The following is a 72089-nucleotide window of genomic DNA, read 5'->3' on the forward strand; positions in this document are numbered from 1 at the left end:
ATGTAATCTAGACTATATATTTTATTGTGCATGTAATTTGGACTATTGGAAGGTTGTTTATTGTGGTACTAGAGTAGTAGTGGCATATTTGATCCTGTGCTATCTTTGAGGAAAAAACAGAAGAAGAAGCTTTTGTTGTGGTTTTTAATGATCGTGTAATGTATTTTACTCCCAAAATTGATGTATATATCTATATTATAGTATTTATAATAAATTGAAGATGTTTTATTTTTGGTTAACCTTATAAGATTTTTTACTACATAAGTTTTTGAGACTTCAAAATTTTACATGCCATTATATATATAAATATATATATATATATATATATATATATATATATATATATATATATATATGTATAATTGAATTCAAAGTTCATTTAATTTTTGAATGCTTTATTAGAATTTTGGCACTTCATATTTTATTTTGAATGATAGAATACATATATATATATATATACTTTTTTTTAATTATACAGATACAATAGAATTTCTTATAACATCCACTCCATGATAATTGTCATCTATCATCAAGCCAAGACACCAATAATAGAATATATAGTTATATAATAATAATAATAATTGTAAGGGCCAATTTTGGGGCTCAGTCCAGGATGAATGGACTTAGGCCCAAAAAGTCCAAAATAATGAATTTGTAGAGAGTGTGTCAAACAACTAGGCCCTAATGAATTGAACAATGGCTAATATGGAATTGGATGACAATCATGCACAAATAAGAAGTACTGATATGAATGAACTTCTTGTCCGAGGAGGCAAGTGTTCATATAAATCAACTAAATAGAGTACAAGCGCAATTTTGATTGCTATAGTGTTCTTTCTCTCTATTTTCCCTCCCTCCTCATGGAGGGTCTCTTACATTATATAGCTCCCTTTGGTCAATCTTGATCCAATACTTGTCAATCATTTGAGCCCTTATCTAAGTACTCGTCCCATCAAACACTCTCTTTGACTTTCTGTGAGTTGTGGTAATCAAGGCAGTACTGTTCAGAAGTCTTCTCCACATAAATGCAGCCAGAAAAGTAGCTGTATTGCATTCAATGCGGTTGTAGTAGCTTTCCCCTAGATATTTTTGGGTTCCCTTCCTTCTCGTATGTTCATGATGCACGTCCTTATCACTGGAGTTTCATGGAAGGTCACTCTGATTATTGGAATACATATTTGAGTTGTACTTATCGTATCCGATGAGATATTCTTCCTCGGACAACCTTTCTATCTGTATCTTGCTCATTAAATCCTGAGCATGAACCGTTCATTATCATTCGTTCTTCCTCGGACTACTTATGCTCTCGGACAAGGCCCAAGGTCCAATATATAATTTAGGCCCTTAACCCTACAATAATAATAATAATAATAATAATAATAATTGTAAGGACACAGTTTGGAGCCCAAGCCCAAAGTGTAAATGGGTATTGGTCCAACGAGCCCAGTATAATGAATTTATAGAGAGTGTGTCAGAAAATTAGGTTCTAATGAGTTGGATAACAGTCAAGATGGAATTAAAAGACAATCAAGCAAAAGCAGGAACCAAATTTCGGCCATCAAGAACAGTGTAGGGGAGTGGCTATATGATGAGAGAGATGTGATGGAGCATATTAGAGGGGGTTTTGAGGGCCTTTTCTTCTCTTCTCTAGCATTATCAGAGAGGAATCCCCCACTTTTGACTCAGGGGCAAGCCTATCTCTCGGAAGATGATTGTGAATCCCTTTGTGTTGAGGTCACAGAGGAGGAAATAAAATATGCGCTTTGGTCGATGAAGCCTTTTAAAGCACTTGGTCCTAATGGGCTTTAGGTAGGTTTTTATTAGCGCTTTTGGTTGGTGGTTGGAAAATCTCTGGTTGAGGAAATTAAAGGGATTTTCTCTAGGAAAAAAATCCTAGATAATCTCAATAGAACCCTTATTGCACTTATTCCTAAGATCCAAGGCCTTGAAACTTTGGGCAATTACCGTCCCATTAGTCTGTGTAATACTATTTATAAAGTCATCACAAAGGTGTTAGTGGCTCGGATTAGATCTTTCTTACCCACTGCAAAAGACAGATGCTTAGAAAAACTTTCCCACCCTTCATGAATGCTTCTCCAAAGGCCACATCCATGAGTCCTCCTACACAATTTCGTACACCACCCACCTTGACCCTCACCATATTTTGTGGATATAACTCTCTGCCAAAGATGGGTAACTTCATGCCCATAACGCCACAACCATTTCCCTAATAGAGCTTGATTGAACAACGCCACACTTCTTATCCCCAAACCATCCAATTTAACAGGCAAACACACCTTATCCCAAGCCACCAAAGGATATTTGAAACTCCCCTCAGAAGACCCCCTCAGAAAATTCCTCAAATACTTTCCATTCTAGTAGCCACAGCTTTTGGAATAGTGAATAGAGATAAAAAGTACGTAGGAAGACTAGAGAGAGTACTTTTTAGTAAAGTGAGCCTACCCCACTTAGATAGATAGAGACGCTTCCACCCTAATAGTTTCTTTTCCATCTTCTCCAAAATAGGATTCCAAATCGTTTAGATGCGAAAAATTTGTGTTGTTATGACGTATGATAAATGATCAACCAAAAACCTTTTGTTGCGTTGCTGTTAAGTGTAATTGTTGATTTATGTACAGACTCAGGAATTTGTGAATTGTCTTTTGTTGCATTGTTGTTTGTGTAGTTGTTGATATGGGTATAGACCCATGAATTTGTGTTGGGTGGGGGGTATAACCATGTGATGAATGATTTTTTTTTTGTGTGTGGAGGGGGGGGGGGGTGTTATTACTACATATGATGAATGATATTCCGAAACCTTTTGTTGCATTGCTGTTTATGTAATTGTTGATATGGGAATAGACTCAAGAATTTGAGTGTTGTTATGACGGATGATGAATGATCGACCAAAATCTTTTGTTGCATTGCTGTTTGTGAAATTGTTGATATTAGTATAGACTCAGACATTTGTGTATAACCTTCTGTTACATTGCTGTTTGTGTAATTGTTGATATTGATATAGATTCAAGAATTTCTGTGTTTTGTGGGGGGTGGGGGGCGCAACAGGGCAAGGCTGTTTGGAGCTCTTTACTAACCATAATGAGATGTTTTTGACTTTGATAATGTAGAGATGAAAGAGAAAAGAGGGGATAGTAGTGAGAGTAATAAGATAGAGAGAACAAGGGCTGGTTTGGTTGGTCATTTTACAAACTGTTTTCATCACTTAAAAACAAAATGAGGTGGTGGGGGCCCATAAAAAAACCTTGTTTAGTGAATTGTTTTTGAAAAACCAAAAATGGTTCCTTAGATTTACTCTGCAAACCCTAAACTGAAACTTGTTTTTAGAAGTTTTCAAGGTTGGGGGTTGTGTTTTTAACAAAAACTTAAAAGAGATGTACTTTTGCCAAACAGTTTTTAACTCTTTTGTTTCTCACATTTACAACCTATACAAAGACACGTTTTTGGAAACCTATTTCAAAACTGGTTTTTACCCTTTTTGAAAACACATTTTAAAATGGTGAACCAAACAGCCTCCAAGTGTTTTGGGGGATGAAAATAGAATATTTATGAAAATTTTAAATTATATATATTAATAATACATGCACACACACTCAAGGGAAGCAAAAAAAGCGTGTCCTCACCCTGTTTATATTCAGGGTGGGGAAAACCCATGCGGGGAATTTTATCCATTCTTTGTGGTGTGTTTGGGTTACACATTCGTAGCCCGGGGTGGGGGTTTGAGCCCATGTGATTTCAGTCTGGGTTTTTTTACATTATCAAATGTCAAAGTTGTATCTGTAAGAGAACAGTAATATGTTGCACCATCCCTTACAACCATATATGTTCATTATCATACTTAAATTGTAATCTTCATTTTTCTTAGTTGTGTCTTATGGGAACAAAAATAAATTTGCAAGTGTTATAAATTTTTTAGGAGTGTTGGAACTTGGATTTCAATCAACATGTGTTTGACGTATATGTTTAATTTATGTAGAAGTTTGAATAATGACTGGTAATGAAGATTTTCAACATGTTTGTGTTAGTCTAATTGTTTGATTTTTCATTTGCTTAAGTTTCTGTGGATAATTAGAATCTTGTGGAGAGTGGAGATCATAGAAAGGTGAGTCTTGCAGAAGATTTTCTTGTCTTTAGAGCTGGTGCTATGATTTTTTGATGTTTATGAAGTAATGAAAGAATGGTGGTTAGGATTGACAGATTGGTTCTCAGTATGGAGTTGTATATTATGGCTCTGGTAAACTCAGTTCGGTCACTAGCAAACTGCCATTGAACCTATATTGGTATTACTCATTTTTTTGGGAATTGTGTCATGCAGAATTTCCCTGATTCAGAGTTCTGAGTTATGCTTCCTATTTCGTTAAAAGAGTTCTACACTTATAATTATAAAAATATTTATCATTTTGTTTAAGTAAATATTATATTGAGGCAAAGAACTCTTTTTCCAGAGACAGTTATGATTTGTTCATCCGTTTCCTTCTATATGCAGCATCAAGGGTGGATCCCATGCACCTTGAGTATTTCAGCTTCTCTGGTCGGGTGATTGCATTAGCTTTGATGCATAAAGTTCAAGTAGGCATTGTCTTTGATCGTGTCTTTTTCTTGCAATTGGCTGGGAAGTACATTTCGTTGGAAGATATAAGGGATGCAGATCCATGCTTGTGTAATAGCTGCAAACAGATTCTGGATGTGGATTCTGATTTTATTGATTCAGATGGTTTAGGACTAATATTTGTTAGAGAAGTTGAGGAGTTAGGATCCAGGAAAGTTGTGGAGCTTTGCCCTGGTGGGAAAAGCAAGGTTGTGAATAGCCAGAACAGGGAGGAATATGTTAGGCTTCTTATTGAGCATCGCTTTGTCACGTCTATCTCAGACCAGGTATCACAATTTGCACAAGGTTTTGGTGATATTCTTTCCAACTCTAAGCTCCAGAAGTTCTTTTTCCAAAGTTTAGAGCTTGAAGATCTTGATTGGATGCTTCATGGAAGTGAAACTGCTATTTGACCAAGGAGAGCATTTTTTGTTCAAACTGTTTGTTCATTCCACTAATAACTAATCTATTGTGACCAATATCTTTCTAACTCATTGAACGTTCAGTCTCAAGTCCACTTTCTAACAAATTCATTGTTTTTAGCTCATTAGGCCATTGTCCATCCATTTTTTGGGCTATAGAGCAAAACGTGCCCTTACAATATATATATATATATATATATATATATATATGATTTTATTTACTCAATGACCATAATTAATTGAGGATATATAGCTCCGAGATGTAGAATAAGAATTCATTTATTCTCATTAATTTTTTGAGTTCATTCAAAACCTATTGTACTCAACATAAAACAAGAGTTTTGCTTTTAGTTTATCTGCTTAATCAAGATTAAGGTATGTAAGACCCTTTTATCACCATTGAAAAAATTTGAGAGATTGTCAAAAAATGACTGCAATTTGATTGGATCTAAGGCACCCAACCATAATCCTTGAATGGGAGAAAGATCCCCATATCAAATTCCTTACTTTTGTTGGTCTTTTTGCTTGGGCAAAAGAGGGAAAAGGCATCCGAACCCTTGTTGTTTTATTTTAATCAGATTTAAGTCTGACGAGAATAATAATCTACAACTAGCAATTCATTTATTTTCAAACTAACCCATTTATTATCTATTATTTGATTGACTAATCTTTTTTTTTTTTTTGCGATAAGATTGACTAATCTTTTATATTGGAATGGGTGAAAAGTCAAATGTTTTGGTAATTTCTCATCACGAGGGGATGAATCAAGACAATTTTGAATCAGAGTTCTAGATTTTTGTTCACTCTAATTTTCTTATTAAAAGAATTAAAAAATTTATCCAATAATTTTAATACAATAATAATTTGGGGAAAAATATTCTTTAAATGACTATTTAGTGAATTATTCTGTCTTAACCAAAGACGGTGAAAAAAAAAAGTTGAGGTATTCTTTTGTCCATTTAACAAAAATGACAATATTTCAATTAAAAAATAATAATAATTTGAGTTTATTGAGGCTGATAAAGTGATAATGAGTTGATATTACTTGCCTAGAATAGTGTAATTATTGTGGTTCCACCTTTGGCACCAAAATTGAGGGAAAAAATTGGGATACATAGATTAAAATTAGAATCTAATTAAAATATAATTTAGATTCAATTGGATTTTCTTTGTGCCTTGGATATTACAATAATTTTTTTTTTGGATTCTTTTTTTAATTGAGAATTTTGATGAAATAGAGATGAAATTTTTTATATATACATACATATATATATATATATGTAAGTGTTCGTTTGGTAAAGTTAGTTTTTTTATTAAATTATTTACGATTTATAGGTCCCACCTTACTTTTTGTCTTAACTTTATTACAAAAAATTTAACTTTAAATTATTTGGAAAAAAAAAAGGTTAACTTTTAGTATTTTTTCTTGGATTATACAAACTAGATTATAACCCATGCATATGCATGAATGCATTTAAAAATAAATACATTTTTATCATAAAATATGTATAATTAATCAAATTATTAAAAAATAATAATTAGATTCATATTAAAATTTCTACCTAAGTTTAATTATTAATTATGATTATTTTTATTCTAATAATTGATAAGATAAAATTTGTGGTGATTTTTGTTGAATAGATATATGATTTTTTTTTAGTTTATTACTATTAGAATCCTAGTATTTTGCACTCATTAATTAACTTAGCACAAAGATTAAAAAACTTAAGTGAACACATGACACAAAATTAGCTCTTAATTGAAATCTAATTTATAATGAACTTTAAAATTGCATCATGTATTTAAAATAATAAAAGTTAAATCCTTGAATAAAAGTAAAATTAAACTCAAAGTTAACACGACAAATGAGAGAGAGAGAGAGAGAGAGAGAGAGAGAGAGAGAGAGAGAGAGAGAGAGAGAACAACATCCTTTTATTTGTTTATTAGCTTGTAACCCGTGCTTACTCATAGGAACATTAAACAACAATGATAAAAAAGAATGAAAATTAATAAAAATTGTTGAAGTTGCAAAATTCCCAAATTGACACAAATCCATTACTATTCCAAATAAGACAATCAAAACTAAATGGGAAATTTGCAGACAGAGAGAGATATATTCAAACCTTAGTAAGAACGATAAAATAATGAAAGAAATAAACAAACAAATCTAGAGACAAAAATTGAACACAAAGTACTATTTACTTAGAGAGAGATAGAATGGACCTAAGGTAGAGAAGGATGGTGTAGTGAAGACAACTTCCTTAAAACCTTTGAGTAATAACAAAGTTACTTGCTTTAATTTTTTACTCTAAAATTTCTTCAACAAATATTTCATGGTTTCCATTAAAGAGGAAGAATTCAAATAGTTTAGCTTTTGTGACAATCTAGTATCTCCATTACATCATTTATAAAGTTTTTGATATAATCACTTCGGGTTTTGTGTAGCATTTGTATAGTTTTTTATATAAATTCTTCAGGTTTTGCACTAACAACTTATTTGGCACAAAAATTAAAAATTTTAAATGAGATGTGGCGCAAAATTAAAATTCCAATTGAAATCTAATTGGATTTTCTTAGCTTTGGCTTCAAATATATATATATATATATATAATTGGGAAGATATACACACAAAACAATATGTATAATAATTGAGGAATGAAATATGTGTCTTCACCTTGGTCGCAGAGCGGCATTACTTATGCTTTAGGGAGTTCATTTACCTTTAAAATATATGTATAATATTTATAAAATATAATTTTATACATATATTTTATTAAATAATAAAATATATGTATAAAAAATTATATGTATAAAATATAATTTTATTAGTTTAATTTACCTTTAAAAATATTTTTGTACACCTTGACTTTTTTTTTTTTTTTTTTTGAGAGAGAGTTTCAACTTATGGCGTCCGCTCCTGATGATAGCTCTTTATCATTAGACCAAGACATCAATCAGTTTTTGATGTAGGCGGGGATTGAATCCCAGATCTCTTATACAACTATCAGAAACTTTAACAGTTAAGCTAACTAAAACCCACTTGTACACCTTGACTTAAATCTTGTACACTCTGACGTAAATTAGTTCAGCTCAAAATGAAACAACAACACAAATCAATCCCTCCCAAAACCAACCCACAACATAAATCACAAATCTCTCTCTCACGAATCTCTTTTCTCTATCACACTATTGGTATTTGTTATAAAGTTAGTGATTCTTCAAACATTTGATTGGTTAAGTAGATACAATGCATTATATATATATATATATATATATATATATGAATGGGTGTGGCTCTTTGGATCAATAATTAATACAATGCACATGAGTTGAGTTTTGTCATTCAATTTAAAATATTTTTATAAACAAATAAATAATGAAAATTGCATAAAAATTAAAATAAAAAAAATGTTGTACAAACTTTACAAAATAAAATTGTTACACCTATTCACATTTACAACAGATAATGATAACTCATAATGATGTTAAAATATGAAAATTTGTAGAAGTAAATAGTCAAATGTCATATATTTGAATGACTTTTTTTTTTTGTTTTTTGTTTTTTTATAAATAATTTGATATATTCAAGTTCTCTTTTTATTAAATTTTATTTAATTTAAGTTTCTAATTGATCTTTCAAAAAAAAAAAAAATCCTAAGTTGCCACACTGCATGGTAGGCAAGATGTGGCCTTCTAGAAAAAAACGATGATTCATGCCTGGTAGACATGCAACGAAGCTCAGAAGTGTGGTCATGAATGTTACAAATTGAACTTCGATGAAGCCCTTTTTAACTATATGGGCCGATCTGGGGGCGAAGCGATAATCCAAGATGCTCAGCCGCAACGGGACAAGTTATTGCTGCACCAAGTAAAAAAGACGGGCCCCCGTGCATACACTAGAAGTGGAACTACAAGCGGCCATCCAAGCACTGAGCTTTAATTTGCAACAAGTAAAAACCTTCTCCACTTCATGTCCAGGTTTAAGCATAATTGTGCTTCTGTCTGCAGCTGCTTATTAGGCAAGATGATAAGAATTCTCTATAGGTGCATATTTCCCAATTGTACTTAACATGTTGATTTAGCTTCAACAATTTTGGAGTTTAGTGATTAGTCAACCTTCACAATAGGGGTTAGCTAGTCCTACGTACGTACTAGGGGTTAGCTAGTACAAACACTTCATTTGGGAGTCATACGTACCTGTGTCAGACACGAGATATGCCTGTGACGTTTCTTCATGTGTGTCCCAACCGGTTCTTTTAAATATTTTTTGCTAAACATAGGAACAAGAGAAATTGAATACCTTTCACAAAACAAATAGAGCATCTATGCTCTAATAGTAACAAATTAACAATGCATTTGAAAAACAATGCATTTGAAAATTAATAAATATTCTTATTCTTGGTCTGTATTTTAATTTCTAAACATTCCTTGTTGGTGCAAACACAATAATAATGGAAATAACACAATGAAAAACTGAATAGTACTTCTGAATATTATTAATTCAATGAGAAAAATTACACAACATTATTTGGACTAAGGCGCGGTACTCACTCTCTTTAAGAAGATTCAAGCCCTTGGTTGGCTAATCTTTGTAACCGGTGCAAACCTTCTTTGACTTGTCTCCCCCAGGATACAACAGCCCAACAAATGCTGTATGACTAGAACAGTTTCTGCACAAAGTGTTCAAGCCCAAAGCTCCACCAGAAGAACACCTTTCTTTGGCCTGAAATTTCTCAAGTATTTAGGAATATTATTAAATTCACTCTCTCACACAATACACTTTGCTTTTAACTATTTTCTTCATTCACTCTTGATATGAAATTAGTCCATAGCATAGCCGTATATATAGTCTTCCAACCCTTCACATAACCTACATGTTATTTATTAATTTAAAAAACTTCTCTTAATTTATTTAATCTAACTTACATACAAGTAACTCTTTATTTAATAAATTATAACTCATCTCTTTATTCATCTTCAGTTTTTTTGAGTTTCAACATATTTAATTTAAAATGTACTAACATTCCCCCACTCATTTTAATATTAAATTTGGAAAATGAGAGATTATCGGGTAAAGAGGGATTATTATGCATCATGAAGGTGTGCTCTGCATTGAACCTTCACTTAGTGAAACAACAATCTCTACTCCAGAGTTAGTACTGGTCTCCGACTTGAACCATGACTGCTTAAGGGAAATAAAGTATTATTGCTCACACATAATAATCTAGGTGTTGACATGAGCTTTTATAGCTAGCACTTTACGGCCGTGTGCTGATCCCAGTTTCATGAGTGTATTTGAGATTAAGTCCAAATCTCATAGGGAGCGGCCCCACCCCCACACTCACATAGGTGAAATTTTGTCAAGGGTGCTCCTGTAATTCTGACACCCCACTTATACGAGCTACAAATTTCATTAAGAGTTTTTTACTCAACCTCTTCACATTACAGGATAAATGCACTTACATTATAGGGATGAACAATTAAAAAATTATTTACAAAATAAATAATTTTAAAAAATGAATAGTGCATTTCTTACGACCATCGTATGATTTGTTTTTCTCGTTGAACCCAATTCTTAGGATCTCTGGTCCTTGGGTTGGGTATCCTCATACATGACTCATAATTCTATGGACTTTAGTCTCATCCCCCTTGATGTATTCCAGACCTTATCTTTTGCTAAGGCCTTGGTAAATGGATCTGGAAGATTATCATTAGATTTAATATAATCCACAGTTATGAAGCCACTATTCAAATAAGATCGCACGGTACTGTGCTTTCTTCTTATAGGTCTAGATTTACCATTGTAGTAATGATTTTTAACTCTACCAATTGTGACAGTGCTATCACAATGAATTAATATAGGTGGAATTGGCTTTTCCCAAAGTGGAATTTCATATAACAAATCTCTAAGCCAATTTACCTGTTCACTAGTTGAAGCTAATGCTATTAATTCAGCTTCCATTGTTGAATTAGCAATTATTGTTTGCTTTTTAGATTTCCAACAAATAGCACCACTACCTAAGGTAAAAATATAACCAGTGGTAGAGAGAGAATCACCTGACAAAGTTTTCCAATCGGCATCACTAAAAGCTTCAATCACAGCAGGGTACTTTTTATAAAATAAGCCATAACTTTTGGTACCAATTAAATATCTCGTGACTCGCTGAATAGCTAGCCAATGATCTTTACTAAGCTTGCTAGTAAATCCGCTAAACACTCCTACTGCATATGCAATGTCAGGTCTAGTACAATCAGTAGCATAACGCAAACTACCAATGATACTAGCATAATCCTTTTGATTACAAATCTCATCATCATTATTCACAGGAAATAAATGAACACTAGAATCAAAAGGAGTAGCTACACTTTTGTGATCATGAAAATTATATTTTCTTAATATTTTCTCAACATAATGTGATTGATCAAGATATATTCCATCACATGTTTTTGTAATTTTCATGCCCAAAATAAAATTAGTCTCACCAAGATCTTTCATATCAAAATGGTTTTTAAGCATATTTTTTGTCTCATTTATAACATGCATATTTGAGCCAAAAATCAACATATCATCCACATAGAGGCTAATAATAACATGTAGATTATTCCATGATTTAGAATAAATACATTTATCACATCCATTTGATTTATAACCATTCTCAATCTTGCAGGAATCAAACTTTTCATGCCACTGCTTAGGTGCTTGTTTTAAGCCATATAGGGATTTAGTTAGCTTACATATCTTGCTTTCTTATCCAGGCTCTACAAAGCTTTCAGGTTGGTTCATATAAATCTCTTCCTCTAGGTCCCCATTTAGAAAAGCAGTTTTTACATCCATTTGATGAATTTTCAAATAAAAAATTGCAACAATAGCAATTAACAATCTAATAGATGTAATTCTTGTTACCGGAGAAAATGTATCAAAGAAATCAAGATCAGCTTTTTGTTTAAAGCCTTTTGCAACAAGTCTAGCTTTAAACTTATCTATTGATCCATCCGATTTCAACTTTTTTCTAAGGACCCATTTACAACCTATGGTCTTACAGCCCGGTGGAAGATCTACTAATTTCCAAGTTCTATTAGAAATTAGAGATTCCATCTTATCATTTATAGCCTCTTTCCAAAATATAGCATCAGGTGATCTTAAAGCCTCTTTTAAATTTTGGGGATTTTCCTCAATGTTAAAAACATAATAATCAGGACTAAAATCCTTTTCAACTCTAGCTCTTTTACTCCTTCTAGGTTCCATTTCAAAATTTTCTTGATTTTGTAAATGTGAAGTAGAAGAATTAGGTTGTGACAAAATATTTTCTTCACCCCCACTCTTTTTCAATTTAAAAGGAAATTTTTCTTCATGAAAAATTGCATCACCAGATTCAAAAATTATTTTGTTTTCAAGATCAAAAAATCTATAGGTTGCACTATTAATTGCATAACCAAGAAAAGCACAGATAGTAGCTTTTATACCTAATTTAGGCATTTTAGGGTCAGTAAGCCTTACATAAGCAAGACAACCCCATACTCTCAAATATCCCAAATTTGGCTTATGTCCTTTCCACATCTCAAAAGGTGTAGTGTGTGACTTTTTATGTGGCATCCTATTTAAAACATTACATTCAGTTAAAATAGCTTCACCCCAAAAATGTAAAGGTGCACTAGATTCAATTAACATGGCATTTGTTAACTCAATTAAAGTTTTATTTTTTCTTTCAACCACACCATTAGAAGCAGGTGAATATGGTGCAGTAGTTTCATGGATAATTCCCAAAGACTGAACAAATGAGTTGAATGCACTTGATTCATACTCACGGCCTCTATCACTTCTTATTATTTTTATTTTTCTACCGAATTGATTTTCAACTTCTTTTAAAAAATCTTGAAATTTTTCAAAAGCATCACTTTTATTTTTTAACAAATAAACAGTTGTATATTTTGAGAAATCATAAATAAAAGTGATAATATATCTATTTCCTCCACGAGTTAAAATTCCCTTAAATTCACATAAATAGTGAATTAACTCAAGCAATTCGGTATTTCTTACAACACTTTTGTGAGACCTTTTTTTAATCTTAGCTTGACTACAAGTTTCACATTTTTCAAAATCTTTTGACAGTCTTGGAATTAATCCTAAACTACTCATGATTCCCACATATCTACTATTTATATGACACAAACGAGCATGCCAAAAATTAATAGGAGAAAGCAAATAAACTGAACTGGTAGATGCTTTATTATTCTCAACATTCAATTTAAACATTCCATCACAAGCATAACCCTTGCCCACAAATAATCCCTTTTTAATGATTACATAATTATCAGATTCCATAGTTTGCTTGAATTGACATCAAATTCTTCCTCATGGACGGAGTGTAAAGTACATCTTTCAATGTTAGCACGCGTCCAGAAGTGAATTTCAATTCAACCTCACCACTCCCAAGAACCTTGGTTTTGCTAGAGTCACCAAGCATAACAGTTTTTTCTTCTTCAAAAGGAGTGTACAACTTGAACCAATTTTTATCATAGCAGACGTGCCTATTAGCACTAGAATCTACCCACCACCCTTCAACATATTGCACCATATTGATGTCTATAATCATAGCCACTAAAGGCTCCTTGATTACGTTAGCCTGTGAGACAGATTCACGTTTCCGAAATTTGCAAAATTGAGCAATATGCCCACTCTTGCCACAGACAAAACAGGATCTATTAAATTGATCTTGTGAAGGGGGTCCTTGGTTCTTATTGTAATTTTTATTTGGGTTTCCCCTTCCTTGAGGTCTATTATTATTTTTAAAGGCTCTTTTTTTAGGCTTCAATTGAACATTTCTAGGAAAATGATTTTTGGGTATATTATTATTGGTTGAAATAAAGTTTACCTTTGTAGTGGAATTACCATTGCTCTCTTGTGTCATGAGTGCATTTTGTCCTCTAGCCTCCTCCTCCACATGGATGCATGTGATCAAAGTCTCCAAGGATGTCTCCTTTTGTTTGTGCCGCAAAGTCTTTTGGAACTCCCTCCAAGATTGTGGTAGTTTATCAATTATGACAGCTACCATCAAATTGTCTCCAATCTTTATGCTTTCAGATCTCAATTTTGCCACGATCATTTGAAAATCTTGTGCTTGATCCACCACTGATTTTCCATCCATCATTTGGTAACGGAAAAATCTACTAGCAGCATACTTCTTTGCACCTGCCTCCTTGGTATCATACTTGCTTTGTAAAGCTTTCCAAACTTTCTTAGCAGAATTGTAAGTTGTATCATAATAATCATAGAAATGATCGGCAAGACAATTCAATAGATAAGAGCGACAATTATATTCATCTTTTGTATACTTATTTATTTTTTCTTAATGGAGACTATATTCTTCCTCACTCATCTCATCGGTAGGAACTTTTGATGGATTCTTGTCAGTGAGGATGTAGGAGACTTTGAGAAGACTTAAGTAGAAGAGGACCTTTCCTTTCCACCTCTTGAAGTGGGCTCCTTTAAAGAGAAAGGACTTGTTGAGATCTCCAACAGGTTCATTTGGTTTCTCTTGTGTAGGCTCCATGTGGTAAATCTCCTTAAAATTGTTGGTGCAAACACAATAATAATGGAAATAACACAATGAGAAATTGAATAGTACTTCTGAATATTATTAATTCAATGAGAAAAATTACACAACACTATTTGGATTGAGGCGTGACACTCGCTATCTTTAAGAAGATTCAAGCCCTTGGTTGGCTAATCTTTGTAATCGGTGCAGACCTTCTCTGACTTGTCTCCCCCAAGATACAACAGCCCAACAAATGTTGTATGGCTAGCTAGAACATTTTCTGCACAAAGTGTTCAAGCCCAAAGCTCCACCAGAAGAATACCTTTCTTTGGCCCGAAATTTCTCAAGTATTTAGGAACATTATTAAATTCACTCTCTCACACAATACACTTTACTTTTAACTATTTTCTTCATTCACTCTTGATATGAAATTAGTCCATAGCATAGTCGTATATATTGTCTTCCAACCCTTCACATAACCTACATGTTATTTATTAATTTAGAAAACTTTTCTTAATTTATTTAATCTAACTTACATACAAGTAACTATTTCTTTAATAAATTATAACTCATCTCTTTATTCATCTTCAGTTTTTTTGAGTTTCAACATATTTAATTTAAAATGTACTAACATTCCTTAATAATCATGAATTCATTTTATTATCCATTTTTGCTCTTAAATTGATATATATATATATATATTTAATATTATATTATATGAAAAATAAATGTTTAAAAAAAAAATTAAAATACAAATATATTTAATAGGTGTGTTCTGCTGTACGTATAACATTTTTTTTTTTAAATGTTGTGTCGTCGTATCGTACCTATATCACGCGTCCGTGTTTGCTTCCTAGGCCAGTCCACATCACCAGTAAGTCTTCCTTAGTCAACAATACCTAACAGTAGGTTTATTAAGACTAGGAGTACTCCATGACCACGATTCATTAACCATTGGTGTTTAAAATGTGGGCTTCTGTTGTTCCTAATTTCCCTTATATGGGACATACACAAATTAACCTCACCTTTCCAAAACTTAAAGATCGATTAATTTTGTAGTAAAAAATATGTTTTTTTTTTTTTTTTTCCAGCTAGAAGTATTAATGAAAAATTAGTAAATAACAACATTGAGTAATACAATCTACTTTCCTCAAAATCCATTTGGTTAAATATGAGTTATTTGAGAAGAAAATGCAAGGAAAAGAGCATAATGAGCTCTGAACTACTGTATCTTTGGGTTCAGCCTTGTGTACTAGAAGCAGTAGTACGGAAGTTAGCTCACCCAGTAAGAGCCCATGTGCCGCAGTCAACACGTCTCAATCCTCAATACTCGAAACCGTGTATTACCGACTTCCTTAACCATTATGCCTGCACAAGTTACTAAGTATTTGTTTCTCAAAAAAAAAAAAAAAAAAAAGTTACTAAGTATTTGTAATTTCTGATTTGTATAATTATAGGATTTTGTTAACGAGTGTTCTTAAAGTATTAGTTAATAAATTACTTTAAGTAAGTTTTAATAACACTTTCATGATAAATGTAAAAAAGCTGTCAAAAAAGTTAGTAATATATATATATTTTTTCTATAAAAAATGTCATAAAATAATACTTTTAGGTTACCTGTTAAGTTTTTTCATAATTATTTATATACGACAAGTCTATGTCACAGTTTCTTACATCTCTATTTCACTTGGGCTTATCCTTTTCTTCTTCTTTTTCTTTTTCTTTTTTTTTTTTTTGTTAAGAAAAGGACTTATCCAATTAATGGTATTAAACATGTAATATTCCTTGACCAAAAAAAGAAGAAGAAGGTGTTATTAGCCGCCATACATTACACCAAAGGATTCATCCACACTTTTGTTGTGTGAATCACATTGGTGAAGGACCGACAAGCCGTCATACATGACAGAGTGAGTGATTTGCGACCAAGCTTTGGGCAAGCAGGCATGTCGTTTTTTATATATATTATTTTGGATAAATCACCATGTTGACTTTAGATCTTGTATGAAAAAGGGCACCTATAAATCATAAAGTTTAAATTATGAGCAAAGTTTGGTGAATTTTAAAGGAAGCAGCATGGTTGATTTTAGAGTTAAGTACAATTTTTAATTTTCCTGAAAATTATCCTAAGGAAACAGGGTTGAAATTTATTCTTTTTTCTTATTTGATTGAATAAAATGTGGTCTTTTTATGTAATGTTCAAGAACATATACCTTGAAGGCTAGAAAAAATGATAGAAGATTGGCATGATGTGTTAATTATAACCTATAATTGCAAACGCAGAATTTTGGGACTAAGTCAGCCAGTATACAAGAAAATAAAATCTTATCTAATTGCTCTGTTTCTTTATCAAAAAGTAAGCTTTTTCTGGCAATGTTTCTATCAAAAATCAATACCATTTGTTTATTAGAAAAAAACTATAAGACGTCATTACGCATTTGGTAGTTCGAGTGCCACTACCAAATAGGCATTTTATTGCTAGAGTATAGTTGTATTTGCCATAATTTCGAAGCATATAAAAATACTTTTTCTAACACATGACCTGAAAATAAAAAAGAACTGTTCCTCATCTCAAATAATGTAACATATTATTGTACATCCACATAATTTGTTGATTGTTAGTTGTCGAAACATATTTATTTTTGTTGTTGAGATGAGGATGCTGAGCTGATAGATGGTAAAAAGTAAGTTTTATGTGGCATAATTATCTCAATTTACCGAAATTTTGTATTATTTCTCTATAGTGCATATTATGAGAGTGAAAATGCATATATCTTATGCATCATGTACATTCCCAAACTAAAGAAGAGAAACAAACTCTGGTGGAGGACATTTTCAATTTAGTTAACTTTTGAGTATGTTTCCATTTCTTTTGTATTAAGAGAGGGCAATGTTTCCACCCACTTTGTAGCCTAATAAACTATTATTGTGAATTGGACAAGCCCAGCTTTTGACTCCAACTTATTGCTTAGTATAGTTAATGCTATAGATAGAGATGATCATATAGACCCTCTTAGGGAGTCTGTTTGGATACCGCTTATTGCTGAAAATTGAAAACTAAAAATATTATAGCAAAATAATTTTTAAATGTGTGAATAGTGTCATAGGACCCAGTTTTAAAGCTGATTTTGTTGAATTCCGTATTTGCGGGTCCCGTGAACAATGCACGAGGCCCAACCAGAAAAACGTAGACGCACGATCTGCCGCTATCCAGTCTCTGCTTTTCTCTTAAGGAACTTTTCTCTTAAGGTAACGAAGAGAAACAGTCGTGGGTTAAGGGAGGGAAAAAAAGTTGGGATTGAGTTGAGAGCCTCTGAATTGATCCTTAATGTGAAAGCTATATGGCCAATGTAGTTTCGACTAGAGGTGACGGATGAAGACTTCCACACTTTGAATTGTTCTCGAAAAGTTATATCTTCTTTGAAAAGTTCATTTCTCTACTGTTATTTCCATTTTTTTTGATGAGTCTACTGTTATTTCTTGGCATAGTTTAGTTGATAGTTGTACATGTGTAATTTTGTTTAAAGGTAAAATCTATGCGTAATTAAAAGATGACTTTTTTTTTTTTTAACAAAATAAAGAGGACTTTAGTTTTAAGCAGCCTTTAATATAAATCACTTTTTAAAGAAAAGAAAAGTAAAGGCGAGGGCATCATTATCATCCATTTAAATTCATTCCAAAATATAAGAATGGTTTATTTAACCCTATAGTGGGTACCATCTCATCAACACATTATATTATTTTAAGAGTAACTCTAGAATTTTTTAAATCAATATAAATTATAAAAGGTTTTTTTGTTATGTGGTGTTTTCTTTTTGTTGAGAATATTAAGTATTTTTAACACATACATGAGAAAAGAGGAGAAAATCTTAAATAAATTGATAGTGATGTATATCCAAAAGGGTTTAACTCTTAAAAAATGACGCTCTTAGAAATTAGTTAAAATATTGATAGATTTCTTATATTTAGAAGTAGCAAAAATTAATTAAAAAATATATACATATATATATATATATATATATATATATATTAAAAGTAATTTGACTAATCTTAATATAGTAGCTAACAATATGGAGTTTTTTAGGCATTTGTTAATTGAATCAAAATGTTATTAATTTATTTTAAAATTAAATATTTATACTTTTTTTTCTTTTAGAAACGAATGATTTGTACTCTATTGCATATAATTTTAAAATAGATGATTTTACTAATTTTATTACAAAATTACAATAAAAATCAATTTTAATAAATTTATAATAATATATATAATTTTGTTTTAAATTAAAATTTTTTTTACATAAAATGAAATATGGTGAAAATATTATGAATATAACATTTTTTTACATTAAAAAACTAAATTGGATTAAATTAGATAATTTGTACCTTCAAAAATAAAATAAAAAACCAAATGTTTTTCTTATCAAGATCGATAAAAAAAAAATCCAAAACACTCTACCGTCAACCAAGAGAGATCCGAGCCGTCAAAATCGTGTAAACGCCACAGGGATATCCCATCTGTTCCGCCCACACCTAACCAACTCTCAGTAATAAAGCTTTTATTACAAGGAAAAAAAAAAAAAACCCTTGTAAGAAAACGAAAAAAATTATATAAGTAAATATATATATATATATAAATAAAAAATAGTAGCGTAATATGACAGTCTATGTTGTTGTTGTTGATGACGGCTGTAAAACAAGCCCAGACGACAATTCCGATCAAACTACCTCCTTTTTTTCCCTTCCCAAACCCAAAAAACCTTCACACAAAAAAACTTTAGTATTTTCTCTTTGTCTTTGCTAACTCCTTGTCTTAGACTCTCTCTCTCTCTCTCTCTCTCTCTCTCAGTCTTACTACATAGCTACTAAGTTTTGATCCAAAAAAAAATCAAAAACCTCCTCCAATTTCCGATGTGATCAGGTCCAAATTATCGTTCTATAATCACTGTTTACTAGCGGCGACGGCGGCGGGGGCCACCGTAAATGTCTCTCGTCCAATCCCCCTCCGTCGATTGCGTCCCTCAGCGCAGCGGCTCCACCACGACCACCACCACCACCGCCAGCACCACAATCGCCTTAGAATTTGTTCCTTTGTTTGAAGAGGAGGAAGAACAGCCAGCTTCCGTCACCACCGTCGATCCGCCACGATTGTCGTCGAAGCGCAAATTGGACGATTATGGTGGTCCCACATACGACGACTACGACGACGAAGACAACGACGTTTTTGCAGAGTTAGTCTCCGTTAGAATGAGGAAAGATGAACCTAACGCCGTCAATTCCTCTTTCGACTCTCATCCTCACCCCATCGCCCCCACCGCAACCGCAACCGCAACCGCGACTACAGCTGCGACCACTGTGGAATTCAGTTCTAGGGTTTCCGATGCTCAATCGGCCACCGACTCGGCCGAGTCGACTCATTCCGCGTCGCCTCGTTTGCAATTCTTCATCCGAATGATCTCCGAGGGTAAGACTAGGGTAATCCAAGCTTACCCTCACGATACCGTGAAATCGCTCCACGAGCGAATCCAATTGGTCACTGGAATCCCGGTCCACGAGCAAAGGCTCATATACGGAGGCAAACAGCTCCAGTGGGAACGCTCGCTCGCCGAGTGCTCCATCGAAAACGACGCCGGATTGCAGCTCGTCGGGCGTATGCGTAGCACCGAGCATCCTCACGCTTGGCAAGTCATCGACGAAATGGTCTCAGTCGTCTGCCGGCTCTGCCGCGGTGAAGCCGTCCATGCCGCTGCCAATTACATCAAGTCGAGGATGACTGAGTACTTGTCAACCACTCCGAAAGAGGAGGAGCAGCTGGCGGCGGGGCATTTGCAGATATTTATGTCGTCTTCGGCTCCGGCCGCGTTGGTCATGCTCTACATGTCCATGGAGAAAGGTAACAGGGACTGTGCTGATAGTGCCATTAGGCATTTCTTGAATATTAGTCGAAATTCGTTACCAAAAAGTCATCATAATTATTGTGCACCAATAGTATTAGAGTTTTGTAAATTGCTTAGGAGAGCTGGAGATGAGGACCCTTTGTATTTATCTTGCCGGAGTACATTTGGCATGATGTTAGAGTCGATTGGACCTTCGATGAAAAGTGTTAGGGGTGGTGGAGCCATTGTGATGGAAGAGATTTTCCCATTTATTAGCGAGATGGCGAGTAGGTTGTGTAGGGATTTAGGATTGAGTATGGAAACCCCTGGTACTGCAGGGCCACTGTCGAGTGATGTTCGCGATTTCACAGCGTTTGTCCTCCCCTTGAGGACTATGATTATGGTTCTTGTGAGTTTTGAGGGTCTCATACCGGTGACGTTTGTTGAGGGGGAAGGATATAAGCATCCAGTGTTGGCACAGGAGCTTGAGTTTCTTTATCTTATATTTATAGATTTGTTGAATAGAATGGAGGAGTGCCTACGAAGAATGGATGGGAACTTGATTGTTAAACAGAAGGGGGAAGGTGAAGTTGTATATTCGGGATGGTCTCAGTATCTTGCCATTTTGAAGGAACTGCATGGCATTTCAAAAATTTATCAGGGTGCTGAAGAACAGTTTTGGACGGTTTTGAGGCTTTCAAAAACGGCACTTTGTGCTCTAATTATTAAATATGCAAAGCGTGCGGACGATCATCAGTGGCTTCTTGAGCGGAAGGATGTAACCGATTTTGAGTCTAGAAGGCATTTGGCTATGATGATGTTTCCGGAGGCTAAAGAAGACTACGAGGAACTGCATGAGATGCTCATTGACAGGTCTCAATTGTTGGCAGAATCATTTGAGTATATACAACGGGCAGAATCCGAATCTCTACATGCTGGTCTCTTTATGGAGTTCAAAAATGAGGAAGCTACAGGTCCGGGTGTATTGCGGGAATGGTTTTTTTTGGTATGCCAAGCTATATTTAACCCAGAAAACGCTCTTTTTGTGGCATGCCCAAATGATCGTAGAAGATTCTATCCTAATCCAAGTAAGCTTCAGTTGGCTTCTAATAGATTCTTTTATTGATCTGTATTTAATTTGGTTGATTTCCATGCTTCTCTTTATTTTTTTGTTTGGGTGGTTTTCGGGGGGTGGGTTATTATGGATGATCGACAAAAGCTTTTGTTGCATTCTTGTTTGTATAGTTGTTGATAGTGGGTTTAGACGTGAGAATTTGTGTGTTGTTAGGACGCATGATAAACGAATCAACCAAAGCCTTTTGTTGTATTGCTGTTAGTGTAATTGTTGATTTGGGCACAGACTCAGGAATTTGCGCTGTTACATTTCTGTTTGTGTAGTTGTTGATATGGGTATGGACCCATGAATTTGTGTTTGGAGGGGATATAACTACATATGTGGAATGATTTACCAAAACATTTTGTTACATTGTTGTTTGTGCAATTAATGATATGGGTATAGATTGAAGAATTTTTGTGTTTGTTTTTTTTTTTTTTTTTTTTTTTTTGGGGGGGGGGGATATTACTGCATATTACTGCGTAGTTGTTGATTTCTGTACAAACTCAGGAATTTGTGAATTGTCTTTTGTTGCATTGCTGTTTGTGTAGTTGTTGATATGGGTATAGACCCAAGAATTTGTGTTGGGTGGGGGTGGTGGGGGGTATAACCACATGTGATGAATGATTTTGTTTTTTGTGTGTATTTGAAAAAACAAATACACACAAAAACTGATGAATGATATACCCAAACCTTTTGTTGCATTGCTGTTTATGTAATTGTTGATATGGGAATAGACTCAAGAATTTGAGTGTTGTTATGATGGATGATGAATGATCCACCAAAATCTTTTGTTGCAATGCTGTTTGTGAAATTGTTGATATTAGTATAGACTCACATTTGTGTATAACCTTCTGTTACATTGCTGTTTGTGTAATTGTTGATATTGATATAGATTCAAGAATTTCTGTGTTTTGGGGGGGGGGAGGGTTGCGGGGATGGCAACAGGGCAAGGCTGTTTGGAGCTATTTACTAACCATAATGAGATGTTTTTGACATTGATAATGTAGAGATGAAAGAGAAAAGAGGGGATAGTAGTGAGAGTAATAAGATAGATAGAACAAGGGCTGGTTTGGTTGGTCATTTTACAAACTGTTTTCATCACTTAAAAACAAAATGAGGTGGTGGGGGCCCGTAAAAAAATCCTTGTTTGGTGAATTGTTTTCGAAAAACCAAACTTAAAAAATGGTTCCTTAGATTTACTCTGCAAACCCTAAACTGAAACTATTTTTTAGAAGTTTTCAAGGTTGGGGGTTGGGTTTTTAACAAAAACTTGAAAGAGATATATTTTTGCGAAACAATTTTTAACTCTTTTGTTTCTCACATTTACAACCTATACAAAGACGTGTTTTTGGAAACCTATTTCAAAACTGGTTTTTACCCTTTTTGAAAACACATTTTAAAATGGTGAACCAAACAGCCTCCAAGCGTTTTGGGGGATGAAAATAGAATATTTTTGAAAATTTTAAATTATATATATTAATAATACACACACACACACTCACTCAAGAGAAGCAAAAAAAGCGTGTCCTCACCCTGTTTATCTTCAGGGTGGGGAAAACCCATGCGGGGAATTTTATCCATCCTTTGTGGTGTGTTTGGATTGCACCTTCGCAGCCCGTGGTGGGGGTTTGAGCCCACGTGATTTCAATCTGGTTTTTTCACATTATCAAATGTCAAAGTTGTATCTGTAAGAGAACAGTAATATGTTGCATCATCCCTTACAACCATATATGATCATTATCATACTTAAATGGTAATTTTCATTTTTCTCAGTTGTCTTATGGGAACAAAAATAAATTTGCAAGTGTTATACATTTTTTAGGAGTGTTGGAACTTGGATTTCAATCAACATGTGTTTGACGTATATGTTTAATTTATGTAGAAGTTGGAATAATGACTGGTAATGAGGCCAGAAGATTTTCAACATGTTTGTGTGAGTCTAGTTGTTTGATTTTTCATTTGCTTAAGTTTCTGTGGATAATTAGAATCTTGTGGAGAGTAGAGATCATAGAAAGGTGATTCTTGCAGAAGATTTTCTTGTCTTTAGAGCTGGTGCTATGATTTTTTGATGTTTATGAAGTAATGAAAGAATGGTGGTTAGGATCGACAGACTGTTTCTCAGTATGGAGTTGTATATTATGGCTCTGGTATGAGTAAATGTAAACTGCTAGATGATGTATTATTGCTACACAAAAATCATGAATCAAAAGTATTGTATTGCATGGAAAAAGGATGCATTTGTAGCAGATCAAATCCATTGGCAAAATGGGGATATCCATTGGGACATTCTTTTCACTAGATTGGTTAATGACTGGGAATTAGAGAACCTACAATATTTCCATGCTCTTTTGTATTCCAGATATATTGAGCGGAGGGGGGAGATAGAATGGCATGGAGGCCTACTAGGAAGGGATCTTTTGAAGTTAAATCATATTATAGAGTCCTTAGCGATGGAGGTATTGAGTCCTTTACACGGAGAAGTATTTGGAATGTGAAAGTTCCTCACAAAGTTTTTTTCCCCCATCACTTGGGCAGCAGCCAAAGGTAAGATTCTGACATTGGATAATTTAGGGAAGAGGAATATTTGCATTGTTAACCACTATTGTATGTGTAAGAATAGTTGGGAATCGGTGAATCACTTGCTTCTTCACTGTTCTTATGCATAGAGCTTGTGGAATTTTGATTTTAGCTTGTTTAGTGTCTCTTGGGTGATGCCTAGGCATGTGGTGGAGTTGCCGGCTTGTTGGAGGAGAGGGGTTGTTCAACATTGGGTAGCAGTTATTTGGGAGGCAATTCTGTTGTGTATTATGTGGACTATTTGAGAGAATGGAATCTTCAAACTTTTGAGGGGGAGGAGCATACCATTATTGGGCTGAAAGGGTTCCTTTTGCTTTCCTTGTTTGACTGGATGACTGCTATGAGTGGTCTGCATATTTTCTTCCCTGTTGGATTTCCTAGATCTGTGTTCATTTGCATAATTTTTGACTTCCGTTAATACACAACCTGTGTACCAGGGGAGCAGTATGTACCTTTCTTATTTTCTTTTGATAAAAATTTAATTACCCATAAAAAAAACACCATGCATCAAAATTCCAATAAGAAAACTAGAAGATAATCATAACAGAACCAGACCTGCAAGCATAGAGAGATAAGAGTCTTGCAGAAGTCAGTTCTTGTCTTTAGAGCTGGTTGTATGTTTTGTTGATGTTTGTGAAGGATTGGAAGAATGATGGTGAGGACTGACAGAGTGGTTCTCAGTCTGTTGTGGTTTTTGTATATTCTGGTTGTATGTGTCAATGTAAACCTGGCTAGATGATATGTTATTGATACAAAAAAACTACGTCTCAAAAGTTCAATAAGAAAACTAGAAGATAATCATAACAGAATCAGACCTGCGAACGGTAGGTTAAGAAATACAAATAATCTAATCTGTATGTAGAATGCACAGTTATCATACTCAAGATTGAGTCCCATGGGCAAATGGTATGATTTTACGTAATGAACTGTTTACATTTGATGAGGCTGTATTGCCCCACTTTCAACAAGTTACAAAACAATAGTTTCTGGAACAAGCTGTTCGATATTGGATTGTAAACTTGGTTCAGTCACTATCAAACTGCCATTGAACCTATATTGGTATTACTCATTTTTTTGGGAATTGTGTCATCATGTAGAATTTCCCTGATTCAGAGTTCTGAGTTATGCTTCTATTTCTGTTAAAAGAGTTCTACACTTATAATTATAAAAATATTTATCATTTTGTTTAAGTAAATATTATATTGAGGCAAAGAACTCTTTTTCCAGAGACAATTATGATTTGTTCATCCATTTCCTTCTGTATGCAGCATCAAGGGTGGATCCCATGCACCTTGAGTATTTCAGCTTCTCTGGTCGGGTGATTGCATTAGCTTTGATGCATAAAGTTCAAGTAGGCATTGTCTTTGATCGTGTCTTTTTCTTGCAATTGGCTGGGAAGTACATTTCGTTGGAAGATATAAGGGATGCAGATCCATGCTTGTATAATAGCTGCAAACAGATTCTGGATATGGATTCTGAATTTATTGATTCAGATGCATTAGGACTAACATTTGTTAGAGAAGTTGAGGAGTTAGGATCCAGGAAAGTTGTGGAGCTTTGCCCTGGTGGGAAAAGCATGGTTGTGAATAGCCAGAACAGGGAGGAATATGTTAGGCTTCTTATTGAGCATCGCTTTGTCACATCTATCTCAGACCAGGTATCACAATTTGCACAAGGCTTTGGTGATATTCTTTCCAACTCTAAGCTCCAGAAGTTCTTTTTCCAAAGTTTAGAGCTTGAAGATCTTGATTGGATGCTTCATGGAAGTGAAACTGCCATTTGTGTTGATGATTGGAAGGCACATACTGAGTACAATGGCTACAAAGAAACTGATCCTCAGATATTCTGGTTCTGGAAGGTACGTGCTTGCAGGATTTTAAATTTTAAATTTATTAAATTTATTTGTTTTCCTCTCCTTAGTTTTTTTCCCGTGTTTACAAATGATTTCCTTCTAAGGCACATACTGAGTTTACTTGAATTCCCATTTTGAAGATGTGAGTTCAAAAAGTTCCATAATTCTCACATTTTTTTCCACAAATCATATTTTTACACCTTTCATGTTAACAGGAGTCATTTGGTGTGAAATTGTATTTTTAATTTAGAAGTGTAAAATGCCCATTACTTGAAACATAGTGGAAGAATACAACACCTTTTAAACTTGCACCTTCAAGATGTGACATCTGCAGAAGGCGTTTCCAGTGAAATTGCATCTCGAAAATGCAATTTCATGCTAAGTTGGAAATTAAACATGCCAGTCTTTGTCCATGTAGGCAAGATGAAATTCAAAGTGGTTAAAATATTGGGATCCTATTACTTATCAAATAAATAAATATATATATATATTTTTTTTGTAGGAAAAAGAAAAACCTGTGTTTTTATTTTATATAATATAATTTTTATTTTGAGAATCTAATTTATAGTGGATAAAGCAATTTGAAAATCAACAGGAGAGTGACCCTATTTTTTAGGCAATGTTTTAGTGGGAGTAAGAGTTGTATTTTTACCGGATTATCCTTTAGTTTTGTCTCTACTAAAACATAGGGGTGTAGGGGCATTTTTGAACAAAAAAAATGAGGATCCCAATCGGGGGAAGCCCCCCTAAATAGTAGTATAGATATAGTGGGATTCTACAGGATCAGTGAATGAGCTTTTTGGATTGAATCAAGGATTGTAAGATCTTACTTTTCGCATGTACCTCAAAAAGCCTTAGGACAAAATCCATACTCATATTATCCCAAGGCTTTTGAGGTACTGTAAGTGGAGTATACAACTCGCATGTACCTCAAAAGGCCTTAGGACAAAATCCATACTCATATTATCCCAAGGCTTTTGAGGTACTGTAAGTGGAGTATACAACTATGAAGCATGGGTGTGTTTTTGGATTCGGGTGCAGGTACTGGTGCGAGACTTGGCAATTTTTGAAAAGTAGGGTGTGGGTGCGGCAATTAAAAAATTATTAAAAATATTTATATTTATATTTTTTATATATTGCTAAGCATAGCTTTTCACATTACATAAACATATACCAAATTTAAGAGCAATAGTAGATAATAACTAAAACATGATGTTCATAAATTTAAACCCAAGTCACAACTCACAACATTACAGGCAGCTTATATAAATTTTTTTTAAAAAAATTTAAAAAAATCAAATCACAATGAGTAATAGAGCATGTGAGAGTATAATGGAGGGTGAGAAACTGATAATGAAAGCTTTGATACCTGAGTTGAGAGTTGGGTCGGTGAGCTTGAGAGTTGAAACTTGAAACCGAGTAATGGAGATGGTGGAGACAGAGAGCAGAGAGGCTGTCAGTGAGTGTGTGAGTGAGACTTTGAAATTGTCTTAGGCTCTGAGTATGGGTCTGTGAGAGAGAGGGGAGACGGAGAGCACAGAGCCGAGAGGGAGAGGAGAGCAAAGATCGAAAAACAAAAGGGAAGAGAGTTTAGAGTTTTCTGTTTAAAGCTTGGGTTGAAACGGTGCGTTTTGCACCTTTTTTTTTATTGTTATTTTTTATGTTTAACTTGAATTTCAGTCTAAATCGGCCGTATCGGCACCAGTACGGACTGAATTGGCCTATTTCGGTGGTTACGGCCGATATGACCTAAATCGGCCTGAGTCGGCGCGTATTGGGAAACACAAAAAAAAAAAAGTGACGTGGCACCGATGCGTGGGCAGCGGCGTCGCCCACACGCTGTGTCGGGCCGCGTCAGACTTCGATGCGGTGGCTCTGTAGCCGCGTCGGTGCTTCATAGGTATACACCCATGTATTTTGCTTTTGTCCTTTGGAAACTTGACAAATATGACAATGATTAAGAATCTCTCAACTTCCCTCCAAATCATGGCCAATAGAATTTGTCCTTTGGAGACGATGCTAGTTACAGGAAAATTGTCTTGTTCAATGTACTTTGATGCCTACTAAAGTGCGCTGCAGAATCCTGGTTACTGCATTGCTTCTTGTTCTACATGCAGTTCTTCTTCTGCTTCTCTTTGCTAGTTTGCACTTGCTTATTTTTGTCTCAAAGATTTATATTCTTGGCTGGACACAGGAGCAAAATGCTGCCTTCCCCAGTCTCTCTTACCTGAACTTCTAATCATGTTTTTATTTGGTAAATTCTTGGTTGCACTTGTCCTGCTTCTTGGGATACTGCCTATGGGAACGATAATTATCAGTCAGCTTCTTAGAGGCAGATTCTCCATATTGAGATTCAAAAAGCCTGGCCAATGGTTGCTTGACGTGGTCCTCAATTTTAAATGCCGTTTGATAGACTTCATCAATGCTAAAGACTCAAACTATAGTTATTTCCCTTTTTACTTCAGGGAAAAGGCTAGCTTTGTATCCTGATAAAAGTTGACGATCATTTTTATCAATTTGACAGTGAATTGGGAGGTTACTGAACTTCTTGGTGTAATCTTCAACCATAATAGATCCTTCTTTCAATTGAATCAACCGATCATTTAAAGAATCTTTATAATCAAGCTGAAGGTATCTCTTTTCGTATAAGCTTCATTTTTCCCCCAATGAATAATTGAAGGCTGACCAAATATGAGCATGTGTTTTTCAATGTTGGGCCACCACATTTGTCTTTGTCAAAAGGGGGAAGGCTCACCCCAATTAAAACTATGCTGTCTAAGTTTCCCTACTTATTTTAGGTCCTTATTTCCCCTCCCTTTTGGTGTTGCAAATAGAATGTAGAAAATTCAAAGGGGCTTTCTCTAGGGTGGTTTGGCGGATGAGTTTAAGTTCCATTTAGTTAATTGGGATTCAATGTGTTACCCAATCAAGAGGGAGGTTTGGGATTAGATGTTTGGGATTAGATGTTTGATGCTATTTAATCAAGTGTTGTTAGGGAAATGGTTATAACGCTTTGGGGTGGATACAAAATCTTTTTGTTGTAGGTGATAGAAACTAAGTACAGGATATGCTAGGATGGTTGGTGTACAGATAGTGTGGGGCTTACATATGGTGTGAGTCTATGGACATACATAAGCAAGGGATGCTCCAAGTGTGCAAAATTTGTAAAAATATACGGTGGGGACTGGGAATAAGACGGTGAAATCTTCAAGTACCCTTTCAAGCCTTCCGATTTATTACCTTTCCCTTTTTACTATTCCTAAAGCTGTGGCGTCTAGATTGGAACGCATTCAAAGGAACTTCTTGTGGGGTTCATTAGTTGAGTGTTTCAAATATCCATTGGTGGCTTGGGAAAAGATTTGCTTACTGCGTGAGTTGGGTGGTTTAGGAATTCGGAAGTTGGCGCCTTTTAATTAGGCCCTTTTAGGGAAATGGCTTTGGAGGTATGGCCATGAAACCTCTCATCTATGGCAAAGGGTTATTGCCATGAAATATGGGGAGGGAAAGGGGGGTTGGTGCACTAAAGCTTGTAGTAGGGCCCATGGTTGTGGGTTATGACGGAGTATTAGTGAAGGGTGGGAAACTTTCGCTAAACATTTCTCTTTTGTGGTGGGAGATGGTTCTCATATTCTTCTTTGGCATGATAAGTGGACTGGGGATGTTCCTCTTAATATTCTTTATCCTCAGTTGTTTTTGTGTTCAACTGATAAGGGGCTTGTATTTCTGATGTGTTAAGCCCTCCAGTGGGTGATAATGACAGAGTGTGGAGTTTAAGATTTCAGAGGAAATTCAATGATTGGGAGTTGGTGGCTTCCTACTCCCTTCTTCATTTCATCCAAACCCGAATTCCTAGGGGTGGAGGGTGTGACAGGCTTAGTTGGGATCTTAATGGCAGTGGGAAGTTTGATACTCGGTCTTTTTATCATAAGATTCGTAATGCAGCTCCTTCCACTTTCCCTTGGAAGGGTATTTGGAAAGTTAAGGTTCCTAAAAGGGTGGCTTTTTTTTATGTGGATAGCATCTCATGGTCAGATTCTAACTTTGGATAATCTTATGCTTTGTGGTCGCCCTTTGGCGAATCGTTGTTGTTTGTGTTGTTGTAATGCGGAATTTGTGGATCACCTTTTACTTTTTTGTCCGATAGCTCATTCTTTGTGAATGTATATGCTTTAGTTGTTTGGGATCGATTGGGTCATGCCAGGATCAATTGTGGACTTGTTATTTTGTTGGTATCATTGGCTTGGGAAGCATAGTTCTGATATTTGGGATTTGGTTCCAGGCTGTTTAATGTGGACTATTTGGACTGAACGAAATCGGCGGTCTTTTGAGGATGAGGGGAAAACTGTGGTTTAGTTATTAGAGTTTTGCCAGAGAACCCTCTTTGATTGGTCTTGTTGTTGGGGTTTCTCGGATTGTTCTACCCTTATGGATTTTATTTCATCTATTAGAATAGATTAGGGGCTGCTTCTGTCTTGTTGTTCCTTTTTTTCTTTGTTCACTGCCGTGAACTCTTTGTGTTTCTCTTGCTATTCTTTTATTAATAATATTCTCTTCTTACTTATCAAAAAAAAAAAAAAAAAAAAAGAGATCTTCAAGGATTATTACCCATAACTTTTTCTAATTGCTTAGACAAGGAGGTGAAGGTGGCTGACTATTTGGATGTGTCAAATGGTTGTATTGGAACCCATCTTTTAATTTGGCTGTGCAGAATTGGGAGTTCGAATCCATGGATTCTTTCTTGACAGATTTGTACTCTTTTAAGATATGTTTGTCTCGAGAGGATTGGAGGACCTGGACTATTTCTAGAGCTCTGGGCTTCAAAGTTAATACTTATTATAAAGCTTTGAGAAAAGGAGGGGATCAACATTTCCCTTGGCAAACTATGTGGCGAGTTGAATCTCCTCCTCGTGTCAGATTCTTTATGTGGCTTACAATGAAGAGCAAACTCTTAACTATGGTTAATCTGCAGAAAAGAGCATTGTTATGCCAGATTGGTGTAGCATGTGCTAGTCTGATGAGAAAACCATTAACCATCTATCCCTATATTGTAGCGTTGCTAGAGAGCTTTGGATTTCCTATTGTGTCTTTTCGTTGTGAGTTGGATGATGCCTAGGAGAATGTCAGATCTACTACTAAGCTGGGCTGCTCTATGTGTGAAAAAGGACCAGTTGAAAATCTGGAGAGCTATTCAATCTTGATGCGGGCTGCTTGGAAACAAAGGAGTTACCACATTTATAAAGACAGAATGCTTGGTAATCCAGCTCATGTCGCACTCGCATATAGTGGGCATTTATTCAGATGTGAATAGGCTTCTTTGCGGTCTCTGCCTTTGATTCGTATCTATTGTCTTTTTTGGATAGTTTGTATTTTGGTTGACGTCTGATTTCTTTCTTTCATTTTTTTTTTCTTTTCTGTTAGAGTGCCCCATATTATACTCCGTGTGCTTAGGCCTTGACCATACTTTTCGATCTCATACCATACCAATCACAATAATCTTCCATTGCAACTAATCAACCAAAGAAAGAATGAGGAGCAAGCTTTCCAGAAAAATCGGGAACATCAATTCTCACATAGTAATGTTATCATTGGCCATATTGTAAACTCCTTGTTCAATCATCTCCCCATTGTCATTGTGAATGGAGCATGTAGGATTGACTTCTTGTTTTTGATACCTGAATCTCCTAGACGCACCTGTTTTGCTGCTCTCTGGATTGTGCCTACTAGGTTCTTCGTAACCGGCCACAGCTTGATTAATCAATATTGTAGAATCTGTTGTCTTTCCAACTTCTAAATGAGTAACTCAATCAGTGAGGTTTTCAAGCTATTAAGCAATCCATAATAACAAATCATCTGGTTGTTGGTTTGAAAGTCTTCTCTGGTGAACTCTTCCACCTAGTGTTTCCATGGTAGTAGAAAATTCAAATGATCAAGAGTGACAGACCTGCTCTGATACCAAACTGATGCACCCTAGGAAAAACAGAAGTCCTGGATGCCTACGTTAGTGAAAAAAGGAAGGATATAGAGGGGAAATAGATGTTGGAGTTCGCTTCTGACAAGGTGAGCTCCTTTTCTCATAACAGAAGTAGGGTGCAAGAGTTTTCTCGTGTGTACATACATGCTTACATCTGATTCGATAGTGCAACACAATGGAATGTAGAAGTTAATCATATAAGCATTGTATTTGTTCAAACATGATCATTTTCTATTACTTAGAAGAATGATAATATTGTGGAATTTTATAATTGGAATTAGATAAAGTCATAAAACTCAAAAGTTGCATCTGCTATTGTCGCTAAAACTGATTGCATTGCATTATGCATTTTAGTATGGAATAGCTAGCAACTTTTCATCATTAAAGAGAATTATAGTGAATTACTACTTTATTTAGGAAGTTTTTTGCTCATGTGATGAGTGGGTAGTTGCAGGGATTAGACTGTCATTAGTAGGATTTCTAGTAGCCCGTTCAAGGTTGGGGCACAAATAGTTGCTTAGTTGCCTTCCTCTTAACAGGGCTTTGACCTTGATGAACCTGAACCTCCAATTGGAATGCCTAAACTTTAGTGTCCCAGGAAGTTCTTTGAAAATGTTTGTCATTGCTTGCTGGTAGCTATTTTGGTTTCAGTCATAGTTCTTTTGTTCCATTCCTGCCCATTTCAACAAGTTGGGGCTACTATCACAAGGCAGCCCGCCCTGTATTAGTAGACTGATGTTCTCTTAATTGAAGCTTGAGTGTTCGGATTGGATCTTATTGAGGTGACCAGAATAAAGGCATGAGAGAGAGATATTTACCCATGTTATGCTTGGAATTGACAAAGAAGTACTATAAGGCCTTTGTATGTTTTTATCCCCAAAAAAAAGGTATGCCATTAGGCTTTCAGGGTTCTGCTGTGAGTTTTGAAAACAATTATGAAACTTACTGCTTTTATAACATTTGGGTAAAAGACAAGGGATTGCTTTCTTTTTCCTTGATTTTTGATGAATTTAGAAGATTAATAAAATACATTGTCATATTGGTGAATACTACCTGATAATGTATTGAATCTTTTCAATCAGGGTTTGACCCAATGATCGGGTTGAATGAACAGAAATTCTTTAGAATTAATTAATTTAATTTATTTTTTATTCTTTGAGTTACTCATGCTTCTGATGGGTCTCATACCAACAGCCTCACCTACCACCCAACTCTTACACAGGAAGGAGATGCTATTTGAGCAATAGCTCCTTGGCAGAAATGCTTTAGAATTATTGGAATATTTTGGGTGCCTAGCATACTGTAACTATCCTAGACTTGAAATATGTAGAACCACAATGAGATGGCCATAGATAAAATTCAAGCAACACCGCAAGATTTTATTTATTTATTGGTTAATGCCAAATTGAAACCCATCTTGTAGGTCTTGAACTTTGATCCTTACCATTCTTATGGAGGAAGGAATTGTTATTTGGGCTAGAAATGGTAACAACACATGATATGTGTAACCCAATCCCAGATGATAGAATATCTTAGAGCATTCTCATTAGGTGTGCCAAATGCCAAATATTTGGCATTTGGCACACCAAACACCAAAAAACATCTCTCATGAGATATTCTAAATCTCAAAAAATTTGGCACACATGAACAGTACGCTCTCAAATATGAAAGCGTACGGAGAGATGTGCTATAATTTTAATGAATTTTTTATTCTTTTCTCTCTCATCTCTCTTGGTCTCTGTTAGTCTCTTCCTCCTTTTTTTTTTTCTCAAACACCGATCCTATATTCCTATCTCTCAAGTCTCATCCCCTCATATTTTCTTCCTCACCATCAGTTCTCTTCCACGCCCACGCCCCCGCCGACGCATCAATTCCACGCCGACGCCAACACCAACGCCGACGCATCACTTCCACGCCGATCTGTCTCTAGCTGTGGTTTTTCTGTTTTTTTTTTTTTGGCTGTGGTTTGATGGGTGGGTTGGGCAATGGGTGGCTCCGGATGGACAGATTGGTGGTGGATGGGTTCGGTGTGGGCAGATCGACGTCCGCCATGCAGCACCGTCCATCTCACACTCTCAAATCAGATCGCCTTGGGTTTTTTTTTTTTTTTTTGGGTGGATGTGGGTTGACTTTCATGGGTTGTAATGGGTTGATGTTGGTGGGTGGGCTGATTTTCATGGGTTGTGATGGCTGATGTTGGTGGGTTATGCGGTGGGTGTGGGCTGATTTTGGGTTTTGGTTGATTTTGGATTTTAGCTATGGTGGTCGGTGGTAGTGGGTTAGTTGGTTGATTTTGGGTTTTGGTTGTGGTTGTCGGCGGTGGGCTACTATGGGCAGTGGTGGTGGGGGGCTGTGCAGTATATATTACTGTTTGAAGTTTTTTTTAATGATATTTTAATGAGATGTATATATTATTTTAATGTATGAGATTGAAGAATAGAACATCTGATAAATGGGATGTTGTAAAATAATGTGGTAAAATAGTAAAGTAGGTTTTTGGTATGTCAAAATGGAATTTTTTATAGAACAGCTGATGAGAATACTCTAAGCTTACCTTGAATTTGCGTAGACAATTGTTTGATCTTGTATATTGTTTACAGTGTGAGACTGTCTCTGGCTCCATGGCAAGGTATAATTAATGACAGCATAACTCGCACTGCTCCACTAGCAAATTCTTAAGACCTTGACCTGCCTGTTGACAAGGCAGTAGCATTTCCAAACAATTCTCTCTCAATTTATTAGATAAGTAGGTATTGAAAGCCTTAAAAGGTCAACAACCTGTGTTTAGCAGACTTTGAGCCAAAACAGTCAAGCAATGTTGAATTTGAAGTAGCTGGAGATCTCTCTATTATTAACTAATAATAAAATTATATGAATAGGGATTGATAGTTGTTGCCAATTTGTTGTGGAAATTAAATTATCTTTGCTTAAAAAATTTGCAGATTGTTGGGGGAATGTCAGCAGAGCAGAGAAAGGTTCTTCTCTTTTTCTGGACCTCAGTGAAATATTTACCAGTGGAAGGTTTCCGTGGATTGGCTTCCCGGCTTTACATATACAGGTCCACGGAGTCTCATGATCGCTTGCCTTCATCTCACACTTGCTTTTATCGGTTGTGTTTCCCACCCTATCCATCTATGGATGTCATGCAAGATCGCCTTCGTGTCATCACCCAAGAACATGTAGGTTGTAGCTTTGGTACTTGGTGAAATAGTTGCATCTGAAGATCTGGGTTGAAAGGGTTTTTCGACTGCACATAGAAATATTTGTCCTCAGGTTGTACAGATTATAGGATGATTGTCATTAGACTATGTAAGAAGGTGCTATAGTTCTCTTATTGTTCACCCTTCTTTTTGCATCGTTGGATGAAGGTTGCAATGTCATTGCTCTTTTTGTTATCTGTTTGTATAGGTATAGTATAAATAAAGCAGGAGGCAGAAAAATGCAAATCTCTCTGCTTCCATGGACTTATTTCATAGTATTAGATACTGGCTTATCGGGACATTTAAGCACACAGATTATGCAATGACAAGCAAGTCAATCTCCTTTTTCTCTGATAATCATCAAGTTCTTATAAGATTATGTGAATAAGATCAATATCCGTTTTGTTTTCATGTCCATTGCTTCTCTGTTTTTGTTCATAATTCTCCCAAAGGGCCTGTTTAACAATTTAAAAGTTTCTCAAAATTAAATTATTTCCGAAGCAAACTCATTTCCCTATGTGTCACTCTCCTTTTTAAATTTTAAATTTTTTACTTTTGCTTCTGATTTTAGGCTGAACAACGGCTATATATTTCTTCCTTTTGAGCAAGCATGACACTAAAAACTGTGTCTCGTGCATAATCTAATTATAGTCATTTTCTTTTTGGAAAGCCTAGACTTCAGATGGTAGAGAACTGGTTCGACATGAGTACTGGGAGTAAAAAAAGATTATTCCCCACTCTGCGTGATTACTTTTTTTTTTTTTTTGAAACCTCTGCGTGATTCAGTATGAGCTGAGCAATATATTATGCACTCACTAGTGTTTGTTGTTTTTCACTAGTATCTTATCTGTCTTCCTGGTAAATTGTCTCTATTTGAGGAGAAATTATAAAATTTACATGGTGAACAAGTGATGTAATTCACTATTTTACTGAAAATCTTTTATCTATTTAAAATTGTTAGAATTTTTTTTTAAAAAATAGAAATTAATTATTGACTCAACAATTTTAAATAAGTGGAAGTTTTTTAGTGGAATGATGGACAAGTGACGTGGTGCAATAGAGAACTCTATCATTTTTACTATTTGAGAAAGGTATTGAAACATGACATGTCCAAGTCAGGATCATCTTGTGATGCATGAAGTAATGTCTAATTAATGGAGGAGCATCCACATCCCAATTATTAGGTGTCAATCAGCATCAAAGCTAGAGTGTTTATTATTATTATTATTATTCAGGAATTAAAAAAAAGAAAAGAAAAAGACAATGGGAACCAGCTGGACTAAAGAGAGGTCTCAACCAATGCTTGAGGAGTCCAGACAACCTTACAAAAGAGAGGTCTCGAGTGAAAGATCTGCATGCGCTCCATCATGGAAATTTAGCCATAGCTCAATTATAGCAATTAAGGGTAGAGTTTTCAAATAAAAAATAAGAGTATGTATGGTTGGAGTGATTTTGGGAAGAATGGAAAAAAGGGAGAGAAAATGGGTAGATAGAGTGTATGGTTGAGAGGGGAAGGGGAAGAAAATTGGTGGGACTGGCTGTTTTTCCTTTGGGACTACCAAAACTTAATCTCCCCAAATTGAGAGAAAATGAAAATGAAAATGAAGAACAAAAAGTCTTGGGTATTTTGGACGAAATTACCTAAATCATTTTGAACAATTTTTTGTCGGTTTCTTATTTGCTTTTTTCACCTAGCAAACGCTCAATTTTTTGAAAATTTTTTTTCCCTCTTTGAATTTTTTGTCTTTTTAGGTTTTTTTTGAAGTTCTCTTTCATTTTTTTCTCATTTGTTTCTTTTCATGTCAGTTTTTTTAATAGAATTTTTTTTTTTTTTTGGTTCTTGAACTTCTTGTGCTTACTTTTAATGAAGTATTCATTCGTACACAAATTTTTAATAAAAATATAATGTGTTTACCTTTTGTTTTATCTAATAGGGACATAATAGTAAATTTTTACCAATTTTATTTTCTATCTTCTCAATCAAACAAAAGAGTTTTTCATCCCTCAACTTTTCCTTCCTTTTAACCAAACTCCATGAGAGAAAACTTAAATCTCTTTTATCTTCACATTTTTTCATCCCTCCAGCCAAATGGGCCTAAAGAAAAGTAGTTTATCATTCTTGATTCTATTATCTTAAGCTCAATTTTCTGTTATGTCTGTCTATCCTCTACCGAATGGCAATTAGTAATTACACTCAAGAATGCTACTTATAAATGATAGCATGTTGCTAAACATTGTTTCCTTTTCCTTTTTATTTTTATTTTTTCTGTTTTTGGTTGTTACTAACCATTCTTTGCATGCAGCGGTAGCTGATTATGAATGTAATCTAGACTATATATTTTATTGTGCATGTAATTTGGACTATTGGAAGTTGGAAGGTTGTTTATTGTGGTACTAGAGTAGTAGTGCCATATTTGATCTTGTGCTATCTTTGAGGAAAAAACAGAAGAAGAAGCTTTTGTTGTGGTTTTTAATGATCGTGTAATGTATTTTACACCCAAAATTGATGGATATATCTATATTATAGTATTTATAATAAACTGAAGATGTTTTATTTTTGGTTAACCTCATAAGATTTTATTACTACATAAGTTTTTGAGACTTCAAAATTTTACAAGCCATTATATATATATATATATATATATATATATATATATATATATATAAAATTGAATTCAAAGTTCATTTAATTTTTGAATGCTTTATTAGAATTTTGGCACTTCATATTTTATTTTAAATGATAGAATACATTTTGTTAGGTTCTAAAGACTTAAGATTTTATGTATTTAGAACTTTAATGTGTATTGTTGGCAAATTATGATCAAAACAATATGTTTAGTCGTGTTTAGACTTGCTCAAAGTTGGTTCTTTTATGTAAAGTTGGATTAAGCTGTTGCAAGATTCATTTATGCTTCTCGGCCTGGTTCGATCGATCGAAACTTAGGCTCGATTAATCGAAAATCGGGTCAGAGGCATTTTTCTGCAGAATTCTAACTCAGCCCTAGTTTGTTTAAAATGTTTAGGGTTTTCTAATTTTCCTTAGGTATAAAAGGCAAACCCTAGCCACGTTTTATTGTTGCTCATATTGCTATTTGTGTAAATCTCTTGTGAGATCTGTGAGGAGCTTTCCTTTACACAAGTTTAGGATTATCAAGAAGGAGATTTCTTCAAGAGCTTGATGATCGTTTAATTGTTGCACTAAAGAGCTTAAAGAAACACAAGCGGGTGTGCTTGTACTTGCTGGAGAATCCAAGAAAGAAGGAGTTTGTGGATTCGGAGTTTGCATGTGGTCGGTTCAGTAAGTTCTACTGGTGGGTAGTAATAAGAAGTCGAGCGTGGGGGCTTGTAAGTCTTATTGTATGAACTTCGATTCTTTCAAAATAGTGGATTCAGGTTTACCTTGAGGATAGTTATGTTAAATTCTCCCAAGGTTTTTACCGATTTAGTTTCCTGGGTGATCATATCTTTGTATTATTTATTTTTCCGTTGCTATGCATGATATGATTGTTTGATTGTGATAACCTAGATTTGGAATTTGGACTAAGTAACAACTTGGCTAATTGCCTAGGATAATCCAGTTATGTTTTTAAGGGGTCTAAAAACCATCACATTTTTTTTTTAATTATATAGATACAATAGAATTTCTTATAACATCCGCTCCATGATAATTGTCATCTATCATCAAGCCAAGACACCAATGATAGAATATAGAGTTATATAATAATTGTGGGGGGCAGTTAATCAGGAGGTACTGTTAAGGCTGTACTAACTTGGCCTATGGCCCAATCCGAGGACATTAGACCATCCGAGGATGTCCAGATGAGATTATAAGGGGAACGGAGTAAAGAGAAGAGTAGAGATAATAAGAGATAAGTCCAAAGAATGTCCGAGGAGAAAAGTCTCGACAACAAAGGTTCGAAGTCAGTAAGAGTGCCATATCATCATGGACCTTCTTCGAAGTTACATCGCAACTAAGGGTTGTACGTTGGACAAGGGGTAAGAAAGGAGAAGGGCAACAAATATCTTCAAAAAACTGCTACCTCCGCATTAAATGCCTCCCAAATAACTCTCTGGTCACATTAATGTGGAGGTGATGCTTGAGCAGTTTTACAGCTACTAGTTAATGGTTCTGGGAAGTGTTGGATGGGATAGGAAAAAGTTCCCCGAATCTAACCTACACGTGTGTGGTAAGGATGATACCAAGATTGTAGTATATAGCATGGGAAGATGTACTAAAAAAAGGGATCGGGAAAGAAACCAAGCAACTTTTTCGATAAGACTGTGAACTCTTGTAAAACTGTTGATAAACAAGACAATATAATATAAGCTCCTCAGACCACTCCAAGGACAAACTTTCTTATCTTACTTGTGTTTAGTAGCTTTAAATTAGCAAATTTTATCATTTTTCTTCTGAAGTAGATCTAGTTCTTTCATCCAAGCTCTATAAATTTATTATTTGGGCTTCTTGGGCTTAAACCCTATCCTATATTGGGTCCAATCCAATTTCGGTCCTTACAATAATAATAATAATAATAATAAATGCTTAATTCTAACTGTAGAATATTTAGTTCTATATACAAACACAACTATAATATATAAATAAATGCCAATTAATAATTTTTATAATGTTCAAATTTCATATTTAGAAAAGAAAAAAGAGGAAAAAAAATTATATTACATTAAAATTTCCTGTGCATCGGATGGATTATCAACTAATCTATATATTGGTGGTTTCCTGGTTTTTTCATATTTCCTATGAAGGTTGCTACGTCAAGTTCTTGGCAAGTTCTTGGTAAGTTCTTGATTTTCAAAGTATATGTAATTAACCAAGGCAAGGTGTTTTTATTCTCTTACAAATTTCAAATTTAATTTTGATTGTAAATATACAATATTAGGAGTAGATCTAGTTTTGGTTCCACTGCTTTATCATGCATATGATGTATGATGGTTTTCCCGACAATACTAACAAATTAAAAAATCAGCAATCTATACATTATTCACAATCACAAACACATACGCTTTAAACAAAGGAAAAATAAAGGTAGCAGTCTGAGGACACTATGAATTCATTTAAACACCCTTTGCAGGGGATTCCTCGACCAAATAACGTATAGAACAAGTGCATGGTTAGAAAATATGACGACAAACAAGACACTACGGAGCATGGACAACAGGGCGGACTTATGATTTCAAGCTAGGGGGCAAAGTATAAGAAAAAAAAAACCAAATAGGTATCCATATAGTATTAACAAACTATCAACCAAGATAAATGCACAAAATCATTGTTTCTTAATACATTAAGATGTAATCATCTACCAACGATGACAAAAAAAAGAAAAACACAAAATAATATTATTTCTTAAGAGCATCAGCTATTGCAAAAAAAATTATTTTCACAAACCAAAAATTACTTTTTCTATTTTAATATAGTATTTAAAATGTCTCATACAGTAGTGTTTTCCATATTTGGTGTTTTAAATACTAAATATTTAGCATTTAAAACACTTGATACTAGTGCTCTAATACTGGGCTAACTAGGATTTTTATTTTTTATTTTAAAATTTTGATTTTGTTAAGTTTTTGAGTTGAGTAGTTGCTAGTTGAGCTAGGCTAATTACAAGGAGGGGGTCTAAGTTTTTGAAAGAGGGAAGCATAACTCTAGAAATAAAAATATATAACCGATAATTTTTTTTTTCTTTGGGGGGAGCCCAAAATTTTTTTCCTTTGGGCCAAGGGGGCCAGGTCCCCTGGGTCCGTCCCTACATTAATTTTTTTTTCGTAATATTATAATTGGAAGAGAGAATTGAACCCTAGATGTTTCTATTAGAAACATCAAGAGGGAGATCCAAATCCTCCATTTCGCACTCTTTCTCTGCGGTGGAGTGTAAATAGCACATGTAGATTGCATGTAGATAGCAGGTGTTTCTATACTTTGTAGTTGTATTAATGGTGGATTGTCCAATCAGGTTGGTAACTTTAATAAATGATACATTAGATAGTTTTAGCCAAATTATCTAATTGGAGGTTGGGGTTATCTAGAAACAGCCCTGTTTTTTTCTCTCTTTAATCAATTCAGTAATTTGTTTCCTCTTGAATTTGATTACCATAGGGAACCACACAAAGAGCCCCGAGAGTATAATATGGCAGAGCAGAATATTTTCACATAAGTGGTGAAGATAGTGTTCCACAAGTATTCATTCAACAACTTCTCCATACAAGAAGACATACTTTTTGTGTATACATTTCTCAATGTTGGCCAAGATGCAGTGCAAAATACTAACCAAAAACACACAAAACATATTGGTATAGAATTTGGGAGTACTACCACAAGTGGAAGACCTTCACTTCTGATCATATGCAGGGTTCTCTAATGAACTGATGGTCAACTATTCAACCCAGCCTCTTGCGCAATTGTACTCCTGCTTCAAAAGCTTTGGCTTCAATTTCCAGTTCTCCCAATGGTCTCTTGACACATTTGCTCATAGCTGCCATTACCGTTCCATAGTCATCACAACAGATAATAACAACTACACCTGCTTCCTTCACAACCGCGAAAACAGCTCCATCCACATTCACCTTGTACACGGATCCATGGGGAGAAGACCACTGTTGGACAACATGCTGATGAGGAATATTGTGAGCAACATTTGCAGCTTTGAAATCTTCAATGTCTGAATGTGACTATAATAACTCTTTACCCTTTGGGAAACCAATGCTTGAGGAGCCTAGACAATCTTAAAAAAGAGGTATCAAGTGAAATATTTGCATGTGCTCCTTCAAGGAGGTTTAGCCATAGCTCACCTATAGCAGTTAAGGTAGAGTTTTCAAATATAGTCACTCCTTGTCTTGTAAATTGATATTCAAGATTGATCAACTTTTTTTGTGTTGCCTTTTTAGGTTCTATGGTATCTCTAGCTCTAAAATTAATAAGTGGCGGAGTGCGGGCTCATAAGATAATAATTAATCATGGGGCTGCTGCGGCTGCAATAGTAGCCATTTCCGCGTCATTGCTGTCTTGCTCTTTGGCAATGCTGTCGGAGCCAATCCTTACTTTCGATTTACTTTAAATGAGTAAACTAGCCAAAGAAAAAAACACAAGGAGGAAAATTTCACTTTAACCCTATACTTTAGGGTTTTAAACTTCCAAAAATAACAGGTTAAACCATGAATTTTCAAAATGCAATAAATCAAACCTTGAAGTCTATCAAACACTTGAGCAACTAAAATTGATTGCGTGCTTTGTCTATCAATTAGTTTCATTCCATTTAATTAGCAAAGCAGGACAATTTTTTCTTTTTCTTTTTGAGGACTAATATGTTCAAAAGAAAGATAATCAATTGAAAAAATGTCAATCAAAATACCACATCAACTTACTGTTAGCATCTGTCTATTGTAATGGGACAAACTAATGGATCTTATAAAATCAATTTAGATTTTCAAATCAGTAAAATGGATCTAGATCTTCATCATTTATGTTAGAAATCGGTGAAGCTAGTGGAGGTTTATTTTTGATGCCTTCTCAAGCAAATGGAGGTTTTTCACTAAGTAAAGCTAAGTATTTCTTCTTCTTCGTTCAATCAAGTAAATAACATGCAAAATAGTTTAGATACAGTGAAGCAAATGGCATCATTTTGTTCTCTCTCTCTCTCTTTTTTTTTTTTTTTTGTCCAAACAAGATGATGATGTGGCATTTTTGACAAGTAGGATTAATATGTGCCAGGTGGCAAATCCCATGTAGTGGTAACAGAGTTGGATGACATGATGCTTTCGAAAGTGGAACCAAGCATTAAGGGCCAAAATTAAAACTACAAAAACATTAAGGGCTAAATTAAAGTGAACTTTAGTCTTTATCAATACATCAAATGTTTGATCATAGACTTAAACATGGCCCAGTTTCTTACAAGCCTTCTAAATCTTTATGTTAAAAATATTAAAAATTTTGAGGCTGAACAAGGCCTGTATATTGGTTCACATCGATAATTGCACATCACATGCATCATCGAAAAGTATGTACCATCAAATATAAAAATGAGAGTATGAGATGAGTAAATACAATATAACATTGTACCCTCAAAAAAGTTTCTTGGTTGTATTTTTTACCAAACTCTAATCTTTTCCTAATAAATTATCTATTTACTGGGGAAATGTACTAAAACGTTTTCTTTATATATTTTTTTGCTATTATTAAAAAACTAGTCGCAAATTCACACAATGCGTAGGAATAGATAATTATTTTGTATTATAATATAATGTATAATTTTTTTCTCTAAATTTTGTTAAAGATAATTTGTTCTTCCTAAAAATTAAACAATCTCTATTCGATCCAATTAGGTCTACCTTGGCCCCATTCGGTCCACTTAGGTCTACTTCAATCCAATTTGTTTCACTCAGTCCACTCAATCAATTTCGGTCCACCTTCAATCCATTTTAGACTAATTGGGCATTAAATTGATTCCTTTTGTAGATTTTATTTTCAACTAAATCCATTTTTTTTCTTCATTTTTGGGTTGAAAAGTAAGAAATTTTATTATATTTGGGCTAAACTCTTTAGTTTTGAGTTAAAAAAATACAAAGAAAAATACTAAAATAGAAATTAGAAATTAGAAATATGAGCCCTAAAAATGAAATAAATTATAAATATTGAAAAGTCTTATTTGGCCCACACTGGTTCTATTCGGTCCATTATGTCCTCTTCCGTCCAATTTGGTCCTATTCAGTCCATTCGGTCCTATTTAGTCCATTTTGTTTACTAAAGTTCTATTCAGTCCAATTCGGCCCATTCGGTCTTATTCAGCCCACTTCGGTCTAATTCACTTCATTCAGTCCACATTGGCCTTATTCGGTCCACATTGATCCTATTTTGTCCACTTCCATCCTATTCGGTCCATTATGTCCACTTTGGTCCTATTCAAACCATTATGTCTACTTTGATTCTATTTGGTCATATTCGGTCCATTCTTCCATTTTGATCCACTTCAGTTCAATTCGAGCCATTCCGTCTACTTTTGTCCTATTCGGTCCATTTCGTTCACTTTGGTTCTATTTGGTCCGTTCTGTCCACTTTAGTCCTATCTAGTCCACATTACTTCTATTCAGTCCAGTTTGTCCACTTCAGTCCAGTTTGGTCCATTTGGCCTATTCTGTTCACTTCAGTCCTATTCAGTCCACCATGTTCCTAATTGGTATATTTGGTCCTATTCTCTCCATTTGGTCCAATTCAATTCATTCAGATCACTTCGGTTCATTTTTGTCCACTTCGATCAATTTTTGTGCACATGGGAAAAGACATGTTTGGGTTGAAAGCACCTAATCTAAATCCAAATTTATTATAAATATATATATATATATATATATATATATCTCAAAGTGATAAAGGGATAGATGAAAAGTGATAGTAAGGTAAATAGTAGTGAATAAACGAAAAGATAAAAAGGAGGGGAAAAGTTTGAAAAAGTAAAACAATAAATTGAGAAATTAATAAGAAAAAAAATTAAAAATAAGAGAGAGAATGTTAAAAATGGGTGGATGATATGGGTTAATAGGAGCGTAATAATAATAAATGCTACGCTTCAACTTTTAGATATATAATATATATAGATAATGTAATTGGGATAAATTCGTTATCTTGGTGTCATCCTATTGTTGTAATCTTTTATTTATTTATTAATTGGCCCCAAGCTTGATTTAGAAACACTTTGAGCATTGATGCATGCACCATTTCACTTCCCCTTCCTCTATGTCTAAGAAGGAAATGTTAGAATTGATGTATGATCCTGATTTATTTGTTTATTTTTCCTTTTGAATATTCACCAAGTGTAGGCAAAATGAATCAGTTTCTCATATGTTTTCATAATGCTGATAAATTGCACATATGGCAAGCAATAGTTACATAGACTAGAGTGACTTCTACAACAAATGGCCCAAAGAAAAAGGAGCTCTATTCAAATTTGAGAACAAGGATTCATGATTCCATTAAGCATCTTGCTCCATTGACAGTTAGAGATCAAGCATAAAGATCAAGCATGTATGAGACATAATATAGAAAGCAGAATATCTTAATAAAAGTAAAACAGAAATATAATAGTAATATTATTATTATTCAAATATAGAAATCACATCTCATCAATGCACACCATATCAAACTCATCTGACCCTTTTGGAACCAACATCCACACCCCCACGTTGCACACCTAAATCCTCCTATGTATAAACTTCACAGAGTTTCCTCCATATATGGACCATTTCATATATAAGGCATATGGAAGAATGCTGACATGGCTCCAAGTACTTACATTGTCTACCTTCGAGATTTCAAACCCATCCAAAGCCTTACCTGAATCAAAAACATAATTAAACTAGAGAAATAGAACTAAATAGCATACCCAACCTTGAAACAATGCAACCTAAATTAAAAGGCACCCAAAAGGGCCAAAACTAAAACCCCTCTTCTAGTATCACTTCATTCATAAATTAAGCTCTATTCCTCAATCTTCTCAACTGGGACTTCAGTGCTAGGTTCCACTGCTGCTTCAGCTGGCTTCTCTTCCTCAACTGGTTTCTCTACCTCAGCTGGGGCTGCTGCTACTTCAGTGGCTTCAACAGTCTCTTCTTTGGTCTCCTCCTCAGTAACAGGTTCTGCTTTCACTTCTTGAGTCTCTTCCTCTGGCTTCTCTGCTGCTGGCTCCTGTGTCTCAACCTTGGTTTCCTCAACCACAATATCCTTGGTCTCAACCTCTACTGGAGCTTCTACAGATTCTGGAGCAGCTGGTTGCTCTGCTGCTGGGGCTTCAGGTGCTACTTCTTTTGGTTCTTCAGTGACTGGTTCTGGGGCAGCAGGTGCAGCCACTGGCTCTACCTTGATTATCTCCTCTGTCTTTGTCACCTCAGTTGTCTCGTTGATCTCAGGCAATGCTGATGGAGCTGATGCTACCTGCAATACCCGATTTATCTTAAATGAACTAACCAATTGAAAAAGGATCTGAAACAACTCTGTGCTTAGTTTGATCAATTACTTACACTACCATTATAGCAAAAGATTTAGGATTAATACATTGAAGAGAAAGACAATGATTAGTAAGCAATAGATAATATAATGCAGCCAATTACATCAAAAAAATTTTCTAATAAATCTGTTCAAATTAAATTTACCATTTTGTAATTGCTTAATTTTTAGGCCAAGTGGTAATTTATAATGGTAGTAGAGTATAGGTGATCATGAGTTCAAACTCACCTTTTCCTGATAATATAAGCCTTTGTGACAAATGATCATTTATCAAAATCATTGAAGCCAAAAAACAAAAACTTGGATTGATCAAATTAATGCTCTTGTTAATAAAGTTCATGAATTGATCTATCAAAAGAGCTAGATTTAATTAGTTTGATATAAAACATTGCCGAAGCTCAAAGATGGAGTTAGTGCTATAGCTCATGCACTAATATCATATATAAGGTGGCAAAAAACCTTTTTTTTTTCCGTAGGCACCACAAAACTAGATGAAGATTGATTGATCTGTTACTCGTGAGAGACCTAGATTGTGTTCAGTAACAGACCAAAAGGATCATACTTTTTGTGTGATCGTTGTAAAAGCAAGAACAACCATTCCCATTTCTGACACTATATATATGGTCAGGTTAATCAGATGATATAAACATAGACAAGGGACTCTACGTGCGAAAAAATATGGTTGTCAATGAGAAATGGCAAATGGGCTTGTTGAAAGCATCAAATATAACTCCACAAATACTTTAAGCTGTCAAAGATGGAATTGTAGAATCATCTATATCAGAAGATGCAAATGGGTTTTTCAAAATCAAAGCAATAGACAAAATATATAAGCAAAAGGGAAGAAGACATTAGTTGATGAATACCTCAACTGTGGCCATTTGGGATGCAAAAAGTGAAAGTAAAAGAAAACTTGAAGAGAGAAAATTGAAAGAGGTGAAATATATGGGTAACAAAGGAATGAGAAAGAGTGCTTGTGAGTGAGGAGCTGATCAATGAGAGAGCTATATATAGAGATGGTGCGGAGAATTCTAGAATTAATAAAAGGAAATGGGAGTGAGATTGGTGTGAGGGCATAAAAGAATCTTTGGCAAGAAGACACCTCACGAGTCACGACACTGACACAAATTAAAAGAAATTGGTTAAGTATAGCTGTGAATGTTTTTCTTTTGTTTTGTTTTGTTTTGTTTGTTTGTTTTTTTTTTTTTTTTTTAAGTGTGCATTTGGATATATTTTATTTTGCTAAAAATTGAAAATTAAAAACTGAAAATACTGTAGTAAAATAATTTTTAAATGAGTGAATAGTGTCGTGAGACCTATTTTTGATGAAAGTTTTGTTAAAAAAAAAGATGTATGTGGGTCTCGTGAACAGTGCATGAGATCCCCTGAAAAAACTGGAAAAAAAAAAAAAAAAAAAAAAGACGTAGACGCATGAACGTGGAACGCAATCCAAACGGAGCTAAAGAATAAAAGTTTGAGATTCGCTTATTTTCTTGAAACTGAAATTTTTTTGCTGAAAGTAAAATAGATAAAAGTAAAAGTTACCTAAAATAATACAGTGAGATCTATGAATAGTATCAAAAAGTGTAGTGGGACCTATGAATAATAGTAAAAATAAGCTAAATAGTAAAATAAGTTGGCAAAAATTATTTTTGCCAAACATACACTTAGATAAGTATTTTTTTTCTTCATTATCAAAATTAGTAGAAAATTTTTGCCTAACTCTTCCAATGATCTGTACGAACTAATTGGAAGTCATTCTAGTTAATAATCAAACGTGATAACACATTTTTTTACTATGGTTTTTATTTTTAATCTTTTTATTTAGCACTTTTTTTTTACCTCTAAACTTTACCTCTTTTTACACTTTTTGAACTGTCTGAATATACACTTACTCTTCTCTAAATTATACATTTTTTTTTACACTTATCTTCCCAAACTATACATTTTTACACTTACTCTCCTAAACTATACCATCTTTTACACTTACCTTCTTAAACTATAAGAATACACATTTACTTCCCTAAATAACTACACATGGGATGGGTTATAAAGTATTTCACAAGTAATAGTTTAGGGGGATAAATGTGCATTCTCCAAATTTAGGGAGGCGAATGTTACATGCGTAATAGTTTAGGGACGTTAAATGTGCATTCTCATAATTTAAGGAGACTTTTTTGAAAGATTTTCAAAACATAAGGGAGATTATTTTAAAATTTTTGGAAAAAGGGCCATTATGACAGTATTTTTCAACGAGGGAAAAAAATTGAAAAGGGTATGTGGATTTTGAAAATTGGGTATATTTTTCAGAAAGGTGAGAATTTTTTGAAAATGACTTGATTTTTTTGAAAACGGGTTAAGAACTTTTGAAAAGATTTTTTTTTTTTTTTTGAAAAATGGACGATATGACCACGTATTTTGAAAAACATATGCTTTTGAAAATGGTGAGTATTTTTTAAAAGAGAAATGATATGTCCACAACATTTTCACAACATTTTTTACAACAAATCCTAAGTGGCAGGTTGTTATTGGTTGTTATTGTTGGGGTAAAAAGGTAATCTTAATGTTAGGTTCAAATTTGAACTAATAACAACTAACAACTTATGATTTGTTGTAAAAATGTTGTAGACGTAGCACCTTTCTTTTGAAAAATATTTTTGGAAAAAAAGTTTTTTTATTTTTTTGAAAATATTTTTTGATGGTTTTTTTTGAAAAAAATGCATGCATTTTTGGAAAAAAAAAATTATTTTTTTTGGGTGAAAATGTTATTCTATGAAAACAAGCATATATGCACTCGTATATACCTACATATATCAATACACACGCACGCGCACACACACACACACACACACACACATATATATATATATATATATGTGTGTGTGTGTGTGTGTGTGTATATATATATATATGTATGTATATGGATATATGAGTGTATATATGGGTGTATATACTTTCTTTTTAAAGGTTCATTATTTTTTAAGGTTATGACACATGGATTTTGTAAAACTTACTCCTTTTTGGGTTTTTTTCAAAACATGGGCTAAAGACAGCACCAATATTTGGGGTTTTTGGTGCAGACGGGGATTGAATCTCAGATCTCTTGAAAATAGTTTTTTTTTTTTTTTCTTTTTTCTGGATTCCTCTTAGAAATGAGAGAAGGAAAACCCTCTTTTTTTTCTTTTTACAACACCAATATGTGAAAACGCATTTTCTTTTAACCTGGTAAAAATGTTTTTGAAAACATATATTTTTTTTGAAATAAAGCCATAAATTTCGGATTTTTAAAGAAAATATTTTTTGGTTTTGAAAACCTTTTTTTTTTTTTTTTAATTAAAGCACCTTAAAAGAAAACTTTCTCTTTTTTTTTTTGAAAGGCTTGATCATTTAGAAAGAGGATAATTTAAAAAAAAAAAACATTTTCTTAGAATAGTGTGTAAAGAAATGTTTTACCCAAGCATATTTATTTTATGGCAACTTTATTAATGAGAAAAGTAAAGGGACAACAATAATAAAGTGCAGAAAATGAATTTCAAGGAAAGTAAAGTGTAGAAATTTAAATGACATAAAAGTAAAGAGCTGAAGTTTAAATGCCATAAAAGTAAGGAGCTGAGATATTGTAAAGGTTGATTTTTTTTTTTTATGTCTCTTTTAAATAGATTTTAATCTCTTTCAAACCTTATGGGTTCTTTATCATAAAGAAATGGAAGTTCTAAGCCATCAATCATTCTTATAAGACATACCCATATTGTGTTTTATTCGAGTTTTAAGAACCGTTTAAGAGAGAGGGAATAAAAATCTTTTTTATTTAGGTCTCTCTCTCTCTCTCTCTCTCTCTCTCTCTCTCTCTCTCTCTCTCTCTCTCTCTCTCTCTCTATATATATATATATATATATATATATTGTGTAAGAGCCCAAAAATGCTAGGCTCACTTAGAATAGTGGAATTAGATTTACAAGCCCAGTGCAACTAATTTTTTAGAGTATGGACTTACAAGGTAAACTTTAATGCTCTGTTATGATCCAAATATTTGGTTAGTGGAGTTAGGGCTAAGTGAATATTAAAAAGAAGTACTAAGTGTGTGTTTGGCTCCAACTTAAAAAGCCAGTTTATTTTACTATTCAGCTTCTTTTTGCTGTTCATAAACCCCATTGCAGTTTTTATACTATTCATGGGTCCCACTGTACTATTTTAGCTAACTTTTAGTTTTACACTACAAGAAATCTGTACTATTGCGGCGGGTGTAAAAAGCGCTACTATATGTCGCATATTGTGACTTTTTTGGGATCGCCGTTATAGGTATAGTCTTTTGCGGCGTCCTATAGCGGCAGGACATAAAACCACCACAATATGTGTGTATTAGCGGCGTTTACATAGATATAGCGGTGCTCCAAAATCCCGCCGCAATAAACATATCATTTTCTACAGATACTATAGTGGCGGTAGAGAAAAATGCCGCAATATTCGATCTATAGCGGCGTTTGTATGGCCGCCGCAATAGGGACTCCTTGTTGCGGCACTTTTGCTTAGTTATAGTGGCGGGTTGGACCGCTGCTATAGACCTTCTAACTCCCTGCCTCTCACCAAATCTTCCCTCTGTTTTTTTTTGGACTTTTCATTTTAGCACCTCTTCATTTTTTGCCAAAAAGATTGTTTCTCTCTATCTCTCTCATTCACTTTAGAGACCCAAATCCTAGCTCTCTCTCTCTAGCTTTCACTCTCCCTCGCAGACCCAAAATCCCACCCAAACACTTTTTATCTCTCTCTCTCTCTCTCTCTCTTGCAGACCCAAAATCCCACCACCGCCTCCGCCTTCACAACAACCCCACCACCACCACCAAACCACGTCGACTCAGTGACCGCCACCTGGCAACCCCAATCCACCTCGTCGGCACCATGTAGCAACCCCAATTCACCTCGTCGCCGCCACCTCATTTTAACCCACCTCGTGAGTTTTATTATTATTATTATTTTTTTTTATTAATGTTCAATGTGTTATGTTATCTGTTTTTTTTGTTCAATGTGTTATCTATTTTGTTGTTGTTTGTTTGGTAATATATTAGGATGTTTTCTAGTCAAAAACCAAATTAATTTATGAGACAAAGCTGTTCAATTTCTCTCTCTCTCTCTCTCTCTCTCTCTCTCTCTCTCTCTCTTTGGGGAAATTGTGAGATTATCATAATGTTTAGACTATATTGAATCAGTCACGTAATTTGAGATGAATGGGGAGTGAATGTGCTTATAATCTTCTCAAACTAATATGACATTTAAAAGGTGGAAGCACTCTCCTTCAACTTAGAGCATTATAGTACATTTATCATCAAATTATAGGGGTTTCTTTAGCTGCAAATTCTATTATGGGTCACTTGTTACTACTCTATCGTATTCTACAATCTACCTTGGGCATTGTGTTTTAAATTTATTGTAGAGATTTATGCCATTAACAGATTCACCATTAGTTGTCTATTTTCATAGAGATGGCTATGCAATTAGCAGAAAACATGGTCCCTAAATATTTAAGCTATTCCTGAAAGGAAAACAAATTGATTCATTGATTGTAGCAAACATTGATAACAATGGTTCTAGCAATCTAATTGTGTAAGCATGTTTAAACCATTTCTGAAACATAGAAGCAGCATAAGAAGTAGATTGAAGCTGAAAGTATTTTTGGGTTTGCTTTTAAACAAATCATTGGAGGACAGAATTTACAATGTTTTAAAGCAAGAAAAGTTCTTTAAATAAAGTTGTTAACAGTACCCTATGTTAAGTGGTGCAAGCTGTAAGGAATTCAAATTGTTTTAAAAAAAGATAATGGTTATTCTGTGTCCTTTTTGAAAGATTTGAGTGCTTGGGTTGGGGTGTGTATCTTGTTAATTGGAGGTATGGCTCTTGTGTACTCTTGTAATCATTTCTATTTCTATTTTTTAGTTCTTTATGTATAATTATTTTGAATCTACTTAATTTCAGTAAAATCATCACTTATTGGAAAAGGATTTTTTCAACTCTTCACTTCTAACTATCCATCCATTTTATAATTTTCTGTTGGAGATATCATGTTCACTATTGGCAATTCTTGAGCATCTTCATAATACATATTTTATCAGGGATACTTTATTTCTATTAATCTGTCTATATCACCAAAATTTTCACCCTCATTTCTTTGCATTTCCTTTTCTTCACTTTCTTCAGCTTCAACCAGGCAACCAATTCCTCACAATTGCTCGACTTACCCCCACCAATACAAGGTAACAAATATTTGTCCTTGAACTATTTGTTTCACTATATATTTTCTTTACAAAAAAAATTTGGTGTTTGATATATATAAATATATATATTTTTAATTAAATTCTTTTGGTTTTATCTTAAAGGACTAAAATGTGATTTAGGTTTTGAATTTGATTAGCTTGGTTAATAGTTATGATGATACTTGTTTTTATTTTACACTTTGACAGTTGAAATGGCAAGGCGAAAAGCAAATTTGCGCGCGCGTTCCAAGAGCATAACCGTGGAAAGAGCTTCTACAGAACATGTGGATCAAGAAACGAACCAAGAAATTCACAAAGCTTCTACGCAAGGTATGGGCTTACAACATGATATCAAATTTGCTATTAGTTTGCTTAAAAATTCTATTAAAAAAAAAAAAAAAACCAAAATGGGTGACTAGTGCATACAAGATACAATTCTAGCCTCATGCATACAAGATTTGCATATTGAGAGGCATATAAAATTTTATGAAAATGATTGCCTTAGGTGCTTTAGTTATTTTGTGTTGGGATTTAGATTTTGTTGATGAGTTTCTGTCAAAATGGGTGTCAACAAGGGTTGTAATTGTTGCATATTAGTTTAAGTGAAGCGTTGAATTAGGAGTTGCTTGAAGATCTAGAGTTGAAGTATATTAGGACTTAGACTCCCTAGCTAATTAAATTTCAAGCTCCTTATAATGAAGAAAGGAAAGCATCATTTGATCTGTACTCTTGCATGAGAAAACAAAAAAGCTTAACAATCAGAAAACACAAAGTTGCCTAGCTATCATGGGTCTCATGCTACTCAAGAAAGTCAATCTTTTCTTCCTCATTATTTTAGCACCACTCTTATCAACTTGTCTTGCAGGTGGGTTTTTTTAACTCACTTGCTGCAGCCTTTGGTGCAAATTGTTCTCACCGTTAGAGCTTTTATAAAGGAAAGTGTTCAACATTTATCAATAGCTAAAGTTTGCTTATTAGATATATAAAATTGAACAAAAATCTAAATAGATTATGTTTCTATCTCTGACACCCACCATGTTAGGGTGTTAAGTTGTTCATAAAAAGTTTCATGGGCTTGATGCTAATCTTCTTTACTTGACACTACAAAAAAACTGTTCATGAAAAGTTTCATTAAACACTTACTTTTTCTAGTAAGAATTCTAGCATAATATTAAACACTATCTCTTAGCAAAATACAACCTATAATATATTACTTCGTTTGCCACCTCACTTTCCTCTTTTTTTAAAATTTTTATTTAATTTCATATATATTTACTTACTTTAGCGATATTGTTTCCTTTAAATTTCAGATGTGCAACCACCTATACGTGCCACTCGCAGGCCAAGCAAATACTTGGATGTTTGGGATCTTCCTAACGACCAAGTAATTGAGTTTTTGCTAAATAGTATGCATTAGCCAGTTGATGAAGGGGCGAGAGCTTTCACTAGTTTCTTGGGGACGATTGTGCGGAAACCCCTCATGTGCCCAATAAGATATCTGAATTGGAGGGACATGCCAAAAGAACTTAAAGAAGAGTGTTGGCGTCTTGTAGAGGTAAACTAGGAACTTATAACACTTGTAATTATGATATTTTAGCATGCTTCTTGTAGTTCTAATTCTAACTCAACTATTTGATTGTAATTTACTAACTCAACTATTTGATTGTAGCGAAAATACGTCGTCCCTACTAATCCTATTGCATATGCGGGTTTGAAGACATTTACCTTACAAAAAATTGGGAAGGCTTAGAGGGATCACAAGTGTAGGCTGAAAATAGCTCATTACATACCTCATCCAAGAAACAAAGCACGAGTGAAGAGCAACCGACCCAAGGGATGCATACCAGAAGATTAGGATGTTCTTGTTGACCATTGGTATACTGAGGATGTAGTGGTATGTTCTTTTTATTTTTTTTATTTTTATGATGTGCTTAATCTGTGTTTTTGGTTTTTATTATTGCCATGTTGTAAATGTGATGGTTATTTCTACCCAAAGAACAAGTTGTACTTTACTAATTGTTGCTTGAAAGTTGTGACTCAACAAAGTTGGTGATCTGAGATAGGTCATGTATTATTCAGGAAGTCACAAACTTTATTTTTTTTACTTTTAAAATGTAATGTAAATAATGTTGAAGTTTTGTTGATTTTATAAAATATGAACAGTATACTTTCCTCTCTAGTCATTGTTAGCATTGTCATGATTCATTAAGTTTCTCCAAATTATGCTTCGATTAATAACATGTCCTGATGGTCAAGTATTTTTAGACTGTCAACATGCACTTTCCTATTGGTGACCTCACACTTGCTAGCATATTTCAACTCCATACAAAGTTGTTCTGTCTCTTCACTTCTGAGGTCATTTTCTTCCTGACAAAGAAGCATCAGGCTACCCAAATTTAAGAACTATACTTTTTACAGATTTTTGACAACTCTACTTAAATCAATGTTCATTGTTTAATATTACAATACATTAGCAATTTCACTTCCACAATCACAATTTATTGCTTTAACAAGGTCCCCTTTTCTTTGTTTTCCAATTCTTAAGTTTCTCTTGAATCCTATGTAACCGGTAGGAAAACATGTATGTAACAATCATTGACTCAGAACCTAGTGCCCCATTACATCTTATTAAATGATCATATTCTTCACCAAGACTTACCTTACAAAAACAAACTGAACCTCCAACTACATTACATGTCTTACCCTCTTTTTTTTTTTTAGTTATTTTTTCAAAACTACCCTCTTGAGCATATGGGTTGAATCCAATGTAGGTGTGTGAGTTCTAGTTACCCATATAAACAAGTGTTTTCCTTTTCCTTTTATGTTAGTTTTTATTTTCCCAGTCAGAAAGATAATTTTGTCTTGCCTTTTTAGGCTTATCAAAGATTTTGTCTTGCTATTCTAATGGTATTCTTTGACTCCATAATTTTGTAGATAGAGTCAGAGAAGAATAGGGACCGTCATTCTAAACAATAAAACTTACATACTACTAGTTCATGCAACTTTGTCGTGCACACTACAAAGAAGGTAATAAGTATTATGACTAATTTTTAAATGATTTGACTTATCTTAAGTTTATGTGGAACCAATATTCATCACTACATAAATATGCCGTTCGTATTGCAGGCAAAAGCGGATGGACATCTTGTAGAGCGTGTAGCATTATATTCAATACTGCATACTTGTAAAGATGGATCTGCAGTTAATCCTGTAGTGCAAGCAAAAATGGTGAGTAATCCATTTGTGGTTTCATTTTCATTGTCAATCATTACATTTGCTTCAATAGAGTAGTTTCACAATAACATCATTTGCTTTTTTACCCACCAATAGTAACCAATAATAACCTGTCACATAGTATTTGTTATAAAAATGTTGTGAAAACATTTCTCTTAATAAAAGGGTTTTTTTTTTTTTTTTTTAATAGAGAAAGCAGTTTTTTTTTTTTTTAAAAAAAAAAAAGTTAAATTGGCTTTTTATTTTTATTTTGACTTGCCTTCGATTTCTAGTAAAATGAGTTAACTGCTGAACTGGGTTTGGGTTTTGTTTGTATTTAATGTAAAAAAAAGTCTATTACTTGCTACCAAAAACTTCAATTTTTGACTCCCTTATGGTTGAGATGGTTTACAAACTTAGCTAGTTATACCTAATTTAGGAAAGCACTAATCCAACAGATGCACTTTGAATGCGCTATTTTTTAAGGATTTTCAAGTAAGTTCTCTGTTGTGAGTTGCTATATTGGTAGATTAGGAGCTCCCACATATTAAAATAAAAAAGAAGGAAAGAAAGAAACCAGAGAGCTAGAGAGAACAAGGAGGAACTTTTTTCTCATTCTTAATTCATAATCTTGTAAAATAGTTCTCTGTTTGTAGTTTGTATACTATTGTTTGTTTTATAAATTTAGATTATTGGTTGCATATAAACTATATTTGAGGAGCATCTCATAGGCCTTCTGTGTCAATGCTGTTGTTGGCAATTTTCTTGTATCAGCAGAGGATTCATCTCATTATATAATTTGAAAGTTGTGTCATAACTTGTAAAATTAATGGGTACAGAACACAGCAAATAATCAATTTCATCTATTTTTTTTTTGTGTACTTCTATCATATTTAGCCATTTCTAGTTCCATGGATTCAATGCTGAACTGGGTTTGGATTTTGTTTGTGTTTAATGTATTAAAGTTGACTACTTTCTGCGAAAAAAAAAAAAAAAGTAAATTATTGTTTAGTTTTGGGGGGTTTTTTTTTTTGGGATAGGGTTAGAGTTGGACAAACTGGATCTATTCGATCTTATTGCTAATGAGCACGAATTGCCTCAAGTTGGAGCTTAATTGTATATTCTTGATTCTACTACCATACCTGCTGTTGGAGCCTAATTGTATATTCTTAAAGTATCTGATAGAACTAGTATCAATCTCAGATTAATAAGGCATGTTGTTGTCAATGAGCCCATTAGATCCCTAGTTTCTACCTTTGACAAGTTAAACTATGCATTGGTGACATAAGATGAAACCAAGAATCTAGTTATAAGTAGTAATTATGGTTTGTGCAATTTCTCTAATGTCTATAGTGGTGTTAGGTTCATAATTCATTCTAAAATTTTCACCAAATTAATTTGATTGGCCATGGGCTTAATGAGCTTTTGCAATAATATACTTAAAATTTTGGCCAGAATGCCAAATGCTGGTGAGCTACTTTCAAATGTTGGTGAGGTATATTTTCATTATAATTTTTGTTGTCTTCAATCAAATGATGTTGCTAATTTCTAATTATTTTGTTTTGTTCAAACCTAAATATTAGGATAAAATGAAGGAGTTGTTGGTTGAACCTTTGAATCAATTGCAATCAGATGACACAAGTGGTAGTATTGCATGGGCACTTGACGATGTGTTTGCCAAAGTGATGGGTAAGGAGTGCAAATGTCGTATTTGTGGGGTAGGATTTGGTCCAAGCCCAAGTAGCCGAAAAAGCAAGAGTGCTCTCACGGTCCTTCAAATACAATCAAGTCAATCAAGGGACAACGAAGTTGCACAACTGAAGGCTTCATTGGCTAAGATGCAGGAGAAATTGTCCTCTTTTGACAAAATGAAGGAAAGACTTAGCCAATTCGAAGAGATGGATCAATGAATGACTCGCATGCTTCAACAAGTGCAACAAATAACTTCACAATGCAGTCAAGTTGGCATTAATGATTTTGATTATGAGGTTTCTAATGGTTAATTTGTGTTTTTGGGTTAATTTGTATTCGGATAGTAATAAGGTTTGTGTTGTGTTATCAACTAGGTAGTAAACAATGACAGTAAACAAAGTCTTTTTGGTCTTATCTTATTAGCTAGGCAGCTGTTTACTTTGATTTGAAGAAGCATATATTATGATGAATGAGACAGAACTAAGAAACATAAAACAGTCATAGATTATGTTCCTTGCTTTAATGAGAGCTTTTGTTTACTGTCTACACGGAACGAAGTCTTAGGTTAATTAAGCTTTACTCCACGTTATTTCATTTGAGCCATTTGCACAGAAGTGTGCTCTTAGGAACCATTTGTAGTGTGTGATAATGAAAGTAGTGAAAGCGAAATACATGGATTTTGTTGGGAAGGAAGCACTTAATCATTCAGGCATCCAACAACTAAACTATGGTGCTTCTTTAGGTAATAGAATGGTGAAAATTACCCTTAGCTAAATACATTTCTTCGAAGCATGAATTTGAGAATCCACTTGATGCTTTTCTTAGTGTTGTTTGATTTAATGTTTTTGTGCTACTCACAATTTGGATGGTATGGAATCAATGATTCACATATTTTGAGTTAGTACTATTCTTAGTTATTAAAGAAAAGAAAAAAGTTGATGGGTTATGAATCTTTTGCATAGAATCAGTATCTTATTAATAGTTTTAACTAATATCAATTTAGTACACAGACATGAAGGTGGAAATGAATGTGCTTGCACGCATTCTTTGTGTTCTTGCTATTGGTGAGCACTATTAGTCACCAGTATCCTAGCTCCTTTGCCTTGAGAACTACTTCAAGATAGCTTCCTGATGTACCAACATTATGGAATCAGCTTTGGAATTGTTCTATCCCTTAAAGATTCTGGTCCTTGCTGTATTTCTAGCTTTAAATGTGTCTCGTCCATTTATTCTTCTTGTGTCTTGCCCCTGCAACTTTGATATAATACTGCCATTATTATATTGACATTGACTTTGAAAGTCTAGTCTTTGAAAATTTGATGAGTAAGGAAAGGGGAAATAGGAAAAAAAAAATGAAGGGAAAGGAGATGGAACAAGAGTTCATGTTAACAAATGTTATCATCTAAATGCCTCGTGAATAAGAAATTGTCATCCTTCCCAAGTTCCCATGTCAACTTTGTAATAGTGTTCTTTATCTGTGGGAGCTCTCCTCGTATTTGGCAATGTGTGATGTTGAACATTGGAATGATTTCCAGTGAAGTACAATCATCACTCATCACTTGCCCGGTCCAAATAATGGACTAGCTAACTACTTTCAAAACCTTTGCAAAAGTGGGGTATTGTTTTTAGGTTTAAACTTAGATACAATTGTTTTTGGATATTATATCTTATGCTCTCTTAATGAACTTAACTACATGATTGTATTAACCAGTGCAGTAAAAAAAAGTTATCTTTTTCTAGGAAAATTAGATTCAACCTTGTGTTTCATTGATCAATGTAACTATGTGGTTGAATTTAACTAGGGAACTTAAGGTAAAATATATGTGATTTCCATATTGTAGTTGCGGCCTTTTGAACTCCAAATTTCCCTTGTAATGCTCATGCATTAAGCAATTTTGAATTCCAATATTTGATATCGTTGTGTACTAATAAATGCCTTTTTCTTTTTCTTTTTCTTTTTTGTATATAGGACGTTCCTCCGATCCTACAATCTCCAGCTCTCCAAAAATCATCAACTGCATCCCATCAACCAAGCAACTTATAAAATTTATGTTGGTGTTTGAGGACATTTTGTGTACAAAGAACCACATTTGAACAAACATATTTTCTGCATGTGTTGAAAAATATTTTGAAACACTTTGGAACTTTGATTATGGTATTAGTTTAATTTAAGTGTTGAAGGACTTTCTGTGTACAAAGGACCACATCTTTTATTTTGTTATGTATTTGATAATATATTTCTATGTTAATATTACATTAGTTTGGAGACGTGTGGTGTTGTTAATTAGTTGCATTTGTGGTATTGTGTTAGTAGAGCTAAAACTATTACAGGTTCTTTGTAACAAGTTTGTAAAAAAAAAATAGTGGTCTTAAAACTTGCTAAAAAAAAAAAAGGACCTATAGCGGCAATCAAAAAGTGCCGCTAAAGGTGCATATATTATGATTAAAATGAAGTCCTATAGTAGCATTTTTGCCCCACCACTAAAAGGTTTATAGATATAGCGGCGTTTCTCCCTACCGCTAAAAATGCAATGACTAAAAGGTTTATAGATATAGTGGCATTTCTCCCTACCGCTAAAAATGCAATGAGTTCGTTTTAATTGGTTCCCTATAGTGGCAGGCATAATCCGCCGCTAAAAGTCAATTGACACGAATTTTGACCTCATATAACGACAATTTTTTGCCCGTTGCAAAAAACCAAAAAGGCCACTAAAAGGTGCATTTATAGCGGCGTTTTTTGTTACCGCCGCAATAGAGCTATTGTGGCACCGCAAAGCTGGCAAGTAGAACTGCCACAATAGGCCAAATGGACCTTTAGCAGCGTTTTTTTGGGCTTTTGCGGTGGTTTTGGACTGCTGCAATAGTCCCCCTTTTTTTTTTTTTTGGTAGTGTTATTTATAGTACTTTCAATAAAAAGTTTTCAGTTTTAACAAAATAAGTGATCCCAAACATATCCTAAATGTGGAAATAACACTTTCTCGAGTCTAGCCGAAGAGACAATATTCTTAAAAAGTGTTCAAGTTCTTAATACAAGATAGTGTTCTATAGTTTCTATTCTTTTCACAATTTCTTGTCCCCTTCCTTGGAGGGATTTCTCTCCTTTATATAGTCCCTCCCATTGCATCTGAGACATCCACCTGTATGACTCAAAGCATTAGTTTGAATGTTTGTCCTATCAGGGCTCTGCTGGAGGTGGTAGAGTGTGCTGTAAGCTGTGAAATTACTATTTAGGGGTTATTTCTTCATTAATGCGGCCAACTGAGTTGGTACAATGCATTGAATGTGGAGGTAATGGCTACTTTACCTAGATATTTCCTCTCTTCTTTACTTGCACATCTTTAATATCTTCCTCGGTATCCTATCCTTTCATGCAAGTGGCTAGCTGAAGAATTCTTGAGGATTGCTTGCTCTTCGGTCTCCTCAGATGATGGGCCTCTACGTCTTCCCTCCTCGGGTTCTTATTCACGTGTCTAGCCTGAACTGGTGTGCGAACGGGTCTTTTTCCATCCCCAGACTGGGCCCATGTTCTTTATTCTGCGTTTGGATCCTACCCTCACATACACACACACGCAAGTGCAATAAAGTATAGGGGGAAGGAGATTGTGCAAGAAATTAAAGGGATGACATAAATATAAATGGGAAAGGAGGTTACTTGGAAAATAAAATGGATGACATAAATAAAAAGGGAAGGGGATTGCTCGAAGAATAAAAAAGGATGACATAAATTAAAGGGAAAATGGGGTTGCTTGGAAAATAAAAGGGATGACATAAATTAAAGGGAAGAATAGTAAAAATCCCAAAATGCCTAGGTGGGATGAGATTTCTTCCCCCTAAGGGTACTTCCCATGTAAGTCCTAGGAGATGGTCCAATACCCATCTAGAGAAAAAAGCACAAAAACATAAAACAAACAATAACAATATGAACATAAAGATAAAGAGAGAGATATATACACAAAAGTATAGGAAAATAAAGCAACAATGAACAATAAACAAGCTAAAGAAAATGAATTTATATATGGAAATGATGTTTACAAGATAATAAAAGAGGATGGGATGGGTGTACCCCATCCCTACAAGCTTACCCACAAAAATTACAAGCAAAACTAGATGAGGCTTTTTTGTGGTGGAATTTCTATAGAGAGAGAAAGAGAGAGAGAGACTCTTTTTTTTTTTAATTTCTAGGGCTATTTTTTCCAGAATTTTCTCACTTTTTTATGACTTTCCTCATTTTTTTTTCTCCCTATTTCTCTATTTTTCACTCATTAAAAGTTCCTTATTTTTACAAAAAATGAGGGGGTATTTATAGGGGGTGTGGAAAATGGGAGGCTAGCTTAGGTGTAAGCTTCCCATTTTTGCCACCTTATCAGCCTATTTCGTATTTTTCTGATTTCTGGACCACTTTCGTGTAGTTGTTTGGAGGCCTTCCTGAGCTCCGTTTTCTTCAAGCTTTATATTCTTGGAAAGATTTGGATGTCTAGTTTCCAAAGGTCCTATCCTCGCTTGATTTGGAGCTATAGTCATCAAGATATCATGCTTGGAAGGAAGGTGATGCAGTGCTGAAATATTCTGTGACGTTTTTTTCTTAAAAAATTCATATCTTCCAATCCAGGGCAAATATCGTCGAGCCCTTTTGATGAAAAATAGCTAAGACCTTGTCCTTCAATATGGTCCTGCCTGTTCGTTCCATTTCTTTCCCAATCGATACAGTTTATTGCGCGAAGTTGGGTAAAAAACTGCCAGTTTTTCCTTTTAAAAAAAATGAAGATTTTATTAGGGTTTTCAATATTTTAGTGATATATCATCCGTTTTAACTCCGATTTTGGAAAATAAACTATCATTTCGAAGGGAAAAATATTCCCTACAATATGGTCCAAAATTCAATATGATCCAATGGTCGAATCAAAAAGTCAACTTTTTTACCATACGTAATTAGTGTATTGGTCTTAATTGTTGCAAAAATGGTTTTTAAATATTTTGACCTTTTGATCCACCATCCAATCATGTTGTATTTATTTTTTACTCGTTTTGGCTTTAAAATTCATGATTTTTCACCTTTTTCAATTTTTTTGATTTTTTGATTTTTTGATTTTTTTTTTTTTGGTTGCGTGAATCGGGGCTTGACAAAATACAATATTGACAGGCGGCATATTAGGGCTTGGGTTAGTGGCGAGTGGAGGAATAGATGGGTCGGCAACTGTGCAGGGGGAGATGGATCGACGAGGAGTGGAGGAAGAGAGAGAAAAAAATGAAAGGAAGAGGAGAAGAGAAAATTGAATGAACACGATGTGGGATGAAGAGGAAATAGGAAAAAGAAAAAATGAAAAGAGAAAATATTATTTAGTTGGAGGATGAAATAAAGTATTGATATTTTGGTATAGTTTTGAGCTACAGTGCACTGCCATAGATGGCAGTTCATTGTAGCTCAAGTGGTAAAAATTTTAGCAATAACACCACTATTGTAACCTCATTTTTGTTATATTGGTTGTTAAAATAGCAATTTAGCAATTTGATACTATCAATACTAATGCTTTTAAGTGCTAAAACTGAACTTTAGTCTTTACTCTTTATCAATACATCAATTGTTTCATCGTACACATAAACATGGTTCAGTTTCTTACAAGCCTTCTAAATCTTTATATTAAAAATTATTAAAAATTTTGAGGCTGAACAAGGCCTGTATATTGGTTCACATCGATAATTGCACATCACATGCATCATCGAAAAATATGTACCATCAAATATAAAAATGAGAGTATGAGATGAAAACACAACAAATCATTGTACCCTGAAAAAAAGTTTTTTTGTTGTATTTTTTACTAAACTCTAATCTTTTCCTAGTAAATTATCTATCTACTGGAGAAATGTACTAAAACGTTTTCTTTATATATATTTTGCTATTATCAGAAAATAATGCAATTGGGATAAATTCTTTATCTTGTCTTTTGTTCATATTGGTGTCTTCTTCTTTTTGCAATCTTTTATTTATGCTCCAACCTTAAGCAAAGAATAAATGGATTAATTAGAAAAACAAAAGAATGAACTTGTCATTGGAATATTCTAATTGGTTTTTACACCGTAAAACCTACTAAATAGAACTCTTTGTAATGGGATCAACCAACCAACATACTGTATTGAGAATAATTTTACAAATTCTGATCATGTCCAAATTTTAAAATTTACTATTCCTATCATTTTAAATTTTCTACTAAAATTATAGCCAAACTAGGAAATTTATTAATGATGGGATTTTAATTGATGGGGATGCAAATCTTATCATTTGTAAAAAATTTGCTCATATGACAGTTTCTTCATCTAAACGCACAATAAATTTGGCAAGCGTGCATTATGAGCAACCACATGATTCAGAAACACTTTGAGCATTGATGTATGCACCATTTCACTTCCCCTTCCTCTATGAAGGAAATGTTAGAATTGATGTAGCAGCTGTCCACATTCCAATTTTTCATCAACTAGTGCAGACTTCCAAATATCATTGCCGTGTGCCTTGCTCGATCAAGCTTTGCCGTCAGTTTAATTGAGCTGTATGATCCTGATTTATTTATTTATTTTTCCTTCTGAATATTCACTATAGTGTTGGCAAAATGAATCAGTTTTTTAATTTTTTTCATAATGTATATGGTTGATAAATTGCAATATGGCAAGCAATAGTAACATAGTTAATATGGTGACTTCTACAACAAATGGCCCAAAGAAAAAGGAACTCTATATTCAAATTTGAGAACAAGGATTCATGATTCCATTAAGCATCTTGCTCCTTTGACAGGTCGGAAGTAAAGTTGATATCATCATAATATGTGTCCCATCTAATATTATTGATTAGTGTTGACAAATGATATATCTGCACCAAGGCTACTGCCCCAGTTAGAGATCAAGCATAAAGATCAAGCATGTATATATGAGACATAACATAGAAAACAGAAAGATAATAGTAATATTATTATTATTCAAATCTAGAAATCACATCTCATCAATGCACACCATATCAAACTCATCTGACCCTTTTGGAACCAACATCCACACCCCCCACCTTGCACACTTAAATCCTCCTATGTATAAACTTCACAGAGTTTCCTCCATATATGGACCATTTCATATATAAGGTATATGGAAGAATGCTGACATGGCTCCAAGTACTTACACTGTCTACCTTCGAGATTTCAAACCCATCCAAAGCCTTACCTGAATCATAAACATAATTAAACTAGAGAAATAGAACTAAATAGCATTCTCAACCTTGAAACAATGCAACCTAAATTGAAAGACACCCAAAAGGGCCAAAACTAAACGATCCCCTCTTCTAGTATCACTTCATTCATAAAGCTCTATTCCTCAATCTTCTCAACTGGGACTTCAGTGCTAGGCTCCACTGCTTTTTCAGCTGGCTTCTCTTCCTCAACTGGTTTCTCTACCTCAGCTGGGGCTGCTGCTACTTCAGTGGCTTCAACAGTCTCTTCTTTGGTCTCTTCCTCAGCAACGGGTTCTGCTTTCACTTCTTGAGTCTCTTCTGCTGGCTTCTCCGCTGCTGGCTCCTCTGTCTCAACCTTGGTTTCCTCAACCACAATATCCTTGGTCTCAACTTCTACTGGAGCTTCTACAGATTCTGGAGCAGCTGGTTGCTCTGCTGCTGGGGCTTCAGGTGTCACTTCTTTTGGTTCTTCAGTGACGGGTTCTGGGGCAGCGGGTGCAGCCACTGGCTCTACCTTTACTGTCTCCTCAGTCTTTGTCACTTCAGTTGTCTCATTGACCTCAGCCAATGCTGATGGAGCTGATGCTACCTGCAATACCCGATTTATCTTAAATGAACTAACCAATTGAAAAAGGATCTGAAACAACTCTGTGCTTTGTTTGATCAATTACTTATACTACCATTAACATATAGCGAAAGATTTAGGATTAATATATTGAAGAGAAAGACAATGATTAGTAAGCAACAGAAATATAATGCAGCCAATAACAAAAAAAAAAAATTCTAATAATTCAGTTTGAATTAAATTTACCATTTTGTAATTCTTTAATTTTTAGGCCAAAGGGTAATTTATCATGGTAATAGAGTATCGGTGATCTTGAGTTCAAACTTACCTTTTCCTAATAATATAAGCCTTTGTGACAAATGATCATTTATCAAAATTATTCAAGCAAAAAAAGAAAAACTTGGATTGATCAAATTAATGATCTTGTTAATGAAGTTGATGAATTGATCTATCAAAAGAGCTAGATTTAATTAGTTTGATATAAAACATTGCCGAAGCTCAAAGATAGAGTTAGTGTTATAGCACATGCACTGATATCATTTATAAGGTGGCACAAAACTCTTTTTTTTTTTTTTTTTAAGGTACCACAAAACTAGATGAAGATTGATTGATCTGTTACTCTCGTGAGAGAGCTAGATTGTGTTCAGTAACAGACCAAAAGGATCATGCTTTTTGTATGATCGTAGTAAAAGCAAGAACAATCATTCCCATTTCTAAAACTATATGGTCAGGTTCATCGGATGTTGTAAACATAGACAAGGGACTCTACGTGCAAAAAAAAACACGGTTTTCAATGAGAAATGGCAAATGGGCTTGTTGAAAACATCAAATATAACTCCACAAATACTTTGATCTTTCAAAGCTGGAATCGTTAGAATCATTTATATCAGAAGATGCAAATGGATTTTTCAAAAGCAAAGAACTAGACAAAAAATATATAAGCAAAAGTGAAGAAGAGATTAGTTAAATACCTCAACTGTGGCCATTTAGGACGCAAAAAGTGAAAAGTAAAAGAAAACTTGAAGAGAGAAAATTGAAAGAGGTGAAATATATGAGTAACAAAGGAATGAGAAAGAGTGCTTGTGAGTGAGTGAGTGAGTGAGGAGCTGATCCATGAGACAGCTATATATATAGTCTAATATAGAGATGGTGTGGAGAATACTAGAATTAATAAAAGGAAATGGGAGTGAGATTAGTGTGAGCGCCTTTAGAATCTTTGGCAAGAGGACAACTCACGTCACTAACACAAATTAAAAGACATTTGGTAAGTCTAGCTGTGAATGTTTTTCTTTTGTTTTTTTAAAGAATAAAAGTATTTTTAGATAAGTTTTTTTTTTTCTTCATTATCAATAGCCTTTGTACACCATTATTTGTATAAGCCAAATGGTGGAGGCCATTACTCAAATCAGTATCATATCTTATAAGTGGGTTTCTCTGTGTTTTTTAAGGTGGGGCATCATCAATACTGGCTATATATCATGCATCCATGTTCTAGCATTTATCTTTTCGCCATTGTTTTTGTGTTATCATAGACCCTACCATGAATAAGATTGCCACTCTATTTTTCCTCCCTGAATACGAATACACTACAACAACAACAAAGCTTTAATCTCAAATTTTTGGGTTAATTATAAATATTTAACTGACTATTCAAAATTGACAGGAAGTCGGAACGTTACGACTTGTATCTATAAATGTTTTATTCATAATAAAATGATTAAATTATATGTTGGCCATTAACTTATCACAATCCTCTTTCTCTTTTTTGAGTTTGGATTTGTCTCTAAACAAAATATTAACACTAATTGGATTTAGAAATGCGAACACTATGATATGAATAATTACAATCTGCCTTTCTAGTAGCCATTAAATTAGACCATCATATGATTTTTGAATTTTGGGAGTTGTTGTACTGAACCTTTTATGGTAATGTGTATGTAACTATGGATAGAAATTTTTTTTTTTTTTTTTTCCTTTTTACGATTTGGCTTGAATTCAGTGTTCTAATACATTGCACTGAATACAATCAAATCTAAAATTTGCTTATATCTGCATCGTGTCCAATCCACTGCATTAGACTGAAGTTTTGCCCATCCGATATGTTTTTCCATTGCTGGTAGAATTTTTTACCTGTCATTTGAGTATATCTGACTATCGATAGCAATAAACTTATGTTGACACAAATTCTTGTACTTGAATCTGTTTTTTTTTTTTTCCCACTGCATGCCAAGAAAGCATGACTCCGGCTGGCAACGTACTATATCTGTGTAATAGTCCAATATTGTATTATTCCATATGTGGAACAAAACATCAGGTACAAATTTAAGATTTTTTTTTTTAAAGTACAAATTTAAATGACCAGATTCTTTTTTAGAAATGTTCTTCCAATAATATTTTTACAACAAATTTTAGATGATGATAAATTGTGTTATTTATTGTTATTTGTAAATAAGAAAATAAGTTTAGTGGTGAAATCAAATTAAAACCAATAAAAACCTGTTATATAAAATTTGTTGTAAAAATATTATGAAGACGAAAAACTTCTTAAATTATTATTATTATTTTTTGGGAAGAATAATGAGATTTTAATACTCTCTCAATGTATCACACTCAGACATCCATACCATACATTATTGTTTTAGAAGAATAAAAAAAGAGAAAAAGACAGCCCTTCTGTAATTGTCAAAAAAAAAATAGGTTCACTTTAGCTTTAGTAGTCACTTTAGTTTTTGGTCAAATTCTTTACCATTTTTAAAGTTTTTTTAAAAAAAAAAATTTTCTTCGTTCACAAATCACAAATCGATCACAACTCTTTATTTTAAAGAAGAAGAAAAAACCAAAACACACAAGTATGGAGTGTATGGACATTTAGCCAAACAAAAGGAAACAACGGCACAAAGGGCGGTGCTGAATTGGGACCCACATCACCAACTACGATCATTGCAATTCACTGAGCCCCACACAAAAAAATAAAATTGCTAGCGTGGCCACCTTTAACTTCCTTCATTCACCCCATTACGCCTGGCTTTGGGAAACCGCCCTTTCTAAAAGATGGGGCCATAGGGCCCCACTAGTTTATGCTTTCCAACTGGGACTCTCGTGACTTGGGGCCCACTCTTACAGCCGTCTGATTTTGCCACGCCGGATCGTATTCATCGTTCTGATCATTACCTCGTAAAATACTAATATGTCACCATCCATCTCATCGAGTAACGCTATCAACACACAAGAAAATATAATTCTTAACTGTTGATTGTCAAAAGTATACCAGTCCATGGATACTGTTCATGAAACCCGTGAGAAAAATGTAAATTTAACTTTAAAATTAGGTTTTATAGTACAATTTATATATTTAAAAATTATTTTACTACAGTGTTTTTAATTTTCAGCAATAGACAGTATCTAAATAGACCCTAATTAAGTTTTTTTTTTTTTCCCCCTCTAAAAAAAGTCATTTTTTATCAATTTTTTTTAATGTATATAGACTTTCACATCTCAATAAGGTCTAACTTCTTAAAGTGACATGAAGAATTTTTTATTTTTAAGATAAAGAGTAACATTAATAATTGTACGTTTGTCTACTGCTTATTTGACTAACTTTTAGCTTATAGTTTTTATATACAACAGTACAACTAAGGATGCATAGATACTTTATTTGGTATGTCGTGCTCGTATTATAACAGTGTCGTAATAGTGCTTTATTTATCGTATTATGTTATAATTTTTTTAAAATTACTTTTGTCGTTGTATTGTACCCGTACCCATGTTTGTGTGACCATGTCCGCGTCCATACATTCTAGAGTACAACTTTTTAAAATCTTACATTTTCTCACATTTTTAAAGCACAAGCATATTTTAATATACTTCCAGCAAAAAGCTAATTAAATCTATCCCAAACGAAAAGGAAGTGTCTATTGGTTCTTTAGGTACTCCACAGTTTAAAAAATATATAGCTTTTTTTTGTAATATTTTATTTATGTTAAATGTATGACAAAAATCTAAAAATTAGATTATTTATAAATAAATAAAAACACTAAAAGTTGTATTATTTGCAAAAAGATGAGATAAAAAGTAAAACAAAAACTTTTTTCCTTTTTCCAAACACTTACCAAGATTTTACAAATTATTTATTATTAAAATAAAACTTTATTGTTTGATGTGTCAAACTGTCAGTTTTTCATAATGTAATGTGTACGCCTTTGCGCCAATTACAAAGTAAATCAAATAACAGATTTTATTCAAAGATTAAATCTTATTAGAACGGTCTAAGTCCACAATTCATCATTTTGAAATCATATTAGATTCCAAATTTGATGAAATAAGATGGTCATTTCTTAGCTTGGTATGATACTATGATCTATTACTTCTACGCTGAAATGATATGTGGCCATGAAATAAGAATTAAGCGGCACAAGATTGATTGGGCGATAGAATTGTGGAATCACTTTTTTCTTCCATATTTTGGATCTTAATTTTGTGGAATAATATATATTATATATTTATTAAAGGTGAAACAGGCAATAATAGAAATCTAATATCATTTTCTCAACCAAAAAAAAAAAAAAAAAATCTAATATCAAAGCATTAGATAAATATGACATAACTACCTAAATAAAAGTTTTTTTTTTTTTTTTTTATGTGAATTCGAGTTAGCTAAATTGGTAAAGTCACTTGTGGGTTCCCGTTAGATTAACTGGTAAAGTCTTTGATAGTTGAATAAGAGATCTGAGGTTCAATCGTCACCTACATCAAAAAACTGATTTGGTGTCTTAGTCTAATGATAAAAAGAAATCATAAAAAACAATTTCCATAGGTTGAAACTTTCTATAAAAAAAATTGATAAAGTCTCTAATAGTTGAATAAGAGATCTGTGGTTTAATCTCTGCCTACACCAAAAAAAAATTGTTGTTTTGGTATGATGATAAAGAGTTATTATCAAGAGCGGACGCTATAAATTGAAACTTTTTATAAAAAAAATAAAATAAAAAATCTTTTTTTTATAAGGCCTACCTAAATAAAAAGTATGACCAAATCTATAAAACTCCTATAATAAATAATAAAAAAAGCTATAAAACAAAAATATAATTAATTAATAATATTTTTTAGTTTATCTTTTTTTTTTTTTTGATAGGATTAGTTTATCTATTTATATTATCATTTTTTATCATGGATTACATTCATTTTCATGGTAGATTGTAAATTTTTAATAGTAAGATTGACATTATTTTTCAACATTTTTTTTTTACAAATGGTTTCATAAACCATGATGAAACCAACCAACCCCTCACTATGCCTCCCAAATTACACAAAATTCAAGGGCAATTCCATAACTTGCTCGTAAGAAAACCAAGGAGGATGCAGGTCATAATAATTTTATAGAAAATACTAACGAGTGTCCTTAGGGTACTGGTTAAGAATCCAGTTAAAGAAAGTTTTTATAGGAAAAAAAAAATTAATGTTTTGACCTTTTTTTCATTTCCCATAAAAGCGATGTTAAAACTTTCCTAAAATGAATTATTAACAAGTACCCTAATAGCACTCGTTAGCATGATACTAATTTTATTACCCTTATTGTAGATCTCTATAGTTTAGTAGTTAGTACATACACAGAATTTTTTTTTTCGATAATCGTACATTCACAGATGAAATTGAATTTTGGATTTTCATATAGAATGCATCGAGATCCTTGTCATCGTGAACCGTATAAAGTGAATTCTCCTTCTCCACCGTGCCGTATCCAACATCTAAAAATACTCTATAATGTATTGGTTAGCGCAAGAGTTTTATATGCTACACAAAAAAGGACTTCACCGTCTTTACCATAAACGTTAATCTGTAAAGTGAAAAAAGGTTGATGGAAAGTGGGACGGTGGAGAGGTCCCCATTTGCATCATGGGCCCCTAGTACGACGACTACCTATCACTAGCATTACACGGGGAATTGCCAAACGTGGGCCCACATAGTATATGCTAGAGGAGTAGAGGTAGACTAGACTTTCTGTTCTGTTACACCTACAAGTTACAACTGTACATGGGGCCAAGGATATGAACACAGGTTTAAAATTGGACATATGTTTGCATCCTAATATATATAATGGAACTGGTTACTGGACACAAGTTTTTCCTCACTTACACTATACACCACCAACAATGCCATGAGTGCACAAAGAATTTTACAACACGTTTACTGATTTTTATATAAAGGGTCATGTTAATGAGTGTGCTTAAGGCAATAGTTAATAATCTATTTTAGAAAAATTTTGACATTATTTTTATGGAAAATGAAAAAATCTGTCAAAATATTACTCCCTCCGTCCCACTTTGTTTGTCCTTTATTCCATTTTGGAATGTCCCAAAATATTGTCCTATTTCTAAAAATAAAAGTCATTAATTTACTAATGTTCCTATTATACCCTTATTAATTTACTAATTCAATTTTTTGATAAATTTATTTAATGGTAGTTTTGGAAACTTATACATTTTTAAAAGATAGACAAGACAATAAATGATGTTCCCTTAAAAAGTTTGACTTTTCAAACAGGACAAACAAAGTGGGACGGAGGGAGTAATTGTTTTTTTTTCTCATAAAAAAATTTTTTTAAATGGATTGTTAATCATTACCCTATGAGCATCCATTAACATTTTCTTTATATAAATTTACTAACGAAATTACATTTTTATTTATCATTAATAATCTACCACGTTAATAAATATGAAATTTTTTGTGTTCGAGAAAATCTAAAACTATGCTTATTTTTTTTGGCAAAAATGCAAAACTAACCCTCTAACTTTGACTGTATTTCATTTCAGTCCTCTAACTTTCAGTTTTGTTAATTCAGTTATCAAACTTTCAATTTTTGTTAATTCAAGGCCCCGTTACAACCCAGTTAGTGCTGCCGTTAGATATGCTTGAAACGACACCGTTTTGCTCTTTTTTTAAAAAAAATAAATTCTGAATTAAAAGAAAATAAGAAAAATCTATATAAAAAAAAATTAAGGAAAAAATCTGAAAAAA

The 72089-nt window shown here is 33.8% G+C and overlaps 4 protein-coding genes across 4 annotated transcripts; 2 read left to right on the plus strand and 2 right to left on the minus strand.

The window, feature by feature from the left end:
* The first annotated feature begins 19215 nt into the window (after positions 1-19215).
* LOC115989531 (E3 ubiquitin-protein ligase UPL5-like) lies at positions 19216-35558 on the plus strand. Its single transcript, XM_031113237.1, has 3 exons — positions 19216-21522; positions 25397-25986; positions 34894-35558. Exons 1-3 carry the CDS (start codon positions 19542-19544, stop codon positions 35155-35157), a joined length of 2835 nt encoding a protein of 944 aa, XP_030969097.1. The 5' UTR covers positions 19216-19541; the 3' UTR covers positions 35158-35558.
* A 9658-nt stretch (positions 35559-45216) lies between these two features.
* Positions 45217-47143, minus strand: LOC115991563 (major latex allergen Hev b 5-like). Its single transcript, XM_031115354.1, has 2 exons — positions 47020-47143; positions 45217-46081 (listed from the first exon to the last, which is right to left on the minus strand). The coding sequence occupies exons 1-2, from the start codon at positions 47032-47034 to the stop codon at positions 45629-45631; spliced, it is 468 nt and encodes a 155-aa protein (XP_030971214.1). The 5' UTR covers positions 47035-47143; the 3' UTR covers positions 45217-45628.
* A 9924-nt stretch (positions 47144-57067) lies between these two features.
* Positions 57068-57521, plus strand: LOC115991028. Its single transcript, XM_031114784.1, has 2 exons — positions 57068-57106; positions 57195-57521. The coding sequence occupies exons 1-2, from the start codon at positions 57068-57070 to the stop codon at positions 57519-57521; spliced, it is 366 nt and encodes a 121-aa protein (XP_030970644.1).
* Positions 57522-64234: 6713 nt separating this feature from the next.
* On the minus strand, positions 64235-66183 carry LOC115991562 (major latex allergen Hev b 5-like). The gene is made up of 2 exons (XM_031115352.1): positions 66047-66183; positions 64235-65099 (listed from the first exon to the last, which is right to left on the minus strand). The coding sequence occupies exons 1-2, from the start codon at positions 66059-66061 to the stop codon at positions 64647-64649; spliced, it is 468 nt and encodes a 155-aa protein (XP_030971212.1). The 5' UTR covers positions 66062-66183; the 3' UTR covers positions 64235-64646.
* Between the last annotated feature and the right edge of the window lie 5906 nt (positions 66184-72089).

This window comes from Quercus lobata, chromosome 5, assembly GCF_001633185.2.
Source record: "Quercus lobata isolate SW786 chromosome 5, ValleyOak3.0 Primary Assembly, whole genome shotgun sequence".
Classification (NCBI taxonomy): Eukaryota; Viridiplantae; Streptophyta; class Magnoliopsida; order Fagales; family Fagaceae; genus Quercus; species Quercus lobata.

Bases quoted from the DNA above. Each gene is read 5' to 3' on its own strand.
- LOC115991028 (XM_031114784.1), top strand. From the start codon at position 57,068: ATGCCAAATGCTGGTGAGCTACTTTCAAATGTTGGTGAG. The intron at 57,107-57,194 runs GTATATTTTCAT...CCTAAATATTAG, and splicing joins TACTTTCAAATGTTGGTGAG to GATAAAATGAAGGAGTTGTT.
- LOC115989531 (XM_031113237.1), top strand. From the start codon at position 19,542: ATGTCTCTCGTCCAATCCCCCTCCGTCGATTGCGTCCCTCAGCGCAGC. The intron at 21,523-25,396 runs GTAAGCTTCAGT...TTCTGTATGCAG, and splicing joins AAGATTCTATCCTAATCCAA to CATCAAGGGTGGATCCCATG. The intron at 25,987-34,893 runs GTACGTGCTTGC...AAAAATTTGCAG, and splicing joins AGATATTCTGGTTCTGGAAG to ATTGTTGGGGGAATGTCAGC.